The 72,089-nt window shown below is 43.0% G+C and overlaps 3 protein-coding genes across 4 annotated transcripts in view; all 3 read left to right on the plus strand.

The window, feature by feature from the left end:
• Positions 1–16,782: 16,782 nt before the first annotated feature.
• ssbp1 (single-stranded DNA binding protein 1) lies at positions 16,783–43,592 on the plus strand. Of its 2 annotated transcripts, XM_034163177.1 has the most exons (8): positions 16,783–16,862; positions 17,290–17,347; positions 17,521–17,661; positions 19,122–19,209; positions 19,486–19,574; positions 22,522–22,601; positions 34,501–34,510; positions 43,582–43,592. In XM_034163177.1, the coding sequence occupies exons 1-6, from the start codon at positions 16,839–16,841 to the stop codon at positions 22,563–22,565; spliced, it is 444 nt and encodes a 147-aa protein (XP_034019068.1). In that variant the 5' UTR covers positions 16,783–16,838; the 3' UTR covers positions 22,566–22,601; positions 34,501–34,510; positions 43,582–43,592. The 2 variants fall into 2 exon arrangements, with proteins under 2 accessions (XP_034019068.1, XP_034019067.1); XM_034163176.1 differs by lacking the exons at positions 34,501–34,510; positions 43,582–43,592 and having other exon boundaries at positions 22,522–23,018.
• Positions 26,149–59,213, plus strand: creb3l2 (cAMP responsive element binding protein 3-like 2). Its single transcript, XM_034163164.1, has 12 exons — positions 26,149–26,544; positions 49,742–49,985; positions 53,249–53,454; positions 53,675–53,753; positions 54,057–54,259; positions 54,801–54,947; positions 55,590–55,648; positions 56,091–56,159; positions 56,238–56,337; positions 56,453–56,591; positions 56,697–56,934; positions 57,438–59,213. Exons 2-12 carry the CDS (start codon positions 49,832–49,834, stop codon positions 57,511–57,513), a joined length of 1,470 nt encoding a protein of 489 aa, XP_034019055.1. The 5' UTR covers positions 26,149–26,544; positions 49,742–49,831; the 3' UTR covers positions 57,514–59,213.
• Positions 59,214–67,414: 8,201 nt separating this feature from the next.
• dgki (diacylglycerol kinase, iota) overlaps positions 67,415–72,089 on the plus strand; it is a 119,716-nt gene continuing 115,041 nt past the window's right edge. The window contains exon 1 of the mRNA XM_034163178.1: positions 67,415–67,672. Coding sequence (XP_034019069.1) covers positions 67,449–67,672 — 224 coding nt within the window. The 5' untranslated portion in view covers positions 67,415–67,448. The remainder of the gene's footprint in view (positions 67,673–72,089) is intronic.

Raw genomic sequence — 72,089 nt, forward strand, 5'->3', positions numbered from 1 at the left:
GCTTCAAATCATCAAGGTAAGTGTTTTCCTTCCAGTAAAAATGGACACAGGCTTTACTGTTTGGGCAAGGAAAGGATTAATAACTTTACACCAAATGTTTGACGGGGAAACTCTGAGGTCCTTTGAACAACTGCAAGACAAATATGGCTTGTGTCCCAAGGACTTTTATCGATACTTACAAATACGGGACTGTTTGAGGTCAAGTGGAGAGTGGGAGTCTCTAAGACGCCCTCCTACCGTGATTGAAACCTATTTTATAAAGAATATCAAGGCAAGGAACAAAACAAAAATTGTTTCAAATATGTACAAATTCTTACAATTTGTTGGGAAAGGTGTCGTAGCACGGACCCACAACAGGGGGCGCAAATGAACGGACAATGAGTAAGCCAAAAGGTAACAATTTAATGTTGTGATAATACACAACTAAAGTCACAGAATTTGCAGAGTCAATAAACACCAGGTGACGTGTGGGCAGGCTCGAAGATAGAAGACCCCTGACGAGAGAGAAGCCGCGTCCCACACGGCCTCCACCACCAACGGTCTGAAGAACACCGGAGCCGCCAAATCCCGAGTCCCCAGGTGGCCTCTGTCTTCGGCTGTCGACCCTGGTACTGCTGGTAGAAAGCAGAGATATGATGTGTGAGTGTGAGTCCGCACACTCAGTAATTCACAGTCCAAATACAGTTAGGAGGGAACACCTCCACCTCCAAATCACACACACTCGTGCAGCTCCTGGTCAACCACTTATCTGAGATGGGGTGTGGGGCGAAGCCGTCGCTGTCACACCAAACGCCAATCCTCTAGATAAGGCAACACTCCAGGAAAACGGCTGCAATAGAAGTTCAAGTTATTACACACACAGTGTTAGTCAGCAGAGAAATTACTTTGGTACTGGTAGTCGATTTCTCGGTGAGGAGGTGGAGTTGCAGTCCAGCCTTTATGGTGATGATGATGATGAACGAGTGACAGCTGGTGCAGAGGAAGAATGACAGCTGTCACTTCTTCTGGGTCTGGTGCCCTCTCGTGCTTGGAGCCCGCACTCCAAGCAGGGTGCCCTCTGGTGGTGGTGGGCCAGCAGTACCTCCTCTTCAGCGGCCCACATAACAGGACCCCCCCCTCAACGGGCGCCTCCTGGTGCCCGACCAGGCTTGTCCGGATGTCTTTTGTAAAAATCGGCCAGGAGGGCCGGGTCCAGGATGAAGCTCCTTTTCACCCAGGAGCGTTCTTCAGGTCCATACCCCTCCCAGTCCACCAGATATTGGAACCCCCGGCCCTTACGACGGACGTCCAGGAGCCTGCGGACTGTCCAGGCAGGCTCCCCGTCAATGAGCCGGGCAGGAGGCGGCGTAGGTCCCGGAGCACAGAGGGGCGAGGTGTGGTGTGGTTTAAGACGGGACACATGAAACACAGGGTGAATCCGCAGTGAAGCTGGGAGTTGGAGCTTCACTGCGGCCGGGTTGATGATCTTGAGGATACGAAAAGGTCCGATGAATCTGTCCTTCAGTTTTGGGGAGTCCACACAGAGAGGGATGTCCTTAGTCGAGAGCCACACCTCCTGCCCGGGCTGGTATGTGGGGGCTGGGGAACGCCGGCGGTCCGCATGGGTTTTAGCCCTCGTCCGGGCCTTTAACAGGGCAGAGCGGGCGGTCCGCCACACCCGGCGGCACCTCCTGAGGTGGGCCTGGACCGAGGGCACACCGACCTCTCTTTCCACCAGCGGGAACAATGGGGGCTGGTACCCCAAACATGCCTCAAAAGGGGAGAGGCCGGTAGCAGACGAGACTTGGCTGTTATGGGCATACTCGATCCAGGCCAGATGGTGACTCCAGGCCACCGGGTGCGCGGAGGAGACACAGCGAAGGGCCTGTTCCAACTCCTGGTTAGCCCGCTCTGCCTGGCCGTTGGTCTGGGGGTGGTACCCGGACGAGAGACTCACGGTGGCCCCCAGCTCCTTACAGAAACTCTTCCACACCTGCGAAGAGAACTGGGGACCACGATCTGAAACGATGTCCGATGGTATCCCATGCAGCCGCATGACGTGGTGGACCAGGAGGTCTGCCGTCTCCTGGGCCGTCGGGAGCTTCGGGAGGGCCACGAAGTGGGCCGCCTTGGAGAACCGGTCCACTATCGTGAGGATCACGGTGTTGCCCTGGGACGGCGGGAGGCCCGTGATGAAGTCCAGGCCGATGTGAGACCAGGGGCGATGAGGCACTGGCAGGGGTTGGAGGAGTCTTGTCATCCTCCGATGGTCTGCATTGCCCCTGGCGCAGATGGTACAGGCCTGGACGTAGTCCCGGACGTCGGTTTCCAGGGACGCCCACCAGAAGTGCTGCTGGACTACTGCCACGGTCCTACGCACTCCGGGATGACAGGAGAGCTTGGACCCGTGGCAGAAGTCCAATACGGCAGCTCTTGCCTCTGGTGGGACGTACAGTCTGTTCTTGGGGCCAGTCCCCGGGTCCGGGCTCCTTGTCAGGGCCTCCCGGACGGTCTTCTCCACGTCCCAGGTGAGGGTGGCCACGACAGTGGACTCGGGGATGATGGTCTCGGTGGGGTTCGACAGCCCCGCTTTGGCTTCTTCTTCGTGCACCCGGGACAATGCATCTGATTTTTGATTCTTGGTCCCGGGGCGATACGTGATCTGGAAGTCAAAGCGCCCGAAGAACAGAGACCAGCGGGCTTGCCTGGGGTTCAGCCGCTTGGCGGTCCGGATGTACTCCAGGTTCCGATGGTCCGTGAAAACCGTGAAGGGCAACGATGCCCCCTCCAGCAGGTGTCTCCACTCTTCAAGAGCCTCCTTCACCGCAAGAAGTTCCCGATTGCCGACGTCATAGGTCCGTTCAGCTGGGGTCAACCTGCGGCAATAAAAGGCACAAGGATGGAGAATTTTATCAGCCTCCACGCTCTGGGACAGCACGGCTCCTATCCCTGAGTCAGAGGCGTCCACTTCTACTATGTACTGGCGATCAGGATCAGGCTGCACCAGAACTGGTGCAGTCGAGAACCAGCGTTTCAACTCCTGGAACGCGGCTTCGCACCGATCCGACCAGGCGAAGGGGACCTTGGTGGAGGTCAGGGCAGTCAGGGGGCTAACTACCTGACTGTAACCTTTAATGAACCTCCTGTAGAAATTTGCAAAGCCTAGGAACTGCTGTAGTTTCCTCCGGCTTGTTGGTTGGGGCCAATCTCTCACCGCCGCAACCTTAGCCGGATCAGGGGCGACGGAGTTGGAGGAGATGATGAACCCCAGGAAGGACAAAGAAGTGCGGTGGAACTCGCACTTCTCGCCCTTCACAAACAGCCGGTTCTCCAACAACCGCTGTAGGACCTGACGTACATGCTGGACATGGGTCTCAGGGTCCGGGGAAAAGATAAGTATATCGTCCAGATATACGAAGATGAACCGATGCAGGAAGTCCCGCAAGATGTCATTTACCAAAGCTTGGAACGTCGCGGGGGCGTTAGTGAGGCCGAACGGCATGACCAGGTACTCAAAATGACCTAACGGGGTGTTGAATGCCGTCTTCCATTCGTCTCCCTTCCGGATCCGAACCAGGTGGTACGCGTTTCTAAGATCCAATTTAGAGAAAATTTGGGCTCCATGCAGGGGCGTGAACACTGAATCCAACAGAGGCAACGGGTATCGGTTGCGAACCGTGATCTCGTTCAGCCCTCTGTAATCAATGCATGGACGGAGTCCGCCGTCTTTCTTGCCCACAAAAAAGAAACCAGCACCCATCGGGGAGGTGGAGTTTTGGATCAGCCCGGCAGCTAAGGAGTCCCGGATGTAGGTCTCCATTGATTCGTGTTCCGGACGTGAGAGGTTGTACAGTCTACTGGACAGGTACTCAGCGCCCGGGACCAAATCGATGGCACAATCATACGGTCGGTGCGGGGGAAGAGTGAGCGCCAGATCTTTGCTGAAAACGTCAGCAAGATCATGGTACTCCTTTGGCACCGCCGATAGATTGGGGGGGACTTTGACCTCCTCATTAGCCGTAGTGCCGGGAGGAACCAAGGATCCTAAGCACTCCCGGTGGCAGGTTTCGCTCCACTGCGTCACAACCCCAGACGGCCAATCAATCCGGGGATTGTGCTTCACCATCCATGGAAAGCCCAAAATCACTCGGGAGGTAGATGGTGTGACATGGAACACTATCTCCTCCCTGTGATTCCCAGACACAACCAAAGTCACTGGTTGTGTCTGATGTGTGATTAATGGAAGCAGGGTGCCATCTAGTGCTCGCACCTGCAAAGGTGCCGGCAGAGCCACCAGAGGGAGCCCTACTTCCTTACCCATCTGCTGTCCAGCAGATTCCCTTCAGACCCCGTGTCTATCAGTGCTGGGGCGTGAAGGGTTAAATCCCCACAAAGGATTGTTACTGGGATTCGTGCAGATTTGCGGGGTTTTCCCGCGTGCGTGTTATGACCCACCCTTAGCCCAGTTTCTAAGGACGGGCGTTGTAGTTTGACCGTCTTAGGGCAATCCTTCTGCAGGTGCTCGCAAGAGCCGCAGACAAAACACTCCCCGCGGGCCAGCCTCCTTTGTCTGATATTTGATTTTAATTTGGCCCTGCTCGTGTCCATAGCCTCCTCAGCAGGGGGAGCTGTAGCCACACGGAGCTCTCTGGCAGTGAAGCGTGGGGACGACGTCACCTTGTCGGAACCGGAAGGGGGAGGGACAGCTCGTGCCTGGTCACGCCTCCCGGCCTGCTCCCGACGATGCTCGTTTAAACGGTTGTCTAAGCGTATAACTAAAGCGACAAGCCTGTCAAAATCCCGCGGTTCCTCCTTGGCCAGTAGGTGCTCCTTAAGGACCGGGGACAGTCCACTTACAAAGGCGGCGCGGAGCGCGACGTTATTCCAGCCGGACCTCGCTGCCGCGATGCGGAAGTCGACTGCATACTCGGCTGCGCTACGGCGCCCCTGTCTCATCGACAGCAGCACGTTCGAAGCGGTCTCGCCTCTGTTGGGATGATCAAACACTTGTTTGAACTCCCGTACAAACCCAGTATAAGATGCTAGGAGCCGTGAATTCTGCTCCCAAAGCGCCGTAGCCCATGCGCGTGCCTCTCCTCGAAGCAGATTAATAACATAAGCCACCCGGCTAGCGTCTGATGCGTACATGACGGGGCGCTGTGAAAAGACGAGCGAACACTGCATGAGGAAGTCCGCGCACGTCTCGACACAGCCCCCGTACGGTTCCGGAGGGCTTATGTATGCTTCAGGGGACGGTGGGGGGGTTCGTTGAACGACCAGTGGAACGTCTGATACAGGCCCAGGACCAGCCAGAGGAGTGGCTGCAGCAGCGCCCTGATCGCGCGCTTCCACCCTGGCGGTGAGAGCCTCCACCCTCCGATTAAGGAGGACACTCTGCTCGGTCACTAAATCTAACCGAGCCTTGAAGGCGGTTCAGATCTGCTGCAGCTCACTCAACCCGCCTCCCGCTGACGCCTGCGCTCCTGGCTCTTCCATTGGCCGTTCAAGCTTGAGTTGACGCCCCTCGGAATCCATGACGATGGCCGAGAAATCCTGTTGGGAAAGGTGTCGTAGCACGGACCCACAACAGGGGGCACAAATGAACGGACAATGAGTAAGCCAAAAGGTAACAATTTAATGTTGTGATAATACACAACTAAAGTCACAGAATTTGCAGAGTCAATAAACACCAGGTGATGTGTGGGCAGGCTCGAAGATAGAAGACCCCTGACGAGAGAGAAGCCGCGTCCCACACGGCCTCCACCACCAACGGTCTGAAGAACACCGGAGCCGCCAAGTCCCGAGTCCCCAGGTGGCCTCTGTCTTCGGCTGTCGACCCTGGTACTGCTGGTAGAAAGCAGAGATATGATGTGTGAGTGTGAGTCCGCACACTCAGTAATTCACAGTCCAAATACAGTTAGGAGGGAGCACCTCCACCTCCAAATCACACACACTCGTGCAGCTCCTGGTCAACCACTTATCTGAGATGGGGTGTGGGGCGAAGCCGTCGCTGTCACACCAAACGCCAATCCTCTAGATAAGGCAACACTCCAGGAAAACGGCTGCAATAGAAGTTCAAGTTATTACACACACAGTGTTAGTCAGCAGAGAAATTACTTTGGTACTGGTAGTCGATTTCTCGGCGAGGAGGTAGAGTTGCAGTCCAGCCTTTATGGTGATGATGATGATGAACGAGTGACAGCTGGTGCAGAGGAAGAATGACAGCTGTCACTTCTTCTGGGTCTGGCGCCCTCTCGTGCTTGGAGCCCGCACTCCAAGCAGGGTGCCCTCTGGTGGTGGTGGGCCAGCAGTACCTCCTCTTCAGCGGCCCACATAACACAATTTCATTTATCAGATAACTCTTTAGATATAAAGGGCAAATGGGAATTAGAAGCAAATATTATCATTGATGATGAAACATGGTTGAAAGCATGTGACGATAACCACAAAACCACAAATGGTCCCGTATGGAAACAATTTGGATGGAAAGTTATGATTAGATTTTTAGGACTCCCACTATCACATTTAGTTTTGATAACAATAATTCAAATTTATGTTGGAGAAACTGTGGACGGATTGGTGATCATACACATATATTTTGGGACTGCCTAGTATTGGGACCATTTTGGCAGGGGGTTTTGAGCGAGGTTGAAACTATTTTGTACAGACTGTCTCTTGAAATAATTAATTAAGTAATAGGAATATCCCCAAACGTGGAGACATATAAGCATGCCAAATTGATACAAATACTACTATTAGTGGCAAAAAAAAAAAAAAAAAAAAAGATAACAAAATCTTGGCTTAAAGTCCAACCCCCTACGAATGTAAAGAGGGTCTAAAATCAGTGTTTCACATGGAAAAAAAAATTACAGCTTAACATCAATTGAAATTTGATTAATTTAAAAAGCTGTGGGACCCACTAAGCAAATATTATGGCTAGACGCAATGATGCCATAATGCTATGGTATAACATCCATCCATTTTCTTCCGCTTTATCCGGAGTCGGGTCGCGGGGGCAGCAGCTCAAGTATGCGCCTTCATCCATGTCCTTTTGTTTTTGTTCTCTTTTTTGGGAAATTTTAACTGAAACTTTGAAAGTTGTATGTTATGACAATTACCCGAAACCGCTGAGATGCCATTTGTGCACATATGTTCCTGTTTGTGAGAAAGCATACTGAACTAGAAGCACTCGGAGAGCGCAACCCTCTGCCAAGGCCATAGGGTCACTGACGTCACATGGAATACCCTTTGGCAAAGAGATTTATTCCACGTCGCTTCACCCATCTACCGTCATGTTTCAGATTCAGTGGTTAAACCCTTAGATCTTCAGCAAATGTATTTATAAAGAGAAACTGCATGAACTACACAAGTTTTCTTTTTAATTTTCTAATAAGTTTATTCATTGAGGAGAAAGAAATGCTAAATTGCTATTGTCTTGTAACTTAATTTTTGTTCAGCCTTTGTGACCTGTCTTCATGAAGTTAGATGCAAAAATGTTGAAATTGGCCCGATCCTGCTGTTGTGGGCTGGGGTGTTTGGCTGGCTTTGTTTTTGTTTTCTGTTTCTCCCACCAGGTGGTATGCGTTCAGGACTGAGTGACTGACGTGGGGCTGAGTTTGAGGACCTCACCCTGATCACCTGAGGCTTGTTATCACATGCAGTTCATCAGGACTCACAGCTGTGGTGCATCTGTCTTGATCAGGGCATGTTGCATTTAAACCTGGAATACACAGTGTGTATTTGCCAGAGACTCGACTTTGTGAGCAGACGTGTGAGATCGACGTCAGGAGAACAATCTCACCACTACAGACGCAGAGACCGCTCCAGGTTTGACGCCACGGTCTGTGAAAGAGGATTGGGTGAGGTCTCATGCTCTTCAGCACACTTCCTGAGGTATTTTGTTTTGACTTTATGAAGTAAAGTCAGTAAATTTGGTGTCCCTCACACCTTGTTATATTGAGCTGTTATGCTAATAATCTAAATCAGCTTCTACTGCAGTGGAGTTTTGAACTGAGTTGTTCTGTGCCTGCGGGGAGAGAAGCTGATTTTATGTTTAGGCCAAGAAGTGTTTTGCTGATTGTGTGCACCTTTGAGTTGTCTCTCTGTGTGGAGAGTGTTGGACTCACCTTACGGTATATTCTTTCACAGACTCGGTTTGTCGCGGGGTCCTTGGGTCCAGAATTGCTGTGGCTCTGGTCCTTATGCGCTGCTGGGAGCGCGCCGTTTTTCCACCTTGCCAGACCATTGACTTTTGGGTTATTATCACTTAATAGACTGTTAATTAAAACTTGTTTTTTCTTTGAACCGTGCTCTGCTTCTTTATGCTGGGTCGGGTCTTCGCCCGCGTCTGACACAACACCTGCAATGATAAAGAATCCTTAAAAAAATTACTGGATCCAGATCATTACCAAAATGTAATGACTTCTAAGTTAGGCCAAGATACACCCCTGGTAAAAATTTCATTGAAATCCGTTGAGGATTTTTTTGCGTAATCCTGCTAACAATCCAACCAACAAAAACGGACCCGACCGAAAACATAACCTCCTTGGCGGAGGTAACTATATATCAGAAGGGGTAAAAAATGTATACATTTTGTAAACTGATACATTTTTTAAATAAAAATTGTTAAAAAAAAAATGGCATGGTTTTGACCGAAAGAAATTGGGTTATAACTACAAATCGGGCTGAAATTGCAAATATCTGGCAGCAAGGTAGCTTAGTAGTTAGCACTGTTGCCTCACAGCGAGAAGGTCATGGGTTCAATTCCCGCCTGTGGCCTTCTGTGTGGAGTTTGCATGTTCTCCCCGTATTTGCGTGGGTTTCCTCCGGGTGCTCTGGTTTCCTCCCACATTCAGACATGCGGGTTAGGTGGATTGGAATCTTTAAATTGTCCTTAGGTGTGTGAATGTTTGTCTGTTTGTGGCCCTACAATAGACTGATGTCCTGTCCTGGGTGTACCCCGCCTCGCGCTCTGACTGCTGGGATTGGCTCCAGCCCCATGTGACCCTTAATTGGACTAAGTGGTTGAAGATGAGTGTGTGTGTGTGCGAGTGTCTGAATACCTGTCCAGGCACTTATTCAGACACTTATTTAATTACATCCAGTAGATCCACAGAGATGCATGGATCCATTGGATGTCATTCATAACAAAACTACAACAATAACAAAAAAAATGTTGAATAAGTGTCTGGACAGATATTCGCAATTTCAGCCCGATTTGTAGTTGTATTAATTTTTTTTCAGTCAAAACCTATATTAATTATCTCCTTGGACCAAATTAATACCATTTTGCAGCCGATCTGCTGTGTCAACCTGATCCCATCAGATCTCAGAAGCTAACCAGTGTGGGACCTGGTTAGTACTTGGATGGGAGACCTCTTTGGAACACCAGCGGCTGTGTGTGTTTCTCCAGGTTACGCTGAAGTTGCATCAGGAAGGGCATCTGGCGTAAAACTTGCGCCAACTTACCAATGTGGATCTGGCTGTATCCGCTGTGGTGACCCCGAACGCAAAATGGGATCAGCCAAAAAGGACAACACAACGACCAAATTAATGCCATTTTGACAAAAAGTAAAGGAATTTTTTTTTTTTTGTCTGAATGAGTGTCTGGGCTGGACAGATATTAAGATATTTGCAATTTCCTCTTATGCATCTCTGTGGATCCACTGAATGTCATTTATATCTATATTTATAAAAATTGTCGAGTAAGTGTCTGAATAGGTAACTGGTATCAAGTTTGTTACATAAAGTTAAAAAAAAAAAAACCCACTAACAAACAATTATAAATTCAAATCATATTTGATTTTTTCCTATAAGAAGCCAAAATTATAATCTGGAATATATCCTGAAGAAACACAAAACCTGTTGGAACACATCTGGAACACAAACAAACACATAAATTTATTGTGTCATTTATTCTTTCATTTTGCAACCAATAAGCAAATATGCAAGTGAAAAAAAATAACTTAAAAAATAAGTCGGTAACAACAGCAGCAGAAAGAAAATACAACAAAATTGAAATGATAAACAAAAGTAATCCCAGTAGGACCTTTTGGGGATCAGATGGATCTATCTACAGTTGTGCTCAAAAGTTTACATACCCTGGCAGATTTTTTTTAATTTTTTTTTACCATTTTTCAGATAATATGAATAACACAAACTTTTTTCCACTCATGGTTACTGGTTGGACGAAGCCATTTATTGTCAAACAACTGCATTTACTCTTTCGTTTTTTTAAATCATGACAACTACCCATATGACCCTGATCAAAAGTTTACATACCCTGATGATTTTGGCCTGACAACATGCACACAAGCTGACACAAACAGGTTTGAATGGCTACAAAAGGTAACCACCCTCACCTGTGATCTGTTTGCTTGTAATCAGTGTGTGTGTGTGTGTATAAAAGGTCAGTGAGTTTCTGGGCTCCTGACAGACCCTTGCATCTTTCATTCAGTGCTGCACTGATGTTTTTGGTTTCTGAGTCATAGAGAAAGCAAAAGAATCATCAAAGAAAAGGTAACTGAACTGTATAAAACAGGAAAAGGATATAAAAGATATTCAAGGGACTGAGAATGCCAATCAGCAGTGTTCAAGCCATTGATTTCTATTGAATCCACTAGATAGCGGATGCAACCTTTGAGCTGTCACCAGCAGCCGCCATCTTCCTTTTAGTGTTATTCCATGTGGTCAGGCATTAGATTAAACAGAAAACTGTGATTGTGCTGACTTACTTGGTTTAAAGTGATCTGAAAATGCTGTTTTTGTGCTAGCAACACGTTGACATAGGATTGTCAGCTGGTTATAAAAAAAAAAAAATAAAAAAAACATAATAAATTGTGGAGTGAGCTTCATAAGTCTGTTTATATGTAAAATCAGTGATGTGGGGAAATGACTAAATTGCAGAATAAGGTTTAAATGATTTTTTTTTTAGTATCTATTACTTAATTATCTACCAACCAACCGTCCTTGTCTGTCCTTCCTTTTAATATTACATATAATTGTACATAATTACGAGACATTTTTAAAGTAATATTTCAGTGTTGAATGTAGGGCATCGTAATATGATCAATTATAACACGCAACTATGTAGTATAATAACAATAGTAATCATAAAATGCTGAGTGCGTCCACACTATAATGCTGAATTACTTTCCAAAAAATATGTAATATTTGATTTATTCAGACAAAGGACATATTAAAATGTAATCGAACATTGATTTCGTTGTGATTTTCATGAATGACTGCTAATAACGGAATAAATCGATGAACAAACATCAGCGATAATTAATCTTTGGATCAAATATTTAAAGTTCTTTCAAATTTGGACGGACAGGCTAAAGTCGGAAATGTTGTTTTCTTCTTCGGGTGGGACGGTCGGAGCTCAATGCCTGACGGACAGGAAGTAGCATGAGGTTACAAGCGGAAGCTTCGTACGGTGAGTTTACTTCTGGCGGCGTCTTTTTCTGTCTTTAAATTGTTTTGTTTTTTCTCTCTTTTTTGTCTCCACATTAAACTAACTCAGGGTTCATGGTCTCTTGTTGTAATCCAACATCTTTAAAGTGGAATATGCGGCGAAAGCATGTTTCTTTTTTTTATTATTATTCTATGTTGAATCTGGAGCCCCGTTTTTTTCTGTGTGGGTTAAAACCTCCATAATCTTAAATATAAATCTAAATTTCCACAAAGACTCAGACGGCGATAGAAACTAGAGAAATGACGTTATCTTTTAATTTTGCAAACGGTGTTCTGCATGAAAAGTGCTCTTAGAAAATTAATGCAACAGTTCAGCTGTTTTATCTTCTTATAACACTTTATTAAGACTTACTAAGTGGTAATAAATTGACTTTTTTATCCTTATTGACCATAAACTTCTACGACGGGCTGCTAAATGTCATTGTCTTCATACAGCCACTAGTGTGCAGTAAATGTCCACAACATTGTTTATTGTTTATTTGGATCCCCATCAGCTGTAGCGACTCTTCCTGGGGTCCACACAGATTTACAAACACAATAAATCAGAAATACATTCATGTGTGTGTGTGTGTGTGTATATATATATATATATATATATATATATATATATATATATATATATATATATATATATATATATATATATATATATGATATTACTTTCAAGGTGTCATACACCAAAGAGGTGCCCAGCCCTCTGGGCTTATAAGACACACCATAGAAAATAAGGAACAATAAACAGAGGGATGCCACAACACATCCACCAATCTAGAACTGACATAGCTTCATAATCAAACATAAAGTGTGCCACCTGCGGAGCAGAAAGGCATCCAACATAAATTGAGCCATATGGAAAACCTTTTTGTTAAATAGATATGCAAGTCTACATTCATCTGTCATATAAAATAAATCGGAACATTCAGTGGTCATTCTAAGAAAAAACGTATGCCTTGAATTATGGTAAAAGGACAGTAGAACAAAAAAAATGCATTTCGTTTTCCACCTCTCCCAGGTCACAGAGGTGACACTTCCTATTCTCTTCAGGGATCGGATGGAAACGTCCCGTTTCAACTGCCAGAGGTAGAATACCACATCTCAACTGGGCACAAATAGAAAATGTATATGTATAATATATATGTATATGTGTATATATATCCATTTTCTTCCGCTTTATTCGGAGTTGGGTCACAGGGGCAGCAGCCTCAAGCAAAACCGCCATACCTCCCGATCCACACACACCTCCCCCAGCTCCTCCGGGGGAACCCCAAGGCGTTCCCAAGCCAGCCGAGAGATGTAGTCCCTCCAGCGTGTTCTGGGTCTTCCCCGGGGCCTCCTCCCAATGGGACGTGCCCGGAACACCTCTCCAGCGAGGCGTCCAGGGGGCATCTGGAAAAGATGCCCGATCCACCTCAACTGACTCCTTTCAACGTGGAGGAGCAGCGGCTCGACTCCGAGCTCCTCCCAAGTGACCGAGGTCCTCACCCTATCTCTAAGGGAGCGCCCAGCCACCCTGCGGAGGAAACTCATCTCGGCCGCTTGTACTCGCGATCTCGTTCTTTCGGTCATGAGCCAAATCTCATGACCATAGGTGAGGATCGGAACGTAGATTGATCGGTAAATCGAGAGCTTTGCCCCCCTACTCAGCTCTCTCTTCACCACAACGTTCCGATACAGCGACCGCATCACTGCAGGTGCTGCACCGATCCGTCTATCGATCTTACGCTCCATCCGTCCCTCACTCGTGAACAAGACCCCAAGATACTTAAACTCCTCCACTTGAGGCAAGGACACTCCACCGAACTGTAGAGGGCAAAGCACCTTTTTCCGGTCGAGAACCATGGCCTCGGATTTGGAGGTGCTGATTTTCATCCCGGACGCTTCACACTCGGCTGCAAACCGCCCCAGTGCACGCTGAAGGTCCTGATTTGACGAAGCCAACAGAACCACATCGTCCGCAAACAGCAGAGACGAGATTCTGTGGTTCCCAAACCAGACCCTCTACACCCTGGCTGCGCCTAGAAATTCTATCCATAAAAATAATGAACAGAACCGGTGACAAAGGGCAGCCCTGGCGGAAGCCAACGTGCACTGGAAAACAGGTTTGACTTGACCTATGTATGTGTGTGTGTGTGTGTGTGTATACTATATATATATATATATATATATATATATATATATATATATATATATATATATAATATGACATTCATTCACAGTGAGTTTAATGTGATCCGGTAATAAATTCCATTCATTCATACCCCTAAATATGACAGTGTTCTTGATGGCATTGGTTTTAGCTACAGGTAGCGTAAAGTTTCCCACCTCAGCTTGTGTGGTTCTGCAAGTATGATTTTCTCAACATGTTCAGTGTTTCAAGTTCAAGTTTATTTGCCATTTGCAGTATTAAAACCACATTGGAAAAAGTGTGCAAGGAGCTCAAAAGTGCACTAGCAAAACATACACAAACAATAAAAAACACATAAAAGAACATAAAAACACCATAAAAACTACAAAGCCACAAAATAATTTAAGATACATTTAAAACTTGTCAGTGTTGATCATTGCCACAGCTTGTGGGAAGAAACATTTTCTATAACATGATGTCCCACATTTAATAGATCGATAGCGCCAACCCGAGGGAAGAAGCTCAAACAGGTCCCTGGCGGGATGCAGGAGGTCTTTAATAATGGCCAAAGACCGGGACTGAAGCCCTTTTGTTTTTTGTTAATGTCCTCTAGGACGTTCAGTTCCACAGCAGTAGTCCTACTGGCTGCACGAACCACTCTATTCAAAGCCTTTCTTTCTTTAGCAGTGGCATTTCCAAACCACGCAGTTATAGAATTTGTAAGAAGACTTTCAATGCAGCTGTGATAAAATTTAAGAGAATATCCTTGTCAAAGTGAATTCTTTCAGCTTACACAGAAAAAAAGCCGTTGTCGAGACTTTTTAACAATTTCATTGGTGTTATAATTCCAGCTCAAGTCATCAGATAAAAACACTCCCAGAAATTTACAGTTTTCAACTGTTTTCACCTCTGCGCCATTTAATATGATGGGACCATAAGATCTATTTTTACTGAAGTCAACAACCAACTCACAAGTTTTTGCAGCATTTAACTTCAAATTGTTTTCCTCACTCCAGGAAACCACCTTTTGCACTTCAGATCTACAAAGAGTCGTCATGAGAAGAGATCAACCAATAATAGTCATCTGCATACTTAATTATCAAATTATTAGGAAAGGACGCAACACAGTCGTAAGTGTACAAAGTGTACAACAATGGGCTTAAAATACAACCTTGTGGCGAGCCAGTATTTACAATAAGTTCATCAGAGACACAGCCATTGATCTTGACTCTTTGTGGTCTTCCAGTTAAACTAAAAATCCATTTGCAAACGGCATCACTCAACCCAAAATCTCAGTTTGTGGATGAGCCTTGCATGAACAAGAGAATTAAAGCAGAGTCAGTAGAGCAAGTCATTTCAAGTCAAGATTAAGAGCATGTCAGTAAAAAGCATTCTAGCCTGGGATTTTTCCTTGTCCAGGTGTTTGTACACTGAGTTCAAGGCAAATGAAATAGCATCCTCCATGCTTCTGTCTATATGCAAACTGGAGTGGATCAACAAACACAGGGATCTGGGCTTTAATGTGATCCAGCACAAGATGTTCGAAGGTTTTCATCAATACTGATGTAAGCGCGACTGGCCTATAGTCATTTAAACAAGTGATGGGTGACTTCTTAGGGACTGGAATGACAAGTGACCTTTTAAAAATGAATGGTTTTATGACCATAAATTGATACTATGACCACTTTTAAAATAGTTCAGTTATGAGGTGATCACAGTGGTGACTGACAGATACAAGGAAAACGTGACGTTTGCCCCCGTGGACGTGAGCAGCGTGAGGGTTAACGCTGTCACTGGCTCCAGAGCACCTCAGAGTTGAACCCTCAGGCCTGCTCTTCTCATCTCCACTTAATCATGTTGTCTTGATTGTGAGATGAGTGCGTTACTGTGACAGTATTTCTTAAGTTTAAAGTTGACTTGTGCTTCAGGGTGACTTCTGTTGGGATTTGATGATGAATGAATTGAAATTGAATTTTAGTGTAGTAATTAATAATTGAGATGTTACCTAATGGGAGGTAAATCATAATTTTGAGATGGTCATATTTACAGCCCCGTTAAATGAAATACAGTTTTCTCAAAGAACAGTTTAGTCACTAATATCTCACAGGAGTTGAGGATGAACTGCGTTGACACCAGTCTGTCTGCTGTAGTGTCATCCAATTAAATTGTATTGATACCAAAGATAAAGTTAATTAGCCGTTGATTGATTTAAATCAGTTTCACCCTTTGAGATTGATGTGGGTCATTTTGAAAACACATATTGTCACACAACCTGTCTGTATAGTCGGTGCTCTGCAGTAAGAATGACGGGTTTATTTTTATTTGTTTTTTTATTTAATTTTTTCCAGTGTTCTCCTACTGCAGTATTGTGAGTCATGCGAGCCAGCGTCAGACTCTTATATCTACTCCGCAGATTTTGACTCCTACTGATGTACAAAATAAGTCAGACGTTACTCTCCACCTCCAAATATATTTTGCACTGCAGTTGTTTCTTCATGAAACACTCTCACTGTTCCCACATTCTGTTAGTGCTGTTGCATATCTTCTCAATAGCTCGTTTTTTCACACCAAACACCTGTGCTGCTAAAGTCAAAGTGTCATTAAAACACAAAAAAGTGTCAAACTTTGTGGTTGTTAACATGATCTGCATGATGTTTTATAACACAGAAACTGATCAAGTCACTGCACAGCACCTGAATCGGGATTACTAATTGGCGCCATGTGGTCATGTGTGGGCTTGCTTTACCAAGGCTGGAACTCTGAAGAAAAATCAGTTGTGACTGGTGGGATTCTGGCAACAAATCTGCACGTTAAATTTAATTGATGTTGTTTGCACCCACATGGTGGTTTTGGAAGTTAATGATGCTGAAACTGACTGACCCTACTCTTCAATCCAACTTAGCTTTATAAAGTGCTGTACAACAGATAAATAAAACAATAAGTACAAATGCAAGAAGAGGGACATTGCATAAGAACACACCACTCTCATCCTGAGTTAAAAGCCAAGGATTTAAAAATGCATTCTTGGTTTTAAAAACAGGCAATGTGAGGCCAACTTAAGATGGAAACCATCAACTGTCAGCCGCAGCAGGACTAAATAACGAGCACACATAATGCACCTTGCTGTGTGGGTGTGGCCAGGAGGTTTGTTGTTGTCGAGTAGCTCTGGTTCTAAAATGCTGCATTGTTTTTGTGTGTTTCAGACCTCAGGAGCTCTGTCTTTTCTTTCCATCTCTCGGAGTTGTGTGTCTCAGTGAAGATGTTGAGAAGAGCTTCAGCACAGGTGAAGCTCTGCCTCTTCTTTGTGCTGTTTATCGCAGAACACTTAAACTCATGTTGGGTGAGTTTGAGATTTCCACACCCTGTGACGCTGGGATAGGCTCCAGCCCCCCGCGACCTAACTTAATTGGAGTAAGCGGTTGAAGATGTGTGAGTTTGAGATTTCAGCTTTTGTCAGACTCAACCACACATTGTTTTTGACTCAGATGTATTTTATTTCACTGTATGAAGAGAAGCTCAGCAATTTCAGAAAAGCAGAAAAAAATCCAACCTTCATATCACTGAAGCTGAATAAAATGTACTTTTGTTTTTGCTCAATATTTGTTGTTTGTGTTAAAATGTTTTTAATGTTGGAGACGTGCACTTTACTGATTATTCAGCTTTACTTGTTAATAGATTCACAAAGGATGTTGTTGTTTGTTCCTCCACAGATCTTCAGACAAATGGTCCGACACATGAGTACGCAGAGCACCTTCAGCTTGGAGAGATGTATGTGAAGTCTGAAAGCCCAAAATTCTGTGTTTTTCCTTCAGGATTTATTAGATTTATTAGACGGAAGGATCAGAATTCAGTCTTTTTGTTTTTGTTTGTTTTTTTTTTTCCTCAAAGCTTAGCATGGATTTTAGTTGGGCATATTTTGTTTTTGTGTGTTTTTGTTCTAGCGATTAACCGTGTGCAGCTGTTGGGTCGAGTAGGTCAGGAACCCGTCATGAGACAGGCAGATGGTCGTAACCCTGTCACAATCTTCTCAATAGCTACAAATGAGATGTGGAGAACTGGAGAGACTGAGGGGAACACTGCAGGTATCCAAAACCAAAAACCCCACAATATGTTTTAATTTAATTCCTGTTAAGACAATTCCCTATGGGACTGCTAAGCTCTGATGTAACGCATCACGTGATAAATCTGTTTCCATGTCCAAACAAAACACTTATGGTTATGTAAATTGAAGAGATTAATTTCATAATGGTCTGTACAGCCGCTATGTCAGGAATCCAAACAAAAAGGCCAGGGTAGGGGCCGACCTGATCAGTTGTAACCACTTCTGTTTCTGTTTGTCATCAGCTGGGAATCTATAAAACAACAGCTCCGGTGATGTTTCTGACCTACTGACTCGGTCGCACATTTGGGAATTCTGCCTGTGAGGTCTTAGCTTCAAAAGAAGCTCAGCTGATGCAGACAACCACAAATAGCTGACAAAGCGCTTTTATTTATTTATTTATTTGTTTGACCCGGAAGTTGAAAATCACATGATGCGTTACGTCACACTTACCAACCGAATATGTATGATATTCCCGCTCAATGGACAAAAGCAAAAATTTCAATGCTTTTGTGTAGTTTTCCATGTAGTCACCTTCCTTTAAATAATGGCCTAAGTCACAGGGACAACATGCAAACTCCACACAGAAAGGCCAAAGGTGAGAACTGAACCCATGAACTTCTTCCTGTGAGGCAACAGTGCTAACCACTAAGCCACTGTGTTGCCCGTCATATTTTAAAGGTTTCTTGCAGTGCGCACGCTGATTATATTTTGATCATGGATCAAATACATTTGGCAGAAAAGTCTGTAAATATGACCAACTTTACAACACAATTGGATAAAGATGCTCAAATGACCTGCAATTCATGGAGGGAAATTCTACATACTGTTGATTTGGAGGTTGGTGATTGTATAAAGAAGTGGAGCTCCTTGAGGGATAAATTAATCCGGTTAAAAAGCCACTGGTAAATTGCATAAAGATGAGACAGAACTTTAAAAGGGTCACGCACACGCCAGCATCATTGCATGGCTGCAGAGTTACAAGGTACCACTCTGCAGCGGACTTAGAAAAAATGGATTTTGTCCGCTTTATACATAAAAAGGATTTCAATTATAATGGGCAAAATTCGCTGGTCCACCTGAATCCTTTATATGCAAGTTTTACTGTACACACACAGATATGGGGGAGGGGGGTGTCCATGTGTTAGCACGCCATCTAGAAGATAATGTTTCAGTATCAGAATGTTAATTGATTTAATACACTAGATTTTTATTTATTGAGAAATGAGGTTAAACCATTGAATAAAGTTGTGCCCTCTGACCTTACATCTGGCTCTTGGGCTGCTAATTCAGAGCTCACTTAAAAATATGTATTTCTGTGATTGTATAACTTTGCATTGTGAAAATATATTGTCACTTTAACTACTTTTTTGAAAATGTCTTTTACAATAAATGAAGCTTTTGGCTGTGAAGGTTTTTAGTGCTGCTGTGTTTTATTTCCAGGAGACATCAGTCAGAAGACGACGTGGCATCGTGTGTCAGTGTTTAAACCCGGTTTGAGAGACGTGGCCTATCAGTACATCCACAAAGGGTACGACACGTCCCAGCTCAGGGATCAAACCAAAAAAAACAAAACAAACCCACACCTGTGAGGACCTTCAACTGATCGCACTGAATGTTATATGATCAAATAACCGATGCTTCAGTTTCACTTCGGTCTGTAAAGTTACAGTTTGTCTTTAAATGTTCACACTGGTCATCAGAAGGATGAGAACTCTGTCGTGGGTTTTACACAGTGTGAAATGAATTCTGCAGTTCAGATCAGAAGTCAGTGTGGATTCTGAGGCTGATCTCATGTCTGCTGCAGGTCCAGGATTCTGGTGGAAGGGAAACTGGATTATGGCGAGTATGTGGACAAGAACCAAGTCAGACGCCAGGCGACAACCATCATAGCAGGTCAAGGAAAAAACACAAAATTTAACTTAAGTTTTTTGAGTCATCCTGCTAACTGCCAGTCAAACTCTGGTGGTCATGTGATGCACTTTTTGGAGCTAGTGAAACCTGATCCAACATGGTGACAGGTGCAGCAGATACGAGAATATTTAGAGTGGAATCCTCCAAGTGGTGATGCAAGCATCAAATTCAGCACAAATCCTCCTTAGACATTCCTCTTTTGAAAAACAATTGGCCATGTGAATGGCCACTTGAATTTTCAACAGGCAGCCAGATAGGGCTCAACTAAAGAATTACACAGGGGTCAAAATTAAAAGATGCTCCAATCATATAGAAAACTACACCACATTATTTGCCTGATCATAAAGATTCCAAAAGGGTATCGTTTGGACAATCTGTGACTGAATGTTATGGAGTTATGAGGTAAAAGCAGCAAGAATGGTGACGAAGGTCAGTTTTAGTTTGTACAGGGGTCAAAAGTTAAAGTTGCTCTACTTTTGCTAGTTAACAGGGTTTTAAAACGGAATAGTTTGGACCATGTATCATGCTGAGTTATCATGTTACGAGGTAACATATGTCACATATGTCTGAGTCCAATGGATGTCGACCTTGTTTGACCTTTACTTTGTAGACAAAACATTCAACAGTCAAAACTATTCCATTTATTAATCCTATTAGCTCAACCAATAATTTGCATCAATTTTTACCAAAATTGGAGCTTTGACCCTGTGTAAACTGAAACTGATCTTTGTCAACATTCTTGCTGCTTTTACGTCGTAACTCCATAACATTCAGTCAGATTGTCCAAACTATACCCTTTTGGAAACTTTATGATCAGGCAAATAATGTGGTGTATGTTTCAATATGATTGGAACATCTTTTAATAGTGACCCCCACCTGGCCTCTTATTGAAAATTTAAGTGCCCCTTTTTTTTTTTCCCCCTCTACAAAAGATTTAATGTCTAAGGTGTAATTGTGCCAAATTTGGTGCTAGTATCACAATGTGAAGGATTGGTTATCTGCTGCACTATTGGTACCAAATGTCACCTCAGTAAATCTGGTGCAGGTGTGATGTGGGTTGAGGTTGATCTGAAACTGTGACCACCCACAGGTCCAAGTCTGAAAATGCTGTGTGCATGATATCTTGATATTTAAATGTATCGTGGTGAATTTTGTATGGAAGGTTTGAACGGTGTTCAGTATTGGACAGTTCTAACTGTGGACACCAGGGGGTGCAAAGATTTTCAAGGATTATACTGTTTGATTAATAACCCTTGCAGAAATTTGCAGTTACGGCATATCCAGAAGTATTCACAGCACTTCACTTTTTTCCCCACATTTTATGTTACAGCCTTATTCCATAATGGGATTAATTCATTTTTTCCCCTCAAAATTCTGCACATAATACCCCATAATGACAACATGAAAACATTTTAGATTTTGCAGATTATTAAAAAAAATAAGAAATCACATGTATACAAGTATTCACAGTCTTTGCCATGAAGGTCAAAATTGAGCTCAGGTGCCTCCTGTTTCCACTGATCATCCTTGATGTTTCTACAGCTTAATTGGAGTCCACCTGGTGTAAATTCAGTTGACTGGACATGATTTGGAAAGACACACACCTGTCTACATATAAGGTCCCACAGTTGACAGTCAGAGCACAAACCAAGCATGAAGTCAAAGGAATTGTCTGTAGACCTCAGAGACAGGATTGTCTTGAGGCACAAATCTGGGGAAGGGTACAGAAACATTTTTGCTGCTTTGAAGGTCCCAATGAGCACAGTGGCCTCCATCATCTGATGATACAAAGATTGAACTCTTTGGTGTCATGTTTGGAGGAAACCAGGCACCATCCCGACAGTGAAGCATGGTGGTGGCAGCATCATGCTGTGGGGATGTTTTTCAGCAGCAGGAACTGGGAGACTAGTCAGGATTGAGGGAAAGATGAATGCAGAAATGTACAGAGACATCCTGGATGAAAACCTGCTCCAGAGCACTCTGGACCTCAGACTGGGGCGACGGTTCATCTTTCAACAGGACAATGACCCTAAACACACAGCCAAGATATCAAAGGAGTGTCTTCAGGACAACTCTGTGAATGTCCTTGAGTGGTCCAGCCAGAGCCCAGACCTGAATCTGATTGAACATCTCTGGAGAGATCTGAAAATGTCTGTGCACCGACGCTCCCCATCCAACCTGATGGAGCTTGAGAGGTGCTGCAAAGAGGAATGGACCAAACTGCCCAAAGATAGGTGCACCAAGTTTGTGGCATCATATTCAAGAAGACTTGGGGCTGGAATTGCTGCCAAAGGTGCATCAACAAAGTATTGAACAAAGGCTGTGAATACTTATGGACATGATTTCTTAGTTTTTAATTTTTAATAAATTACAAAAAATCATGTTATTACAGGGTATTGTGTGTAGAATTGAGGTAAAAAAATAATTGAATTCAATTTGTAATAAGGCTGTAACATAACAAAATGTGGAGAAAGTGAAGCACTGAGTATTTCATACCGTATGCCTGTGCCGATTAAATCACTGAGAATCAACCATTTGTGTTGCAGCTGCTTTCCAAACATTCTGATAATTTCTGTACCTTTTTGAGGCGAGATGAATAATCAGTGGAGTGGATTGGAAAACTCTCCCACTGATTAATTCTCAGTCAGACATCATTCTGGGGTCTGAGCTTCTTGACAATGGGGAATTTTCACTATAAAAGCTGCTGCAGCTTTGTGAACATGTGCTGCACATCAGAACTCCCGCTGTCAATCACCTCAGAATTATTTTATTTTTCCTGCTCCATTGACGGTCAAAGGTCATGCGGCGCTGAGCCCAGACCAGTGTCAGAGCATCAGGACTTTTACAGTTTTCTAGCTCGACTCTGTTTTGAGACTCCATCTTTTCTGCGTGACCTGTACAGAGCTGGTTTGTCCTTCTGTTTCCTCAGACAACATTATCTTCCTGAGTGACAACATCAAAGAAAGAACCTGAAGGACCTTTTCCTCCACGTCCAACTCCACTTTATTTTATTTTTTTATACCATCATATTCCACCATTTCCACTGAAGTCACCAAAGACACGAACTGACTGGATCCACTGCAAGCCAACGCTGCTCATGTGTGACTGTAGCGCCACCTCCTGGTGGAGACTGTAGAAAAAGACAACCTGTAGAATAAAAGCTTTGTGTTTTGTTTTGTTTTTTTGTACAGAAAAGTTACATAGCTGTTTGTCGATGTTCAGGTCTGAGAATAAAGTGGAAAATATTGATCCTTTCTGAAACATCATAGTTCTGAGAATTTGAACATATTAAGATAAACACTGTCACTTGGCAGACTCTAGTTTTTTAAAGTCAGGGTTTTTTTTAATACAGTGGCTTGCAAAAGTATTCAGCCCCTTGGTATTTCATGGATTTTAATTTATGGCATTTCAAATACAAAAAGTAAATCAGGCTTAATATAAACATTTCTAAAATTATCTTCCTTAAACTCAAAGCAAATCTCTACAACTTGATATCAATTAATTAAAATATAAAAGCCAAGATGATGGGTTGCATAAATAATCAGCCCCTTTGGTATAATACCTGTAAATAATCAGTTTAATTGCCAGTTTTCTTCAGACAAGTCAGGGGATGGATACATGAACATTTCCAAGTCAATATCAATATGTCTTGAACTTTATTTACATCAGTTATGAAGAAACACAGTGTGGCACTCTGTGGTAAATCTGTGTGGAGTAGTCAGTAGACACCCAGACAATACAGAAGAAGTTACAGGCTTCTGTGGCTGTGATTGGAGAAATTGTCCATGCCCTGACTTGTCTGAAGAAAAATGGCAATTAGACTGATTATTTACAGGTATTATACCAAAGGGGTTGATTACTTATGCAACCCATCATCTTTTTGTATTTGAAATGCCATAAACAAATTAAAATGTGTGAAATACTAAGGGGCCAAATACATTTTCAAGCCACTGTATGTTTCACCTGCTTCAAACGTATTTTCTAGACAGTTAAATTTATTAGACTTTGGTTTTGGCTGCTTAGAGCTGAAGATTAAAGAAATGTTTCCAAAGTGTGTAGCTGAAGTTTTGTGTTTTAATAATTGAGGGGACAAAAATAACATTTTTACTGATTCCAACTTGACAAAAGTGGAGGTTTTCTGCTTTTTCTGTCACTGTAAGCAGATTATTTTTATTTATTTATTTTTTTTTTTGAGCTGCTTCTTGAAGGAAAAGGTTTGAAGTTGTTCTGTAACATTTGTTGCTGATTTCTAAAACCCTCAGTTTAAATGTTAATCAGATTTGTTGATTTGTAGCTGCAAAAATTAAGTCTAAATTGAACTGGAGTTAATTAAAATGTTGCTATTTAGCCACCTTTTGTTCATTCCAATTTCTCATGAAGCACGTTTTTTATTCTCTTGTTTTTTACATTTTGTAATATGTACTTTAATGGACAGATTTGTGTTGGTTTTCAAATTTTGTTGCAGTGAGTGTGTATAAAAGTGTTACACATTTCTTAAAATCTTATGAAATAATTGGCAATATTTTTGACAGTTTGTATTTTTACCACATTTTTCTGTTCTGTAAAGAAATATGCAGTATTAACATTTATTGTTCAAATATATCAGTAAATACGTCTGTGGTGCGAAAATGAAAAAAAAACAAAACCTATTGGTCCGAAGTTGAGATTTTAGCAACTTTTGAAAGGACTTGATATATATTTGAGGTTTAAGAGTTGGTTGGCTATTAGTGCCTATGGGGGCGGGGTTTAGTAAGAGTTATTCTTGGCTTTATTTAATTGGTCAGATTGAGCAGCGAGTCCTTTCTTGATTGGCTGTGTGACCTGCCAGTTTAAAGTTCAGGAGGGCGGAGCCTTGTGGTCAGAGTTTTCTGATTGGCTATTCACGGGATGTGGCGGATTTTGTGAAATTTGTCAAAATGACAGATTAGGAAATGTATTAGTTTGAACTTCAAATATTTTTTTATTTTTTATATTCGTCTATAGGTATTTATTTGGGGGGGGGGGGGGGGGTTAAAATATGTATTTCCCGTGAGGATATTGTCTATATCAAGATTTGAAAGACAATAAAATGCGATTTCCAAAATCAAACGACAACAACAAAAAACCTTGAATTGCCCAAAAGAAGAATTTTCTCAACACAAAGAGAAAAACCACATCTAAAATTAGGCAACAATGACGGGAAACAACGGCAACTTCATTACATCTGTCATCAAAAACATTCTCTGTCCCAGCGCTGAAAGTATTTTCAGAAACTGGGGGTTTTCTGGGTTTGGAGCTCATTATGCTATAGATACTGGACTGTGAGGTCAACCTGGCGCCTTTGAGCGCTGACAGACACCACATTTTCCTGACGCGGCTCGTATGATTGGAGGACGTATTCTGAAGCCTTGACAAGTGCACCTTCTTTAATGATGTTTTATATTGTTGTCCTCTTCAGGTCACTTGCAAAAGACTTTTAATCTCTGAGGCTTTCACCAGGTTAAATAAAGGATATATACTTACACGTTGAAGTCACCACTGGAGGAAATTGGACTTGAATTTCCTTTCAGCTCCATGAAACATTATATTGATCCCAAACACTTTCTAACTCGCAGCAGTGACATGAAAAAAACATCCTTGGCCTTTGATCTTTGTCTTCAGAAAGGTCTAGATTTGACCTTTTTGGTCATAACTCACTCACTGAGCTCGAGTGTCCAAAAAAAAACAAAAAACAAAATGGGATTTTAAAAAAAAGTTTTTTATCTTGAAAAATTTTCCCAGCAAAGGTCAAAGGTGAAGATTTCTGATAAAAGTTTCATTGAGGGTTTTAGTTGTCGCTGATTCTAATGAAGTTTCAGTCCCCAAAAACAGCTCCAGGACACTGAAACTGGATTCAGGTCGGTTTACTTCTAACTTTGCCAAAGTGCAGGTTTGTGTTTGTTCATGGTAATTTTGCAATTTAATAACAAAAATGCTTTGCTACACACTGTGGACCGTATACACAAACAGTGTGGTTAGAGGTTAGCACCACTGCTTCACAGTGAGAAGGTCCTGGGTTAGAATCTAACCCGGTCCTTTCTGTGTGGAGTTTGAGTGTTCTCTCCGTGTTCGTGTAGATTCTGTCCAGGTGCTCCGGTGTCGGCTCGGCCCTGCAACAGACCGATAGCCCCCCGTGACCCCCTAACTGGAATCAGTGGGTTTAGATCGTGATGGTTGGATAGAATTCTGTGTCGCTTTTCTGTTTCCTCTCACTTCCAAAATATTATCATATAAAAAGCCAAAACTGGAAACAAATTAAAGTGGCTTAAATTGGAACGTTTTTAATTTCAGTCTTTTATTTTGAAGGATAACACAAGGAGGCACATTGTCTTAATGTGGGTAATTGACACAGTTAATCAACAGCTGGTACTGATCAATCCATAACCGTCTCATATGATATTGATCATATTTTGAGTTTGTTAAGAGTCGTCATGTTAATGATTGAATTCCCTGAAGTTCAAGTTGTAATTTTTCTCTCTCTGTCGCTGTCTCTGTCTCTGACTCCTCCCATAAATTCCTGTGAGTCTGGAGGAGGAGGGAAAAAGGCAAACAGGCTGCTCAGAAAAGCTTTGTGGACCTTGAACCGAATAAATAATAACAACGATCTGGATCCGGCTGCTGCGCTTTTACGCATTACGCACGCGGATTCATCTGGATTTGTTCTCGCTCTTTATCTCCACTCGCGCAGGTCCGCAGGAACTTTTCCTCTCCCCGTGTTTAAATCCCCCAGACTGATCAGTAAGAACTGATCGGACGCTTCTGAAGTTCGGTTTGTGATCCAAAACTCTGTTCTGGAGGATAAAACAACAAATCCGGATTGTGTGTAGAGAAGAAATGGAAATTCTGGACGGCGGGGGAACCGTTCCTGCACTGGGACCGGAACCTGAGCGAACTGTCTGAGGCCACAGAAATCGACTGTGTCCTCAACACCAATGTGAGTTATCGATCAGCAATTGGAAAGGGGGGGGGGCATGTATGTGATCGATCAGGAGATTTGCGCATGGAAGTGATCAGCTTTGTTTGACTTTGATGAGGCTTTAAAAAGTTCGAGGGGGAGGGGGAGGGTACAGGACCTCGCTCTCCATTCACAAGTTGAGCCTTGGGATCCAGGATGCAGCAGGTTTATGAGTTTGTTTCTCAGCAGCTCCCGTTTTTCTTAAATCATATTCAACTTCTAGAAGTTACCATAAGTCTTCATCTGTTGTTATTTTCTGTTACTGATGTAATAATTTGATGACAGAGAAACACTAATGTTCACATTGGACATAGTTCTGTGGTGGAAACTGTTGATCCCACTTCCACAAATGAAATGTTTTCACGTTTGATCAACATATGATCCACATTTTAAATGACTCATAAATTACTTTATTCTCCGTTTTCCAGTTTTACTAAAAACTAAATGTATAAGAGAATCACATTCAGCAGAGTCTAAACGGGTCTCACTTGGGTAAGTTTGAGTGGTTCAGAGGTCAAAGGGCTGAACTCTGGTTACTGGAAGTGTTGTTTCAGAATTCAGACTTGTTTTGCATTTCATTGAAAATCAACATTAATCCAAAGTCAAACTCTAACAGTGTGTGTGTGTGGGGGGGGGGCAGGGCCGTATTTAGGAATGTGAAAGGGGGGGTTCAAATCCTTGAGTTGGGAGTCCAGTGGGCCGCAGGGCCCCTGGTGGGATCGAGGGGCAACGCCCTTGTGGGGAGCTCAGGGGGCAAAGCCCCCCAAAGCAGAAGCTTTTTGAGGATTTCGAGGGGTAAAAAGCTACATAAATTTCATTTGAAACCCAAAATGTATCATTTTAGGAAATACATTTTTATATACAAATAGTCCTTGCTTGGGACTGGATCAGTTGCCATAAGAACCACCCAGGAAGAACCAAGATAACATTAATGCAAACTTTATACCTGCCTGTCAGTTGCGAATGATGCAGCCAACAGGTGTGAAAAAACTCACGCATGCGCACGAAGGTTCAAGCTTGGCTGATGCAAGCGCACATGATTCAAATCCAGATAGTTTTTGCAAAAAATAAAAAGGTTGGATAGTTTTCTAACAGACCTCGTATTTAGCGGTATTAATATTCACGTTTACATTATGAATATGTACGTGTATGTACGTTATGTATTAAAATAGCGGTATTTAATTTGGCGACCTTGTTTAACTCGCAAAATTCGCATAATAAATCCCACGCGAATATTTGCACCTTTACAGTATTTGCAACAGGAAGCAGAAGCTCCTTTATTTCTCAGCTTATACATACAAACATGTTTTTACAAACCAGACAAGTGTAATTGTGTGTCTACATGGGTATTTACAAGCCTATTAATGTGTTTGATATCAGAGGAGGATAGGGACCAGGGAGCAAAAATTCTCAACCCCCATGGGAAAAGTTTATCTAGCAGTTTCCCCTTTCATCACTTAAGGGATTATTCTGGCAGAGGAAATTGAAACTTGAGGGTGTGTGATAATAGCTGTGTAACAGTTAGTGCTTGTTGCTTATTATCAATGAAAAGAAAATACACAACGTTGATATCCAGATCAGAAAAAAATCAGCAGAAAAAAAATCAGAATTCTCGGGGGGGGGGGGGGGGGGGGGGGGGCTAGGACATCAGGGTGAGAACTTTGTTCCTATACGAGAAAGTGTGCAACACCCTTCCAGAAATGAAAGGGTTTCTTTTTCTTCACTTATGCAGAACCTATGCATTCGACTGAGTGCAGAAAAGGGATTTTCTTCATCACACCTGTATTTTTGTTTCCTAATAGTCAAGTGAAGCATTTGCATTCTTTTGTTGTAAATATGATCAAAATTGGCCTTGTTTGGATGTAATTTATGGTTTTGACCCATCTGGGGTTAAAATAACTGCAAAGGGACCCAGCAGCACACTTATCAATGAGGCTTTTCAGACCCTCAAACAGAAAACTTAGTCAGCATCTGAGACTTCTTATAACACATGACTTTGAGCTCCATTTTTCAAGTTGTTTGTTTAAAAAGCAACTTTTTAGCTTTGTTTTTAAAACATATGGTTGCTTGATAGGAAAATCCTGCAAAGAACTCTGTGTGTGTGTGTGTGTGTGTGTGTGTGTGTGTGTGTGTGTGTGTGTGTGTGTGTGTGTGTGTGTGTGTGTGTGTGTGTGTGTGTGTGTGTGTGTGTGTGTGTGTGTGTGTGTGTGTTCACACATTTCATGGAGCAACTTGTTGAACAGATTGAGTTGGATTTTTTTTTTTTTTTTTTTTTTTTCGTTTCTGAACCTTTGTAGCTGCGTTTTGAGGCGGCGGCTCACCTTCAGTTTTTTGACTGCTAAACTTTCTTCTTTTAGCTGAAGTCTTGTACAGGCGCTGAGGTCGAGGCCCGTCTTTGAAAGGCCTTCTGCCCTCACTTATGAAATGCGTACTGCAGACACATGGCTTTCTGGGTAATTCTTGGCCTGAAGCAGTGATCCAGACTGTCTGTAGGAAGCGTCGGGTTCACACAGGAAAATCCATCTGGATCACAGCCTTCAGACAGACTGTGAATGTGCACGTGCACATTGTGTCATGAACAGGTAAAGACTTGTGCCCTTAAAACGACTCCCGAGGCTACGATTCCTGCGGGATGGTGGCGGTTTACTGCGAGCTGTGGCTGCTTCGTTATTCTGTTTTCAGCGGGAACTTGTTGACTCCGGAATCCGGCTGCAGCTGCTGCTGTTTTTACAGGCCAAACAAATTAGGGCAGATTTTTATTTTAAATTGATTCCATCAAAATAAAACAGTTTTGGAAATGAAGCCGAGAAATGAGCTGATTTCAAGCTGCATGTAACTTCAAAAGCACGTTTGGACAGAGAGAGAAGGAAGAAGTGTCAGCTGCAGCTCCATGAATACGGAGCCTTCCTGCAGGGTCGTGTGGATTTGTGATTATCGGAGTCAGTACAACAGTATGATCATAAAATAACACTTTATTTCTTTGGTTTACTGTATTTCTGTGTGGAAAACTTCTCTCCGACTCTATGGAACTGATTTTGATACCTGGATGGCAACCATCCAGCCAGACCCTCACTCACTCATCTTCAACCGTTTACTCCAGTTACAGGTGGAGGGGGGCTGGAGCCTATCCCAGCAGTCACCGGGCATGAGGCGGGTTCACCCTGGACAGGATGCCAGTCTGTCGCAGGGTCACATACAGACAAACACATTCACTTTAAAGTTTCCAGTCCTTCTAAGCTGCATGTCTTTGGATGTGAGAGGAGCTGAAGCACCCTGAGGGAACCACACAAACTCGGGGAAGACACACAAACTCCACACAGAAAGTTCCAAGAGTGGAATCAAATCCATGACTTTCTGTGAGGCAACAGTGTTAACCGCTAAGCCACCATGCTGCCTGTCCAGCTAGACAACCCATCCAAAACAACCTTGAGAAAGGAACCATCTATCTGCTGAAGCGTAGGCGTGTCCGATGTCACGATTGGCAAAGGATTGGCTGGTCGATGATCACCGTCCAGAATTAGCGTTCTATGTGCTGCGACCAGGTCCTTCTCCAGCCGCCGGGGTGCTCGGCACTGAGGGACCTGTATGCAGGATCATGTCCAGAGAAATACACCACTTGTCCTAAATATCAGCTGATGTTTCCTCACAATGCAACTGACACTTCTGAGTGTCCTCAAGGAACCACATGTTTGACACAAAGTTACTCTGGTGGTACCCAAAGATCCTCCAAAGAGACCTGGTACCAAAGACATCCAGTCATCTCCCTACAGGACAGTGAGGTATGAGTCTGTGTCTGCGGAGGAACAGACTGGTGTCTTTGTTTGTGTCCTCCCCCCTCAGCTCTCACTCCCTCCCTCGCAGGACTCGTTGACCTGGAATTCCTCAGTGTTCCGTCACGTTCCTGACAGCAGCGCCGGCTTCTGTCCTCCTTTGCGGATCCTCCGGTCTCTCTGCTTTACAACGTCTTCAGATCAGGTTCCTCAGGTTCCAGGATAATAAGATGACATCACAGTGAGGGTGGAGACCTGCTGACGGCATCAGGTACTATCGACCAATCAGTTTACAGTCAGAACAGTAAAACCTCTATTATTGATTTAAGTCTTTGAAGCTTCTTCAATGAAACATGAATCACATGAAATCTTTTGACCGTGTCTCCTGCACTCGATGGAGTTTTGGACTCAGGCGATCCGAGTAGAACTAAACTCTTCTTAATGTTCAACAATCTGACCGCGGTCACCCACTGGGTGCCACCATGAGGACAGAGATCATACTGACTTTTAGAACCAGTTTCTGTCATTTCTTTATCAACTATCAAAGCTTTTAAACTTTTCTGAGCATTTCAGGCTCATAAGTGCCAACAGATCTCTGAACTTTGATCTTCATCAGTGCTCTTTGATGCTGATCACTGGTATTTTATATGGTCCTGATGGTTGACCTACACTGACTTTTGATCATGAGGACTGATCTTTGATCCTGATTGCTGAACTTGATTTTGATCACTAATCTTTGATGTTATTCCTGCCTTTTGATCTGTATTGCTGATATTTGATCCTGATTGCTGAACTTTGGTATGAGCACAGATATTTGATGTGACCACTAGTCTTTGATCCTGATGACTGATCTGTGATCCTAATCCTGACTTTTGATTATGAGTGCTTATCTTTAATCCTGATTGCTGAACTTTGGTATGATCATTGATTTTTGATGTGATTACTAGTCTTTGATCCTGACTTTTGATAATGAGTGCTTATCTTTGATCCTGATAACTGAACTTTGATTCTGATTGATTACCTGTAATCCTGATCGTGAGTGTTGATCCTGATGTCTAATCTTTAATGTTCCTTCCTTTTTATCCTTATTAGTGATTTTGATCCTGATGATTGATTTGTGATCCTGATCCTGACTTTTGATTGTGAGTGCTTGTCTTTTTCCCTGTTAGCTGAGCTTTGATCCTGGTGGCTGACGTGTGATCATGATCATGAATGTTGACCTTTTGAGCTTGATGACTAATCTTTGATGATGTCAATGTCTTTTTAGCCTGATTGCTTATCTTTGATCCTGATTGCCCTCCTTTGATCCACACCTTGGTCCTAATTATCAGCAGAATTTAATGGCTTGTTTGGCCTTTGCCCTGTACGTCCACTAATTTGACTTTTAAAGTGTGTAATTAGCTTTTGGATTAACCGGCTCAGTGCAGGTAACAGTCAGGAGACCTGTCTAGTGCTGAAGAGCTTCTATTTCATCAAAGTGGACATCAGTCACTGTGACACTGACACGTAAGACATCCCAACTATGTGTGAAAGTTAAAGGAGGGGCCTTAAATTTGAAACCATTCCATGTGTGTAGATCACGTGCGCACTCACATGGTGCACGGCACACACTGTGCAAAGAGAGGGTGGATTCCTGCAGATCAAAGTTGCCTCTGTCTAAGAACATACACCAGTACTATTGTGCAATGCCTTTGACCCCGCCTACTTTTTTTAAAAGGAGTTATTTTAGTCGCTGTGAGCAAACACGCAGGCTCGAGGATGTCTGACTTGTTGAATGTCCACAGGCCCGTGCCTGTTCTCCACTGGGACAGGGCATCCCGATCGCTGAATGTTCCGTGTGTTTGCTGAAACACGAGCAGCAAACAGTCCATCTGGACTCTAAACCAACCTTAACCTGCATCCATTTCTGACCTTCATCTTCTTCTCTCTGGACCTGAAAGACGCCTGTTCAAAAGAGATGCTTGTTTCATTTTATAAATGTGTGAAGTAACAGAAACCAGATGCTGAAGCTGCTCTCACGTCTCTGCTGTGTGTGGAAATATTCAGAAAGAGCAGATTTCCTGTCAGGAGGTTTTGTTTTTATCTTTGTTTGTTTGTCCGACTGTCAGCCGGATTACGCAGAAACAACCACAGCAATTTTCAGATTTGTAGCCAATTGATTTTAATGCTACAGTGTGTATGATTTAGTGCCATCTAGTGGTGGAGTTGCAGGTTGCATTTTGCTTGTTTTCCTGTAGGAATTTTCCTTGTTTTCCAGGCTGTATTCCATGTGACGTGCCTGAATCCTGCAGCCCCGGCTGATGTCCAGCTGTAAATATATGTACATGAAAAAAATCAGATTTATTTTGAGGACTTCAGAGTTCTACATCGCAAACCAAAATATTTAAAAATCTTCTTCAGATGTTTTGTAATGCGACGTAGAAAGACGTGAACATTTGAGGGAAAACTGACTGAGCTGGAACATTTGTGACTCTTGTGGCGTGACGCAGCGTGCAGACGGTGCACGTGTTGCTGAAGGACACATTTAAAACGCACTTTAAAATCTGACGCAACTCGAGTCCTGACTGTGAAAGTCTGCAGGACCGTCATTATCTTCAACCTACACAAACTAAATTTACCTCCCTGTCTTTTCTTTCTGTCGCCTGACTTTAGTTTTAAAAGGATTTAAACAGGTTTCTGTGTGATTAGCAGATTTCCAACAACTCTCCAACATTTGGAGATCTGATATTTAGATTCCATTCTTCTCTTTTCTTTTCTTTTAAAACTGTGTGCTCTTTACTTTGTGTAGGATATTTTAAATTTCAGTGTCCTGTCACATATTTTCATGTGTAATTTAAGTTTTTCTGCAGAGGCTTCAGGGTTGCAGGTGTTAAATATCGTGTTTAATGACGTTATAATCCTCTTATTAAACAGCAGTCACTGACAGATGTGACTCTGATGTTTCCTCACGGATCCGGAGCTGAGTTTCTGTCTTGTTGTGGCTCCGCAGATGGACGGGGACGTAACTGTTCCACAGGATCAAAGTTTATGTGGTTCTGAAAGTCATGGTTCCTGTGGGTTCAAAACTGTTTGATTTTAAATCAACCATTAATTTTACTTTTGGGGGGGGGGGGGGGTGCCCAAGTTGAAGTATTTATTTAAATTCATAAAGTAAATGAAAGTGAACTCACACTGGAAGTAAAACATCTTTTGTGACCTTATGTGTTTTTGGTTGTCAGTTAACCACAAATAAACGTGTTTGTGCACGGACAGACGTGCACTGACTATTAACACAGAATTTGTAATTTGTGGGCATTCCTGAATGGTCCAGCAGGTGGCAGTGTTTGGCAGATGGCAGCACGTGTTCTTCACACAGTCCGGAACAATGTGTCGGAGCAGCGTGTCAAGTTTGCGATATGCTGTTGTTCTTAAACACTGCATGTTTCACAGAACACCCCCCCCCCCCCCCCAACAGTGTCAGATATCTAAAAAAAAAAAAACCCAAACTGATAATAAATGTTTTTTTTTAAATCTGTGTCACGTTCAAGAAGGTTCAGAATGACATAATAAAGCAGTATCACCCGTCGTATCGAACACAGAAAATCTTGCAAACTATTTTTCTGTAGTGCCACCTGCTGTTTTGGAGGATATTACAGTGGGAGACACACAGCTGTTTTCAACGTGGTGGCTGCAGGAAACTATAAATAAAGCCCGACCGGGTCAGTGAGGCGGTTCGGGCGGTGGAGGGTCGGCGAGGCGGTTCGGGCGGTGGAGGGTCGGCGAGGCGGTTCGGGCGGTGGAGGGTCGGCGAGGCGGTTCGGGCGGTGGAGGGTCCATGTATCCAGGTGTCTCTTTGGACACCAGAGCGTGACTGGAATATTTGTGTTTTTGGAGCTGGAATTTGGAACCAGTCAGAGACTTTGGCAGACAGACACATTGGGGGGACACAGAAACCAAGACTTCTCTCCATGTGTCATCCTGTGGCTCCGCCCCCTTGACCCCATTATGTCCTCCCCCTGCAGCCTTATTTGTATGCTCTGAATTACTGATACACGTGCACACACGTGCACTCTAATAGTCAGATGACATTGCAGGTGTCGCTCAGATAACAGCTGATTCTGAGGTTCGAACTTTGACTCCAGATGTTTTAAGTCAGCATTTCTCTGACTCCTCCCCCTCTGACCACATTCTGTTTTGTTGTGGTTCGGCATAAAGTTGGACTTTAGGAGATTTTTTTTTTTTTTCCTGCTGCATTCATCAGAACTGAAAAAAAACTATTAAAGCTGCATCTTGTCTCCAAACACAATCCAGACATGTAGCCTTGATGCTGCCCCAATGTCCCGTTTAAAGATAAGACCTCTCCAGGCTGTGGTACGTGTCCTGACCTGACATTTGCTGCACCAGTGCCAGAACTCAGAGGTCAGGGCAGCCTGAAGGTCGGTGCTGTGCCAACAGGCCCAAAGCGCTTCTAGGACGACATCACGTCTTCATAACTACAGAGCTTGTCTCCAGTGCAAAGTGGTTCCTGTGTTTGGTGTCACCTTTTTTACCTTGCAGCTTCCAAGAGGAGAGTGAAGTGATGATGCAGCTGACACATGTAGCCTCAGTCAGTCGACAGATACGAGTCAGTCTCCTCTTTGTTTACATGATAACTTTAAAACAACACATGCTCTCATCTTATCCACTGATAAAAAGGACGTGAGCACAAACCCTTTAACATTTGGTTCAGCTTGATAAACCAGATCACGTTTGTTTTGCTTGTCGTATCCCACACGCCTGCCACATGCTCACTGTCTGCAGAACTGATGATGAATTAGGAGCAGGTGTGGCTGTCAGACTGACTGTTTCTGCACAGAAATGTAAGAAAGAAGTGAGCTTCTTTGTCAGTCATTTTTATTTCAGTATCTCGGAGTCCCATCTAAAAGGCTTATTCATAGTTTCTACCACATCATTTTTATTTGCACCATACTGCACTTTGAAGGACTTTGGTCACTTTTAATGTTGCTCATCAGTAATTCCACTTTTTCATTTTACGTTTCTTTAGTTGTCCTTTGAGTTCAGTGCCTACGTAGCATGCTAACATGCTAACAGGCTAAATGATGTGACTGCAACAATTCAAGATAAGTAAACACTATGCAGAAAAAAATATAGCCGTAATATTTAAAAACTTTTGGCATCATTTTATAATGGTTTAGTGACGCCATTCATGGCAAGTAATGACACGTGATCAGCTGCTTTAGATATCCAGGAAAATGTGTTTTGTTTATTTTGTGTTCAAAAAGTAAATCATTTGAAGACTTTCACCCAAAAAGAATAAACCTCACATGTTTGGTGAAAACAATGTACATTAGTATTAGTATTGTTGTTACATAGTCAGACACACATGAGCGATTCTGTAGAATAAAAACATCTCAAATAAAGTAGACATCTTAACTGTTATCAATGTTATTTTTCTTTTGATGACATTTATTAGCTTATGCTAGCTGTCATCACGCAGTTGCTACAGTAGCGTTCCCCGACGGCTAGTTTGCCTCCTGTTAGCTTCAGTCCAGCACTTACCTAAAGATCGTTGGCGGTGCAGTCGTCTCATGTGTCATACGTGTTAAAAATGACTCACTGACAGTAACGTGTGTGTGTGTGTGTGTGAGAGAGAGAGGTGGAGCTCTGTTGGTCCAGAACAAAGTGCGTCTGTGTGTGTGCATGTGTCTGCACTTTGTGTCTGTGTGTACTGTGTGTCTGTGTGTGCACTTTGTGTACTGTGTGTCTGTGTGTGCACTTTGTGTACTGTGTGTCTGTGTGTACTGTGTGTCTGTGTGTACTGTGTGTCTGTGTGTGTACTTTGTGTACTGTGTGTCCGTGTGTGTACTGTGTGTCTGTGTGTGCACTTTGTGTACTGTGTGTCTGTGTGTACTGTGTGTCTGTGTGTGCACTTTGTGTAATGTGTGTGCATTTGTGTACTGTGTGTCTGTGTGTGCACTGTGTGTACTGTGTGTGTACTGTGTGTGCACTGTGTGTGCACTTTGTGTACTGTGTGTCTGTGTGTGCACTTTGTGTACTGTGTCTGTGTGTGTACTGTGTGTCTGTGTGTACTGTGTCTGTGTGCACTTTGTGTACTGTGTGTCTGTGTGTGTACTGTGTGTCTGTGTGTACTGTGTGTACTTTGTGTACTGTGTGTCTGTGTGTGCACTTTGTGTACTGTGTGTGCACTTTGTGTACTGTTTGTGTGTATACTGTGTGTCTGTGTGTGCACTTTGTGTACTGTGTGTCTGTGTGTGTACTGTGTGTCTGTGTGTGCACTTTGTGTACTGTGTGTCTGTGTGTGTACTGTGTGTCTGTGTGTGCACTTTGTGTACTGTGTGTCCGTGTGTGTACTGTGTGTCTGTGTGTGCACTTTGTGTACTGTGTGTCTGTGTGTGCACTTTGTGTACTGTGTGTCTGTGTGTACTGTGTGTCTGTGTGTGCACTTTGTGTAATGTGTGTGCATTTGTGTACTGTGTGTCTGTGTGTGCACTGTGTGTCTGTGTGTGCACTGTGTGTACTGTGTGTGTACTGTGTGTGCACTGTGTGTGCACTTTGTGTACTGTGTGTCTGTGTGTGCACTTTGTGTACTGTGTCTGTGTGTACTGTGTCTGTGTGCACTTTGTGTACTGTGTGTCTGTGTGTGTACTGTGTGTCTGTGTGTACTGTGTGTACTTTGTGTGCACTTTGTGTACTGTGTGTGCACTTTGTGTACTGTTTGTGTGTGTACTGTGTGTCTGTGTGTGCACTTTGTGTACTGTGTGTCTGTGTGTGTACTGTGTGTCTGTGTGCACTTTGTGTAATGTGTGTGCATTTGTGTACTGTGTGTCTGTGTGTGCACTGTGTGTCTGTGTGTGCACTGTGTGTACTGTGTGTGCACTGTGTGTGCACTTTGTGTACTGTGTGTCTGTGTGTGCACTTTGTGTACTGTGTCTGTGTGTGTACTGTGTGTCTGTGTGTACTGTGTCTGTGTGCACTTTGTGTACTGTGTGTCTGTGTGTGTACTGTGTGTCTGTGTGTGCACTTTGTGTACTGTGTGTCCGTGTGTGTACTGTGTGTCTGTGTGTGCACTTTGTGTACTGTGTGTCTGTGTGTGCACTTTGTGTACTGTGTGTCTGTGTGTACTGTGTGTCTGTGTGTGCACTTTGTGTAATGTGTGTGCATTTGTGTACTGTGTGTCTGTGTGTGCACTGTGTGTCTGTGTGTGCACTGTGTGTACTGTGTGTGTACTGTGTGTGCACTGTGTGTGCACTTTGTGTACTGTGTGTCTGTGTGTGCACTTTGTGTACTGTGTCTGTGTGTACTGTGTCTGTGTGCACTTTGTGTACTGTGTGTCTGTGTGTGTACTGTGTGTCTGTGTGTACTGTGTGTACTTTGTGTGCACTTTGTGTACTGTGTGTGCACTTTGTGTACTGTTTGTGTGTGTACTGTGTGTCTGTGTGTGCACTTTGTGTACTGTGTGTCTGTGTGTGTACTGTGTGTCTGTGTGCACTTTGTGTAATGTGTGTGCATTTGTGTACTGTGTGTCTGTGTGTGCACTGTGTGTCTGTGTGTGCACTGTGTGTACTGTGTGTGCACTGTGTGTGCACTTTGTGTACTGTGTGTCTGTGTGTGCACTTTGTGTACTGTGTCTGTGTGTGTACTGTGTGTCTGTGTGTACTGTGTCTGTGTGCACTTTGTGTACTGTGTGTCTGTGTGTGTACTGTGTGTCTGTGTGTACTGTGTGTACTTTGTGTACTGTGTGTCTGTGTGTGCACTTTGTGTACTGTGTGTGCACTTTGTGTACTGTTTGTGTGTGTACTGTGTGTCTGTGTGTGCACTTTGTGTACTGTGTGTCTGTGTGTGTACTGTGTGTCTGTGTGTGCACTTTGTGTACTGTGTGTGTACTGTGTGTACTGTGTGTCTGTGTGTACTGTGTGTCTGTGTGTGCACTTTGTGTAATGTGTGTGCATTTGTGTACTGTGTGTCTGTGTGTGCACTGTGTGTCTGTGTGTGCACTGTGTGTACTGTGTGTGTACTGTGTGTGCACTGTGTGTGCACTTTGTGTACTGTGTGTCTGTGTGTGCACTTTGTGTACTGTGTCTGTGTGTGTACTGTGTGTCTGTGTGTACTGTGTCTGTGTGCACTTTGTGTACTGTGTGTCTGTGTGTGTACTGTGTGTCTGTGTGTACTGTGTGTACTTTGTGTGCACTTTGTGTACTGTGTGTGCACTTTGTGTACTGTTTGTGTGTGTACTGTGTGTCTGTGTGTGCACTTTGTGTACTGTGTGTCTGTGTGTGCACTTTGTGTACTGTGTGTCTGTGTGTGTACTGTGTGTCTGTGTGTGCACTTTGTGTAATGTGTGTGCATTTGTGTACTGTGTGTCTGTGTGTGCACTGTGTGTCTGTGTGTGTACTGTGTGTGTACTGTGTGTGCACTGTGTGTGCACTTTGTGTACTGTGTGTCTGTGTGTGCACTTTGTGTACTGTGTCTGTGTGTGTACTGTGTGTCTGTGTGTACTGTGTCTGTGTGCACTTTGTGTACTGTGTCTGTGTGCACTTTGTGTACTGTGTGTCTGTGTGTGTACTGTGTGTCTGTGTGTACTGTGTGTACTTTGTGTACTGTGTGTCTGTGTGTGCACTTTGTGTACTGTGTGTGCACTTTGTGTACTGTTTGTGTGTGTACTGTGTGTCTGTGTGTGCACTTTGTGTACTGTGTGTCTGTGTGTGTACTGTGTGTCTGTGTGTGCACTTTGTGTACTGTGTGTGTACTGTGTCTGTGTGCACTTTGTGTACTGTGTGTGCACTTTGTGTGTACTGTGTGTCTGTGTGCACTTTGTGTACTGTGTGCACTTTGTGTACTGTGTGTGTCTGTGTGTGTGTACTGTCTGTGTGTGCACTTTGTGTGTACTGTGTGTCTGTGTGTACTGTGTGTCTGTGTGCACTTTGTGTACTGTGTGCACTTTGTGTACTGTGTGTGTCTGTGTGTGTGTACTGTCTGTGTGTGCACTTTGTGTACTGTGTGTCTGTGTGCACTTTGTGTACTGTGTGCACTTTGTGTACTGTGTGTGTCTGTGTGTGTGTACTGTGTGTCTGTGTGTGTACTGTGTGTCTGTGTGCACTTTGTGTACTGTGTGTGTCTGTGTGTGTGTACTGTCTGTGTGTGCACTTTGTGTACTGTGTGTCTGTGTGCACTTTGTGTACTGTGTGCACTTTGTGTACTGTGTGTGTCTGTGTGTGTGTACTGTCTGTGTGTGCACTTTGTGTACTGTGTGTCTGTGTGTACTTTGTGTCACACTCTGGCTTCTGTTGTTTTCGTCCACATTTTTTCCAGTGTGGTTCCACATCTGTTTTTCCTTTTCGGAGGAGGAAGGTGTTGCGTCATCGTCCTTTTCTGCACTCTGTAGCTGCTGAGGGCTGAAAACGCACACATTCAACCTCACACACTTAAAAGAATGTTTTGTTTTGGGTTTTTTTTTCACCTCTTTTCTCTGTCAGATGGTTAATTTAGCTGCTAACTGTGGTGCTTTATGCGAGGTCTGTTAGAAAAGTATCCGACCTTTTTATTTTTTCAAAAACCTGATGGATTTGAATCACGTGTGCTTGCATGAGCAAACCTTGAACCTTCGGGCGCATGTGTGAGTTTTTCACGCCTGTCGGTTGCATCATTTCCAAAGTGAACGCTGTGGTGATGTGGGACCGTCGTGTGACTGTCCGAGAAATTGCTGAAGAGGTGGACATCAGCACTTTTTCGGCACATTCCACTGTGACAGAAGATTTGGCCATGAAAAGAGTGGCGGCGAAATTCATCGGCATGAAGCTGATGGCACAGCAAAAGCGCCTCTGTGTTGAAGTCTCACAGGACATGTGACATGCCCAGCTCTTCCACAATTTCTCTGATAATCACACGACGGTCCCACATCACCACAGCGTTCACTTTGAAAATGATCTGGTCATTTCAGCGTGTTGATGGCCGACCGGAGCGCGGCTCACTCTCCACCGTTGTGCGGATGTCTTTAAACCGGTTGTACCGCTCCTTAATCTCTGTGATGCCCAGAGGATCGTCACCGAAAGCCGTCTGAATAATCCGAATGGTTTCCACCTGGCTGTCGCCCAGTTTGTGGCAAAATTTGATGCAGTCACGCTGCTCCAGTCGTTCCGCCATTTCCTTGCAAAGAAAAAACGACGAGAGACTCCACCCATCCTCACACAAAGGCTGCTTACAAGCAAATGACGCAACCGACAGGCGTGAAAAAAATCACGTATGCGCACGAAGGTTCAAGGTTTGCTCATGCAAGCACACGTGATTCAAATCCATCAGGTTTTTGAAAAAAATAAAAAGGTCGGATACTTTTCTAACAGACCTCGTATTGTCGTGCTGTTAGCTTTAAAGAACATCATGCAAACGCACAGGTGTTCATACAGCTGACAGAATACGCTCACTACGTCATATTTACTGACATTTTACTTCATTAGTGTTGGGGAGTATCTTTAAACTATATTGTCATTGAGCCACGCATTTAGATCAGATCTACTGGTGGATTACACCCGCCCCCACTCTGTGAGACCTCCCCCACTGGTGTTAGACCCGCCCCCACTCTGTGCGACCTCCCCCACTGGTGTTAGACCCGCCCCCACTCTCTGAGACCTCCCCCACTGGTGTTAGACCCACCCACACTCTGTGAGACCTCCCCCACAGGTGTTAGACCCGCCCCCACTCTGTGAGACCTCCCCCACAGGTGTTAGACCCGCCCCCACTCTGTGAGACCTCCCCATACAGACTGATGATGTACATACCTTTTGCTTTGTGACCATCAGAGGGTGCTGTGGAACAAATCTTGGAAGCATTCGGATTCATTTTGTTTTTGAATCCTGTGTTACATCGTTACACAGTATCGTGGTCTAAAGTGATTTTCTCCATTGCAGCCTGACTTGTACAATGATTTGGTTCCCATAATGTTGTTGGAGCTTTCAGCCAATCAGCACCTGCTGTTCATACGCAGCAGCTCTGCTGGGGAGGAATGTCACTGGACCCTCTTTTTAGAAGGCGGAGTTAGACAGGAGGGGCGGGGTGATCAAGGCTACTGCTGAACATCTGACTTCTTCATGTGTAATGTGACATCCATTTGCCTTTGTATGTGCTGCCCCCAGTGGCCTGGAAGATAACTGTATCGAATCAGCAGTCTGCGAACTTCTCAGAACTCGAACACAAGCTAAACCCTTGTCCACAATAAGCGAAGTGTGCATCGCATCTGCGCATGCGTGAGTCAAACGGGGTCAAAAATCCCAGCTACCAAACTCACACCGCTACCATTGAATTTCATATACAGTAGCATTAGCGGACTGTAAAAGTTAAGGCTTTTACAGGGATTGTTTCAAAGGCTTTAAGCCTTAAGCGACACATACAATAATGACAGGGGCGCATTGTGCTGTTTTCAAATGCTCGAACGGAATTTATAGGCTTGAAAGTTGGCTGAAAACACACGATTGCAAACCTCCGCCGAGTCCACTCAAAGACAGAAAGAAGAAGAAATGTGGTCGTAAACCTCCGTTCATTCTACACAATTTCCCCACAGAAAAGAAAGATCCAGACGGACGTAAAAGTCGGACTAAAATTGTAAGTTTCTTGCACACATTTATTTTGTCAATATCCTGAAACTGTGCCGAATTCTAATGTGGCTGATGACGCCATTTTCGTGCATCGGCTTATGACTGTAATGTTGCGTCATGAATGACGTGGCCGGTGGAGTCGCGATTTCTCATCCCTGCTTAGCAAATATTCTGCAATATCCACAGTTTCAGACTCTGGACTTCGTCTAACCATCCGTCAGTTGCCTTCAAGGGGTCCGAAATTTGTTTGTCTCCAGCTATCAACAAGGACAAGTCATTTTTAACAGCAGCGCGCTCTTCCTCCTTTGTCGGCACTAACGGTACTTTCTGTACAGATGCAGCACACACAAGCACAATCAGCTCTTCTTTCCATTTCTGTCCATTGCCGTACGTAGTCCTGGTTGTAACAGGCAATCCGCGGAGCTCACAAAAACGCTTTAAATCGTCAACTTTTCAGCGGTTGAAATGGTCCAAATCATAGCCCTCCTCGCTGCTTTCCGCTGTCATAGCATGTGGATTGGTAGTCGAAAAATTTAGCCTGCCCATAATGCACCGCGCGGCCTGAGATGCGCACTTCGCTTATTAAGCAAGCAGAATAAAGACTGCGTGTGACAAATACAGTGCTGTGGCCACATGGGGGCGCTGTTTTGTGCTTTAAAGGTTGTGAAACAGTGTCACTTTAAGAATATTTGCTTGCAGTGTTTGTCAAAGGTTGTAGCTGATGACAAATATGATGATGGATGATTTTATTTACTGCACTAACAAAAGGTGTATTCAAACCCCCCCCCCACACACACACACACACATCATCAGATTCATCACATTCAGTCCCAACAGAGGCTTCATGAATTCACCTTCTGCAGAAGTTTTTTCTCCCTTAAATAGGAGTTTGTCTTGTTTTTTTTTTTTGTTTTGTTTTTTACAGGAGACAGTTTTCAGTAAAACTTAAGTCCAAATATAGTTTTGGGGTCGATATCGTTTAGTTCTTGTACAAAAACGCACGTTTCATCAGAAATGCCAAGACGTGACTTTGCGTTTCTGCTCTGCTTCGTAATGTTCTGAGAGCGCTGAGTTCCTCTGCCGTCCTCCGGCTCCCAGTGTTCCCATGTAGGGTTCCCAAGGTTCTGCTTCCCAGCTGGAAAGTGTCAAGTTACAGGTGTCCCTCAATCAGACCTCTGTGCTCATCCACGGGACACAAAGAGCCTTCTGTTGTTTGTGTGTGAGGACATCCACCCGGCCGGCTGTCATCCAGCAGCACACAGACACACAGTGGGACACGGACAGAGTCCTGGGCGGGGGGACGGTACCAAAGGCAGACACGGACAGAGTCCTGGGCGGGGGGATGGTACCAAAGTCAGACACGGACAGAGTCCTGGGCGGGGGGATGGTACCAAAGTCAGACACGGACAGAGTCCTGGGCGGGGGGATGGTACCAAAGTCAGACACGGACAGAGTCCTGGGCGGGGGGATGGTACCAAAGTCAGACACGGACAGAGTCCTGGGCGGGGGGATGGTACCAAAGTCAGACACGGACAGAGTCCTGGGCGGGGGGATGGTACCAAAGTCAGACACGGACAGAGTCCTGGGCAGTGTGTCTTTGGTGTCATTGGCCCCTCCCTGAGCCTGGTTCTGCTGGAGGTTTCTTCCTGTTTAAAAGGGAGTTTTTCCTTCCCACTGTAGCCAAGTGCTTGCTCACAGGGGGTCGTTTTGACCGTTGGGGTTTTTCCGTAATTATTGTATGGCCTTGCCTTACAATATAAAGCGCCTTGGGGCAACTGTTTGTTGTGATTTGGCGCTATATAAAAAAACTGATTGACTGATTGATTGATTGAGTGTTTACAGTCAGACTTTGTTCCTGTTGTAACCAGTAATGATACAAACTGGGTCGACGGCTCCATTTTTACCCGAGACCATCAAATATGGTCATTGGTATTGCAAAGACTGTCTGTGCGTCTGTCTGTGCTCAGCATAAGTCCAGTCCTGTTACTGCTAGTCTTCAAATTCACAGACCACATTTTTGGGACACAGACGTTCAAAGATGACTAATGTAGACCTTTTTTAAAATTTTAAATGGTCATATTCTGTTTTCTTTATTTATTTATTTATTTTTTGAGGGGCAGGTATGACAGCCAATCAGAGTAGAGCAGCACCGTTAAAACATAAGTATGTTTATGACTGAATGATTGATTGACTGATTGATAGAGGGGATTAATTGAACATGTATAAATTGTACATAAGACAACAGGATCTTAATCATTAATTACTAAAGAAACTCAACGCGATTTGGATTCGAACCCGAGGTCGTTGGCTCAGAAATCCGACATCCGTCAAAGCTTGAAGTCGTCGTCCACGCCGAGCCAAACCCAGACTGCACTGATTGTGTTTACATGGACAGCAATAATCTGATTATTGACTTTGTTCTGATTAAGCTCATATTTAGATTGTGGTGTTTTCACGAATATTTGCTTTTGTCGTGTTACAGCGTGTCGTGTGATGATGACCCCCTGATTAAGATAGTTTACACGTCTCAGTAATCAGAATCAAACACTGTGCACACGTCTCCATCAGATTATTTCTTACTCTGATTGTGACTTTATTCTGGTTAAGGTCATGAGAAAATGGTGTTTACATGGGAAGGGTCTTAATCAGATTAAACTCTGGATATTAACGCAGGTATTGATACGGCACCATTATATTGTGTGTGTGTGTGTGTGTGTGTGTGTGTGTGTGTGTGTGTGTGTGTGTGTGTGTGTGTGTGTGTGTGTGTGTGTGTGTGTGTGTGTGTGTGTGTGTGTGTGAGAGAGAGAGACCGTTTTGAGGATAACAGATTGGTGTTTGAGATTATTGGATTTATATCTGGTTTTGATTGGTTTGTGGGAACTTCAAACCAGTTAATTTCAGGTATGGTCAGTATAAACCAGTTTAAACCAGCTTCACATGGGTTTAGAGCTGGTTCTTAGTTGCTGTTAAGGCGTTTGATGTGCCGCCTGTCATTAAATCCATATTTGGAACCACAAACCCACCGTGGCTCTCGCTGTGTGGTTTAGTTTTTAAGGGTGGGTTCTGCACTGTAATTAACCCGAACCCTCAGACCGACGCCCATCTTCTCTCTCACTCACCTCTACTCCTTTTTTGGTCTTTCTCCAGAAAAAAAAAAAACTTCTGAAAATTAAAATAACTTCACAGTACTTTCTGGGTAAAGAAATCCTTGAACGTACAGTGAATCCGAAAAGTATTCACAGCACTTCACTTTTTCCACATTTTGTTGTGTTACAGCCTTATTCCAAAATGGATGAAATTCATTTGCTCCCTCAAAATTATACACACAACACCCCATAATGACAATGTGAAAAATGTTGGATTTCTTTCTTTCTTTCTTTTTTTTTTTTTTTTACAAAATAAATAAATAAATAAACTAAGAAATCACATGTCCATAAGTATTCACAGTCTTTGCCATGAAGCTCAAAACTGACCTCATGTGCCTCCTGTTTCCACTGATCATCCTTGAGGTGTTTTTACAGCTTAATTGGAGTCCACCTGGGGTCAATTCAGTTGATTGGACATGATTTGGAAAGACACACACCTGTCTACATATAAGGTCCTACAGTTGACAGTCAGAGCACAAACCAAGCATGAAGTCAAAGGAATTGTCTGTAGACCTCAGAGACAGGATTGTCTGGAGACACAAATCTGGGGAAGGGAACAGAAACATTTCTGCTGCTTTGAAGGTCCCAATGAGCACAGTGGCCTCCATCTCCATAAGTGGAAGAAGTTTGGCTGTCTCACTGTAAAGTTTCCAAAAATGTACAGTTTGTACTATGTCCAGTCAAAAGGCATGAAGTTATGGGATAAAAACAGCAAAAAGAATGACAAAGGCCAAGTCCAGCTTTTATAGGTGTCCAAAGGTAAAGGTTCTCCAGTTTTAGTTAAAAAAAAAAAAAAAAAAGTCATGCAAATTATTGGTTGAGCTCAAATGGTTTTTAAAAAAGAAATAGTTTTGAATGCTTTGTTTGCAGAGTAAAGGTCAAACAAGGTCATTGTGCCTTGGACGGTTCACAGCTGGAAGTTCAGTTTGTGCCACATAAAGTTAAACACAATCGGAACAGATGGTGCGACTGATTTAAGTTTTAAATTAGCTCAGCCAATAATCTGCACAGAATTGGAGCAGCTGTAATGTTTGACCTGTTTTGTTGTTGTTTTCACCACATAATTCAAGAGCTTAAACTATATGTGTGTGAAATCCTTATGATCAGGTCAGTACTGTGGAGTCCACTTTGATATGACTGGAGCTTTTTAAAAATTTGACCCCTACTGGTTATTATTCCCCTTTTCATAAGTCTGTAATAAACCTTTGTTTACATTCAGGGGATACTAAAATGACTCCGACAGTGACTTGATGGTACCAGATTTTCAGCTGGCTCACTTTGTTCACATGTTATGAGCACATCTGGGCGGCAGCTCGGCTTCGACTGACTCCATTCTGCTTTGGCTAACCTTCAGTCATAAGCCGTCTGAAGCAACACACACTTTGAGGAGAGATAGTGGACGCAGATAGAGAGAAGAGCAGGATGAGGTTTACTGACACTCACTGACTGCTGGGTGACGCTTTCTGCCTCCTTTGTCTTTTGTGAAGCATGTGATGATCTGATTAGTTCTCTGTGAGATGACGTCGAGGAAAAGTGGCAACAAAAAGGTTTTACAGCCAGTAATTAAACACGGATGGCAAACTGGATTTCTATAATTATCTCTCTGCTGCAGCATTCGTGTCTCTGACGGGATGACGGGCTTAACGTTAAACACAATATGTCTCACACACCCACCCACACACACACGAAACACACACACACACCCACCCACACACACACGAAACACACACACATGAAACACACACACACCCCACACACCACACACACCACCCACACACACACGAAACACACCACCCACACACACATGAAACACACACCCACCCACACACACACGAAACACACACACATGAAACACACACACACCCACCCACACACACACGAAACACACACACACGAAACACACCCACACACCCACCCACACACACACGAAACACACACACACCCACACACACATGAAACACACACACACGAAACACACACACACCCACACACACACAAAACACACACACATGAAACACACACGAAACACACACACACCCACACACACATGAAAACACACACACACGAAACACACACACACCCACACACACATGAAACACACACACGAAACACACACACCCACCCACACACACATGAAACACACACACGAAACACACACCCACCCACACACACACGAAACACACACACATGAAACACACACACACCCACCCACACACACACGAAACACACACACACGAAACACACCCACACACCCACCCACACACACACGAAACACACCCACACACCCACCCACACATGAAACACACACACACGAAACACACACACACCCACACACACATGAAACACACACACACGAAACACACACACACCCACACACACACAAAACACACACACATGAAACACACACACACGAAACACCACACACCCACACACACATGAAACACACACACACGAAACACACACACACCCACACACACATGAAACACACACACACGAAACACACACACACCCACACACACACAAAACACACACACATGAAACACACACACACGAAACACACACACACCCACACACACATGAAACACACACACACGAAACACACACACACCCACACACACATGAAACACACACACACGAAACACACACACACACACAAAACACACACACATGAAACACACACACACGAAACACACACACACCCACACACACACGAAACACACACACATGAAACACACCCACACACCCACCCACACACACACGAAACACACACACACGAAACACACACACACGAAACACACACACACCCACACACACATGAAACACACACACACGAAACACACACACACCCACACACACATGAAACACACACACACGAAACACACACACACCCACACACACATGAAACACACACACACGAAACACACACACACCCACACACACACATGAAACACACACACACGAAACACACACACACCCACACACACACAAAACACACACACATGAAACACACACACACGAAACACACACACACCCACACACCCACCCACACACACACGAAACACACACACATGAAACACACACACACGAAACACACACACACCCACACACCCACCCACACACACACGAAACACACACACATGAAACACACACACACGAAACACACACACACCCACACACCCACCCACACACACACGAAACACACACACACACGAAACACACACACACCCACAAAACACACACACATGAAACACACACACACCCACCCACACACCCACAAAACACACACACACACGAAACACACACACACCCACAAAACACACACACATGAAACACACACACACGAAACACACACACACCCACACACACACACGAAACACACACACGAAACACACACACACGAAACACACACACACCCACACACGAAACACACACACACGAAACACACACCCACACACGAAACACACACACACGAAACACACACCCACACACGAAACACACACACACTCACACCCACACACGAAACACACACCCACACACGAAACACACACACACGAAACACACACCCACACACGAAACACACACACACGAAACACACACCCACACACGAAACACACACACCCACACACACACACCCACGCACACGAAACACACACACACCCACACACCCACCCACACACACACGAAACACACACGAAACACACACACACACGAAACACACACACACACACGAAACACACACACACCCACATACACGAAACACACACACACACCCACACACCGAAACACACACACACACGAAACACACCCACACACCCACACCCACACACGAAACACACACCCACACACGAAACACACACACACACGAAACACACACACACACACGAAACACACACGAAACACACACGAAACACACACACACTCACACCCACACACGAAACACACACGAAACACACACGAAACACACCCACACACGAAACACACACACACGAAACACACACGAAACACACACCCACACACGAAACACACACACACGAAACACCCACACACGAAACACACACCCACACACGAAACACACACACACGAAACACACCCACACACGAAACACACACACACGAAACACACACCCACACACGAAACACACACACACGAAACACACACCCACACACGAAACACACACCCACACACGAAACACACACACACACACCCACACACGAAACACACACACACCCACACACGAAACACACACACACACACACGAAACACACACACACTCACACCCACACACACACACACACGAAACACACACGCACACCCACACACACACACGAAACACACACACACACAAATGGCTTATTTTTATGTACCAAATGCAGAAAACTGAAAACCAATTAAGTGGACGTGACATGAACTCTTTACTTTCTTCAAGAGCTGTTCTTTTTTTTGGGGGGGGGGGTCATGTTTAAAAAAATTGTTTTCTACCAAAAAGAACACAGATGTTGAGTCTAAGGGTCAGTAAGAATAATAATAGTAATAATAATTTAAATTAAAAGCATTCATGGTATAAATGTTTTAAAATCCAGCATGTAGAAAATTGTGGAGTTGTTCTTTTTTATTTCAAATGTGAAAACTCACACTTTTACTGAATATGTAGATATATTTTCTCTCATCTGTGCAGCACTTCTCTGAGCTCCTGGACGATCTATCCCAAGATGCTTTGCTGGGCCAGCTGCTCAGTGACCCGTTCCTGTGCGGGGTGAGAAACGGGATGGAAGCCATGGATAGCGAGGATGGGAGCGACATTTCCCCGTCTTCCCCTCTCCCCCCTCACATTACAGCTGAACACAGCTACTCTTTATGTGGTGACAGTCGACCCCAGTCTCCCCTATCACACCTCACCGGTGAGCCAGGCAGTGAAGCAGGTACGATACCCGCACACAGATGGTCAGTCAAAAGCTTCAACACCAGCTTCTAATAACACACACAAATGTGGGTCAAAGTTGGGGAACCGCTGAAAAAAGTCCTGCCTTGGGGCAGGAGGATGACTATATTAAAGCATGTCTGTACTTTTCATTGACTTTGAGATTAAAGAGCATATTTAACCTGCAATTAATGATTTCTAAAATAAAGATTTTTGTTTTCGTTCTTGGATCAGATGTCTTAAAGTATGGAACTAACCCGAGGTTTGAATTTAAGTATAATTCATGAAAGATTTCAATGTGTAAGTCATGACTTTTTAATGGGTGTAATAATTAAACACTTCAACTATAAATCAATAAGAACAATGACACACTTTAGAAAAACATAAAATCAGCATAAGATTACCCACTGAACATATTATTATATCTAAATTAGGTGCATATAAATAACATCAAAATTGCTTTTGAGCCAGCTATATGCTAATTAGCCAAGCTACCTGTCTTGAAAACTCAGTGTACTGACGGGGCTAAGCTAAGCTAAGCTAAGCTAAGCTAAGCTAGACTGATCTTTCCATGACAATAATGAAGTCACACACTTAACAAATATATATATATATATATATAATATATATATTTCATAAAATCACTAATGCCATCGTAGTCTAACATTAGCCAAAGAACACTTTTTGTTCTGTACATAAATGAACTGCATCTAAACAATGTCGTGTTTGCTGGGCTCTGCCCGGCTGTCAGAAAATGTGTCTTTTGGGGGCTTCCGTCCTTTGTATTGGGGGCTTTGTATTGACTCGGCTGATGTCGCTGTTGTTGGTGGTTTGTGTGTAGACGTCTGCTTGCTTTCGTTGCTTGCAGTCTGGACATAAGTACATGATCATTTGCTGTTCATTCGAGCTGGTGTTTGTTTTATTTTTGAATTATATTTTAAATGAAACTGAAGTCGTTTTCTAGTGACACCTATCAGATTTTCTGACCAGTGACCCGTCTGAAAATAAGGTGGGCACCGTTCCACCAGCAGGTTGTGACGCTGAGCTCGGTGGTGGTCGAGTGGAGCAGAGACCATGGCGAGTTTTCTCAGGTTAAATTGGGGGAATGTGTTAGTGTGGTGCGATATGTCATAAAAAGGGCTCCCGTAGGATTTTTGTGCCAAAATTGATTTTTTTGCTGATTTGACTTGGGTAGGGGTCCAGTTGACTGAAAATAGCAGGGTACAATTTTTCTGACCCCCATAACCCCCTTTTGGAGGGACTTGTTTGCCGAGGATGCAAAAAACCCTCTAAATTACTATCTTCCCCTGTTCTTAGTCACTTCTATTAAACTTTAGAGTCTTTTATGGGTTTTCATTGTTGTTAACTTCATATAAAACTTTTTTTTATAAATTGCAGACTCAGCACAGACTGATATTTAAGTCTTTATATTATTAATGGAATAAGGATTTGTTACAATTTACCAGTTTTATCAACTACATGTTACTCATAAATTTTTCAGTGACCACAGTCAGTTTTGGACAGACAGGAATCTTTGGAGATGCTGTGGTTTTTAAGGGAATAATAATTTCAGTGTTAACATTTGGTTTCATGACCAGTTAAGTAATATTTATTTTTATATACTGTAACAATAACACGTTATATAAGTAAATAAGGTAAATGTTTTCTGATTAACAATTAGTTTACCCAAGATAACATAGAATAAGATAGAATAAGTTAGAATAAGACACCACACATTATCAAAATAACATCTATAGGTAACTGTATTAAAATATATTTATATTTGTGTGTGTTGTAGATTATGCATAACGGTGAAGTGAGTATCCTTGAAGCTGTGTCTGCAAAATGAGTGCTTGTATCATCTGCAATGAGGGTGAAACATCATCCAAAAGACTTGTTTGTAATCCACAGATGGTTGAAGAACTCCTGGACTGTTGTAAAGAAAGACTAAGCCTTGGGGATACCAGCATTCAAAACCTCACAGAGAGCTTATCAAGTTTGGAACAGTCAAAAAGAAAAGACTTGTTATATCACAGTGAATGCTGTAAACCCCTTGTGAATAAATGTGTAATTAAAAGACTCAGGGAGGGTGCTAAAAAGCGTGATAGATCTAACTCCCCCATAGGTTTCTTTCCTGCTCTAGGTCGCCCCTCATGTTCAAATGCTCCAAACCGTCCAAAAAGGTCAAAAAGTCTATCTAAAGCAGAGGTGTGTCTGTTCTCTTCATGTTCTTTCTGTGCATCTGAGGCCAAAGAGTCTTTGCATCAGGTTTTTACTGATAGAATGGGTGAAACATTGCTTCCGATAAAGTTGAACACATGTGATGATCATGTCCGAACTTGTGTTTCTGATCTGTTTGATGCTGGTGATGCAGCTGCTCAAGAAAAGTTCTATCACAGAAACTGCTTACGGTCAGCACAGAGAACCTGTCTTTCTGAGGGCCACAGCAATGTGCCTCTGATCCAATCTCTTTGTGATGAAGAGTTACTCATGTTCATTCAAAATACAGTTGTGGATGATTGTGACACAATAAATATGGCTGAGGTGAATGAGGCCTACATCTCGCTCTTGAAAAGATATCAGATAGAGGTCAAGGGTGATGAAAACTACAGAAAACACCTGAAAAGGTTAATCACTGAGCATCTGCCAAATTTCCAGTTTGTCAAATCACTGCGTAAGAATGAGCCTGACAAACCTGTTACCCTGAAGGGTGTTAGCAAAGCTATTGATGTCCACCTAGATTCACTTGACACAGTTGCAAAACTGAGAGTGACAAGGGAGATAACCAAAAATTAAATCAATATTTTTCATGTTATCCAGGGTGTATCATTATTATGTTGAGTACCCTCATAACCCCATAGATTAATTTTGGGGCCCTTAGGAGACCCAGCCCCCCAAAATACAGAAAAGCAACAAAGCTTGATTTATTGCATGCAGGGTGTATTATTTATGTATTTAGCACCCTTACAAATTAAAAAAAGGACTGTAAGATTGTGAAAATTGGTCTAGAATTGAGGAAGATACGCTTTATACTGTTTGAGGGCCACCCGGGCAGAATGACCCCCATAGAGGGGGGTTACAGGGGTCAGAAAAATTGTACCCCATTATTTTCAGTTAACTGGACCACTAACCAAGTCAAATCAACAAAAAAATCAATTTTGGCACAAAAATCCTACGGAATTACATATCGCACCACACTATGTGGTTTAGTTGTTGTTGGCGTGATGACGGAGGTGCTAACGTAGCGCGCGTTGTGTGCTGCAGCAGAGTCGGACATCGGGGATTCAGCCGAGTGGGCCATGGAGCAGGAGGAGGCCATCGAGAGCCTCCTGTGCGACACGCCCTCTCTCCTCCCCACCATCTCCCTGTCTCTGGCCTCCAGCGAGAGTCCAGATGCACCAAAGAGCCCCGCCATGACCCCGAGTGCCGCCGCCGCTCCAGCTCAGACACCAGCCCCCAAGGTCATCAAGGTGCGTGTAAAACCACTCCTTGAACAAACAAGGAACTAAATGTCTCAGGACCCCAGGACTCAGTTTAGGGCTCTTTACAACCCTTGAAAACTGGGCGGTGTTGAGTTTAAAATGCTTTAAAATCGTATCAAAACAAGCAACACTTCTTTTTGTTTCTTTATATGACACATTAACAGTTTTTAACTTTCTGTTCTTTTTGTTTTCTTTCCATTTTCTCCAGATTAAGGAGGAGCACATTATTCCTCAGATTAAACTGGAGCCTCATGAAGTGGACCAGTTCCTCAATCTGTCCCCCAAAGGTCAAAGTTCACACAAAAACTTCCATTTTCAGCCACTTTTCTCTTTTAGTGCTGACATGTCAGTTATCTGATGAGATGGCGACCCCTGCTGGGCATTAGGTTAAACCATTTAAATACTTTACCTTCACTTCCTTCACAAAATATTGAACTTCATTATCTTTTTTTTTCCACTTTTAGCAAACATATATATATTTTTATTTGCTGTCCAAACTCAAAAAGCGTCTTTGTAAAGCTTGATGAGGATGAGAGTCCGACTGTGTCTGTGACTGTAGTTCTGTGTTTGTTCTGTAGTTTGTGTTTCAGGTCTGGAGTCGCTCCGGATGCCTCCCACTCCTCCCAGCTCCCACGGCAGCGACTCGGAGGGCAGCCAGAGTCCAGTCCACGCCCTGCCGGGTCTGTCCTGTCCCACCTCGCCCACCAGCCCGCTGCCGTCACAGGCCGGCCTGAAGGTGTCGCCACGAGCCGCGTCCTCGCTGTCCAACTCGCCTCTGCTCACTGCGCCGCACGTGAGTCCAGAGCCAGAGTTTAATGCTCTGTCAGATTTCTGACCAGCAGATTCAGATCAGTCAGTCCAGAATTATTTCAGGCACAAAGCATTAAGGTGATGCTCCGCCCCCTTCTTTTTTTCAAGATTACAGGATACGTTAGTTTGTATTAATTTATTTACTTCATCATATATCTTATAAATCATTTTATATCAGTCATAATATTTTGACAAATGTCATGCTATAAGAAATTAATACAGTCAAACATTAAGAACTCAAAGAATAAATGAGTTGCAATGTCACAAATTTGTATGTAATTTATGACAGAAAAAGTTAAATTTTAGAAATAAATTGGAAATCATACTTATATGAGTAAAAATTATATTTTATGGACAGAAAAAAGTTATATTTAAGTTACAAAAAATTATGCGTGTGGAAAACAAATTATACTCCTAAGAGTACACATTTGTAGTTTTGTGACCAAAAAAAAGCAAGATTTGGGCAATAAATTAGATTAAAATTATGTTTGTCAGCTGCTATAATGTGGTGTTTTTGTGTGCAGAAGTTGCAGGGTTCAGGACCTCTGATCCTGACCGAGGAAGAGCGCCGCACGCTGGTGGCTGAAGGTTACCCAGTTCCGACCAAACTGCCGCTCACCAAAGCCGAGGAGAAGGCGCTGAAGAAGATCCGCAGGAAGATCAAAAATAAGGTTGTAGTTCCCTAACCCTAACCCATGAAGTCAATTTAATGAAATTTAGTTTTAAAAACCTTTATGGCGAACAACTTACAGGAACAATAGTGTCACTCAGTCAACAAACCTTTCAGTTATATCCATGAAAAAACCTACAGAAGGGAATATTTGGCAAACTGAGGCATACCAATCAATCAATCTTCTGTTTATTTAATCTACTTATATCAACTGGTTCCACAAAACAGCTGTTTCAACGGGGAAACATAAGATGCAATTAATTGTAACAGCTTGTTGTAGTTTGTTTTTCCTGTTTAAGTGACCAACTTTGTAGAACTAGTTGTAACTGAAGTAAATGTAAGTTGTTTTTTTTTCTTCTTCTTCTTTGGAGTGTGGGATGTTTTAAAGCTGTTTTTGCAACTTGTTTTGCTGTAAAATTGTTTAGAAACTTAAAAATATGAAATGGTTCTGAATATCATCATGAAAAATTTCCTCAACAGAAGCTTCACCTCAAACCGTTTGTCTCCTCAAGCTTCAACAGTTGACACAAGTTTAAAATTACAACCAAAAATAATTCACACAACAGCAATTTGTGCATCTCCTATTTATTTCTTAATGAATGTATTAATTTTTAGTATTGTTTTATTTTTTTGAATCTGTTAGATCTCAGCTCAGGAGAGTCGCAGGAAGAAGAAGGAGTACATGGACGCGCTGGAGAAGAAGTAAGTCCTTGTCTTCTTCATCCGTTGATTGTTTTTGGAGAGATTTGCATATAAAATATCATGCATGCCTAATTATTTTATTATTAAATGTATGAGTTAATATTCAGTTCCAACACTGTAAAGCTGTTCAGATATGTTCAGTGGACAATAGCGGGGCACTCGTCATAAGAGTGCAGACTTCTGCTGTGTCTCAAATATCTTTTAGTGTTTCAGCCCCAGATTTTGACCATATTTATTAGAGATCAGTTTCAGCCTGGTCAGGTGGTTTGGTGATATCTGGCACACTTGTGTGTTTCATGTGAAGTTCATCAAAACATAAATGTAATGCAAAAAGAACACGTTAACACAGGCTGGATTAAACGCTCACCCGCATTTTCTACTGAACTTCCTACGATAAACGAGGACAGGTGTGCTGATCTGCAGTACATGCGTCTGTCCACAGGGTGGAGACGTGCTCCAATGAAAACAGCGAGCTACGCAGGAAAGTGGAGACTCTGGAATGCACAAACAAGTAAGTCCAGTGAAGACACGCGCACATGCACTGGCAGAGTGAGCCGGAGCGTGAGACATTCTGTGTTTGTTCCGTCAGGTCTCTGCTGCAGCAGCTGCAGTCGCTGCAGGCGGCGCTCGCCGGCAAAGTCCACCGATCGTACAGGATGGCCGGAACCCAGACATCATCGTGCCTGATGGTGTGTGTGTGCATCCTATTATTGATTAACACATTGATTCTGAAGTATCTGCCTGCATCATTAACAGCTCAGCATTGATCATTTATCCTGTCTTGCTTCCTCTGTGTGCCTGTAGGTGGCAGTGTTGTGCTTTGCTCTGTTTGTGGGCAGTTTCTGCCCAGGCACTCTGATGCCTTGCTCCAAGGTCCTGGAACAGCAAATGAGTGGACCTGCATCCGGTCAGCTGGAAGTCAAAGAGTCTTACACGGCTACAGGTGGGTCCTGCTACTCTAGGAATCATCAAAAACTCCTCTTGAAGCATCTTTGCAGATGTGATGATGCATCACTGATGTCATTTCAACTCTTTTCAACTCCTTCAGTCAAATCGAGGAATCTGTTGACGACACTTGAAGACGAGCAGCCGCATCCCCTCGGTTTGGGTGGACAGTATCCAGACCAATGGGAGGACACGTCAGTCGTTGTCATGGCAGCGTGGCATCGCACGGAGCAGCATAAACTCAGAGGGGTGGAGCCTAACAGAGTGGAAACACACCCACCTTTCAGGAGTAAAAGCAACGATACGCAGACATCCAAAAACCTGCTCCTGGACCTGCACAGGTAAAAAAAAAACACACACACACACTGTTTCTTGCAGCCGTGAGTCAAATCAAATCAATTTTATTTATATAGCACCAAATCACAACAACAGTTGCTCCAAGGCGCTTTATATTCTAAGGTAAGGCCATATAATAATTACAGAAAAACCCCAACGGTCAAAACGACCCCCTATGAGCAAGCACTTGACACATTCAGCACATGCTGCATGAATTGCCTCCAGAAATGCACCTCTGATGATGAAATGCAGAAAGAAAACAATCATGAGTTTCTTGGACCTTAAACTGCTGACCCGGGGTCTGTATCCGGCCCACGGGCCTCCAGATTGAGACCTCAGCTTTGCAGTGTTGCAGACTTTCAAAATTTTCATTAAATTCCGTGACACGCTGTGAAGGAGAAATGACACTTTCTGGGCTTTTGTTTTGTTTCTTTGACCTTTGGTGACCTGGTTGAGTAACTGAGTTTTGGGTCGTTTATCATGTCCTGTGTTTTGTCGTCTCCGTCAGGTCACTGGAGCAGAGGATAAATGTCCGCCGTGCTAAAGTGATCGAGCTGGAGCAAACTGTCAATGAGACCTCCTGAGGTCGACACCCCCTTCCACCCCACATTGACCTTTGCCCTCTTCCCCGTGATAGACCTGGTCTCGGTGTCCTGGAACAAACCTCTCAGATTAAAATCTTTTTAAAATCAGATACACTGTGTTGGAAACCATCCTGAGGAGGCACTGGCTGCCTTCATGTCTGACATAAACGTGCACTGAATACTTCTCCACACGTCCTGTCTGTTGTCCCGTGAACCCAGAATGAGACAACATGCAGAATCAAAATGTAAAAATAATCTGAATAAACGATGAAGCGTTGCATGTACATACTCGTATTCCAGTGGAAAGTCTATTCAAATCAAAGGTGAGGCTTGTTGCAGGACGCTGACGAGCGCAGAGGACGTTCGTATTTATGCAGCCTTTTTATTTGTTGGCGTTGTTCAGAATTTATTGCTCTTTGTAGTTCTATTAATATTAAATATTTTTTATTTCATTCCGGCAATACTTGTATCCCTTTTTGATACGTGGTTGTGTTCATATTGTGTTTTTATGTTATTATATTATTTTTATGCTGTTTTGTGCTCAGAATTCCTTTGAACTTTAAAACTGATTATTTGCAGATATTAAAAATGTTCAAAGATTTCTGTAAAAGTCAGTGTTAGTGAACATGATGTAAAGTTCCAGATTTTAATGCAGAAGTGTAAGTGTCATTTCACACAGCGCAGCAAAACCAAATCATACCAGACTGGGGGGTGCTACTGGACACATGACTCTGTTAGAATATCCTCATCAGCCTTTTTCACTTTGTTATATTCAAGTTAGTGTTGATTATTGGACACCTTGTGTCCTGAAGACTAATGCTGTTTTTGACCAGTGAAGTGTCTGAATCGGTGGTCTCAAACTGCTGACCTGTGGGCCAGATTAGGCCTGTAACATGACTTCATAACACCCACCTGTGTGTTTAGAATTTATTGGACTGTAAAATATGCATATTTATTAATCTCTGACATCTTTCATTATTTTTACAGTAATCAAAAGATTGAATGTCAGAGCACAAATCAAAATTGTTGACTTTAGTGTTTGTGTGAAGCTGCGGAAGAGATAATCAGTAAAGCCCATCTTACAGCACATGTAAGCAGTTAAATCCAGTGTGTAAAACCAGTTTAATGTGACTAAATGTTCCTTTAAAATTTAAAGCTACAGTGTGTAGGATTTTACTGTCATCTAGTGGTGAAGTTGCAGATTACATTATAATTTCACCAGTTAATATTTTATGTGCCTTCACATTTTCACTTCTTTGTTGATGAGGATTCTTGCTCCCTCACTTCCTCTTATGATGAGCAACATATATGATGCTACATTTCTTAAAAATGAGGCTTCTCAAACTTTATAGCCTGTGTTAACAAACCAGTGCACAGCAGTGCTACCACTGATTCCTCTGATTATTACTAATCTTTTTTTCTTTTTTTTTTATTATTATTCAGTCTTTCAGCTGTGCTGTAAAATGGGAAAATGGAGTAATCATGTCTATAGAGTTGTCCCTTTTAGGCTACTGTACAAACATGGTGGCCTCCATGAGGGAGGACTCCCATGTAGCTGTGAAGGTTCATTCTCATTTTATGAAAACACATTGACCCGTGGTTGCAGGTAATTACACACTAATATACAGATGCTATATTCCATTTATGCTAATACACGTCCATAAATCATACACACAGCAGCTTTAATGTGCAGAACACTTTGTAAAAAAAATTTCTTTACTTAAGATAAATCCAATTTAAGACCCTTTACATTTGGTTTGGAGTCATTTAAAATGACCAAATCTGGTTTAAACTAGTTTCAAAATTATGTCATCTGAAATAACCAAATCATCATATTTGAGTTGTTTCAGAAAATCCATATTTAGAATTTTGCTGAGCTTGCACTTTAAGCTTTTTTCAAAGAAGTGTTTAAAGTTACTTTTTCTATTGAAATACTGTTTGACTTTGTTGTTTCAACGCGAATTAAGTAGAATTTTAAGCACGTGACTTTTAATTCTGCTGAGTGTTGACGCGGCGCCCCCTGTAGGCTGTAACTTTACTTTGAGACCTCTGATTCTGATGGTGTTGTAAACCTTTGTCCTCATAAATAGTTCCAACAACTTTGACTTTTTCTCCTCAAAGAAGAAGGAAAAAAATAATCCTGTAAATGCTGTGTGGACCAAATGCAAGAATTCTTTTTTTTCCAATCACTTTTTTGGGGGGCGTGTGGGGGGGGGGGGGGGGGGGATTGCACATTTTACACTTTATTTTCAATCTTTCAGCTTCTGCTAAAAAACATTTTTTCCTTCAGATATGGGAAAAATAGAATTTTTTGTAAATATGAGTTTTTATTAAATGCTGAAGTGGAACTTTGTGCCGTGTGTTAGTCAGTAATCCATCTTCATGTATTTAATAAGGGATGAGTGTGTTTGTGACTGAACTCTTTAACACCGAGGACACGCTGCTCTCTGTGTACTCACACTGCAATAAGAATTAAAATTCTCCAGCATTTCTGCTTATGCAAAAAAAAGGATTTCTTGTGAGTTATTCGTGTTGCCAGATTGGATCAGCAGGTTTCTGTAAACTCAGGCCTTAGAATTCACTTCTTATTCCCCCCCCACACACACACACATTTGTGTGGGTTTAGATGTTTGGAGTTGGTGTGTGTTAAGTGTTGCATGATAAGAACACGTGTGCTGACTCTACCCGTCCATGGGATTTTGAACTTTGTCAAAATATGTGTTTTTGACTCAGGACAACAGAACGCAAAATAAACTCTGTTGCTTTTGTTCTTAGAAAAGCATAAAAACAGTTTAGTGCCAGTTTTCTTGTTGAAGAGCATGTCATTTCACACTGGAAGCTGAAGGGGGCAGTATAATAATTTGTTCATTTTTGACTTGCATCAGATGCACATATTATTAATATCTGTGACACAAAAAGCACACTTGACCTTTGACCTTGACATAAAAAATCAATCAATCAATCAATTTTTTTATATAGCGCCAAATCACAACAAACAGTTGCCCCAAGGCGCTTTATATTGTAAGGCAAGGCCATACAATAATTATGTAAAACCCCAACGGTCAAAACGACCCCCTGTGAGCAAGCACTTGGCTACAGTGGGAAGGAAAAACTCCCTTTTAACAGGAAGAAACCTCCAGCAGAACCAGGCTCAGGGAGGGGCAGTCTTCTGCTGGGACTGGTTGGGGCTGAGGGAGAGAACCAGGAAAAAGACATGCTGTGGAAGAGAGCAGAGATCAATCACTAATGATTAAATGCAGAGTGGTGCATACAGAGCAAAAAGAGAACAATGCATCATGGGAACCCCCCAGCAGTCTACGTCTATAGCAGCATAACTAAGGGATGGTTCAGGGTCACCTGATCCAGCCCTAACTATAAGCTTTAGCAAAAAGGAACGTTTTAAGCCTAATCTTAAAAGTAGAGAGGGTGTCTGTCTCCCTGATCTGAATTGGGAGCTGGTTCCACAGGAGAGGAGCCTGAAAGCTGAAGGCTCTGCCTCCCATTCTACTCTTACAAACCCTAGGAACTACAAGTAAGCCTGCAGTCTGAGAGCGAAGCGCTCTATTGGGGTGATATGGTACTACGAGGTCCCTAAGATAAGATGGGACCTGATTATTCAAAACCTTATAAGTAAGAAGAAGAATTTTAAATTCTATTCTAGAATTAACAGGAAGCCAATGAAGAGAGGCCAATATGGGTGAGATATGCTCTCTCCTTCTAGTCCCCGTCAGTACTCTAGCTGCAGCATTTTGAATTAACTGAAGGCTTTTTAGGGAACTTTTAGGACAACCTGATAATAATGAATTACAATAGTCCAGCCTAGAGGAAATAAATGCATGAATTAGTTTTTCAGCATCACTCTGAGACAAGACCTTTCTGATTTTAGAGATATTGCGTAAATGCAAAAAAGCAGTCCTACATATTTGTTTAATATGTGCATTGAATGACATATCCTGATCAAAAATGACTCCAAGATTTCTCACAGTATTACTAGAGGTCAGGGTAATGCCATCCAGAGTAAGGATCTGGTTAGACACCATGTTTCTAAGATTTGTGGGGCCAAGTACAATAACTTCAGTTTTATCTGAGTTTAAAAGCAGGAAATTAGAGGTCATCCATGTCTTTATGTCTGTAAGACAATCCTGCAGTTTAGCTAATTGGTGTGTGTCCTCTGGCTTTATGGATAGATAAAGCTGGGTATCATCTGCGTAACAATGAAAATTTAAGCAATACCGTCTAATAATACTGCCTAAGGGAAGCATGTATAAAGTGAATAAAATTGGTCCTAGCACAAAACCTTGTGGAACTCCATAATTAACCTTAGTCTGTGAAGAAGATTCCCCATTTACATGAACAAATTGTAATCTATTAGACAAATATGATTCAAACCACCGCAGCGCAGTGCCTTTAATACCTATGGCATGCTCTAATCTCTGTAATAAAATTTTATGGTCAACAGTATCAAAAGCAGCACTGAGGTCTAACAGAACAAGCACAGAGATGAGTCCACTGTCCGAGGCCATAAGAAGATCATTTGTAACCTTCACTAATGCTGTTTCTGTACTATGATGAATTCTAAAACCTGGCTGAAACTCTTCAAATAGACCATTCCTCTGCAGATGATCAGTTAGCTGTTTTACAACTACCCTTTCAAGAATTTTTGAGAGAAAAGGAAGGTTGGAGATTGGCCTATAATTAGCTAAGATAGCTGGGTCAAGTGATGGCTTTTTAAGTAATGGTTTAATTACTGCCACCTTAAAAGCCTGTGGTACATAGCCAACTAACAAAGATAGATTGATCATATTTAAGATCGAAGCATTAAATAATGGTAGGGCTTCCTTGAGCAGCCTGGTAGGAATGGGGTCTAATAAACATGTTGATGGTTTGGATGAAGTAACTAATGAAAATAACTCAGACAGAACAATCGGAGAGAAAGAGTCTAACCAAATACCGGCATCACTGAAAGCAGCCAAAGATAACGATACGTCTTTGGGATGGTTATGAGTAATTTTTTCTCTAATAGTTAAAATTTTGTTAGCAAAGAAAGTCATGAAGTCATTACTAGTTAAAGTTAATGGAATACTCAGCTCAATAGAGCTCTGACTCTTTGTCAGCCTGGCTACAGTGCTGAAAAGAAACCTGGGGTTGTTCTTATTTTCTTCAATTAGTGATGAGTAGAAAGATGTCCTAGCTTTACGGAGGGCTTTTTTTTATAGAGCAACAGACTCTTTTTCCAGGCTAAGTGAAGATCTTCTAAATTAGTGAGACGCCATTTCCTCTCCAACTTACGGGTTATCTGCTTTAAGCTACAAGTTTGTGAGTTATACCACGGAGTCAGGCACTTCTGATTTAAAGCTCTCTTTTTTAGAGGAGCTACAGCATCCAAAGTTGTCTTCAATGAGGATGTAAAACTATTGACGAGATACTCTATCTCACTTACAGAGTTTAGGTAGCTACTCTGCACTGTGTTGGTATATGGCATTAGAGAACATAAAGAAGGAATCATATCCTTAAACCTAGTTACAGCGCTTTCTGAAAGACTTCTAGTGTAATGAAACTTATTCCCCACTGCTGGGTAGTCCATCAGAGTAAATGTAAATGTTATTAAGAAATGATCAGACAGAAGGGAGTTTTCAGGGAATACTGTTAAGTCTTCAATTTCCATACCATAAGTCAGAACAAGATCTAAGATATGATTAAAGTGGTGGGTGGACTCATTTACTTTTTGAGCAAAGCCAATAGAGTCTAATAATAGATTAAATGCAGTGTTGAGGCTGTCATTCTCAGCATCTGTGTGGATATTAAAATCGCCCACTATAATTATCTTATCTGAGCTAAGCACTAAGTCAGACAAAAGGTTTGAAAATTCACAGAGAAACTCACAGTAACGACCAGGTGGACGATAGATAATAACAAATAAAACTGGTTTTTGGGACTTCCAATTTGGATGGACAAGACTAAGAGTCAAGCTTTCAAATGAATTAAAGCTCTGTCTGGGTTTTTGATTAATTAATAAGCTGGAGTGGAAGATTGCTGCTAATCCTCCGCCTCGGCCCGTGCTATGAGCATTCTGACAGTTAGTGTGACTCGGGGGTGTTGACTCATTTAAACTAACATATTCATCCTGCTGTAACCAGGTTTCTCTAAGGCAGAATAAATCAATATGTTGATCAATTATTATATCATTTACCAACAGGGACTTAGAAGAGAGAGACCTAATGTTTAATAGACCACATTTAACTGTTTTAGTCTGTGGTGCAGAAAAGGAAAATCTTTCATTTTTCCACCACGTGTCAGATCCCAATCAATCTGGAGCCAAAATGTACAGCAGTATGTTATCCACACTTTTTTCTTTTTTCTAAGGCCAAATTGAACCAAAGCTGCTGATTCCCCCCCCAACCCCCCCCCCCCCCCCCAACCCCCCCACCACTCACCCCATGACTGCTGGGATAGTTTTGCAGATTCGGCATAATAACAGTTGAAGGAGGCGGTTATTTGCCACTCACTGCCCTCTGATGAGAGCTCTTCTAGTTTTCTCTGCACTTGAAATTTTAATCTTTCATCCTGTGATGTTATCTATTTAGTTTCTACCCTCTAGAATCTATTTTTTTTCATGTACAGGTCATCTGTGTGTTCAGTGCTGAAATGTATTTATGGGACCACTGGCCCTGACCTCTGACCCCCTCAAAAGGAGATGGTAAAATAAAAATAAATGAGATGACACTGAGACAGACAGACAGAAGCAGCTCATAAAGCTTTTATCTCTGATGGTTTATAATAATCCAATCAGATCCCAGCTCTTTTGATGTGTTTGATCTCTCTGTGATGCTTCATTGTGTCTTTGAGAACATCACTTCTCTGACTCTCCTGGTGGTTTTCTGGCAGACATACTGTACCTCATTGGGTTTTAGGTGGGGTTTGTTGCTGCTGTGTTTGAAGTTATGGGCTGTGTATCGTCGCTGACTGACAGCAGATCAGAATAATGAGGCCCGCCTGTTTATCTGAAGATCTTCATACAGAAGATGTCCCTTAACTGAATTTAAACTTCAGCTAGAAAAGCCTTTGAAGCCAAACAAGCAATTTAATTAAATTCATGCCCTTGTTTTGCACTCATTGTAACTCAGTCTGATCATAAACATTATATTTTAAATAAGATGAAATATGAAAAGGAATTTTAAAAATGTATTTAAAAACAGCTAAATGGGAATATTAAGGGAAATACCAAAATGAAAAATATAAATAAATGGAAACATAAGGAAAAATATAAATACATCTAAAATAAACATAATTTTTAATTGTATTTCACATTTATGTATTTGTTTATTTTCTGTGTATATTTAAATATTTAGGAAAACTGGGAAATGGATAGAAATATTCTATATGTAATGAACTAATAAAATATAGAAATGAAATAAAAGCAAACATTTAATGCAGAAACCTGGGAACCAATCAGGCTTCTTTATATTAAAACATCTAAAATATGCTGTTTAAACTCACAATGAAAACAAATCACTCTAACATGATTTAAAAGAAATAAAAATGCCAGTTCCAAAATAATGGAATTGATGCCTTTATTATAACACAGCAAATCCATCACTTTGACAGCCGGGGTTTTTGTTGTTGTTTTTTTTTTTGTTTTTTTTGGAGCTCTGAAGATGATGTCTTGGACTTTATTGACAGCAGTCATTAAGAAGTACAAACCATTATTTGGTAAATGTGTCTCACCGAGACGTCTGTGGCTGTGGTCTGACAGACACCAGCTTTACAGCTTCACGATCAGGATTTTCTTAAAAAGGTGTGAAATTTGAGCTCCAGTCACGTGAAGTTACAGGGGAGACGCTGAGCACAGACGATCTGTTTTCTTGTAACAGTGCAGCATCAGACTGTTTGTAGTTGTCCTCGTGTCTGCACGGTGCTTTCTGTGTGCTCCAGGAACTGACTGGGAAGGTACCACCACTGGTCCTTCTGAAGGGGAGGTGATGGTCCAGACCAGGGGTGGGCAATCATGTGCCATGAACAGTGCAGTAGAAAGGGGAACCTGCACCAGAGACCAGAGGATCCCTGGTTGTAACCCCAGTCTGACCAGAAAATCACTAAGGACCCTTGGGCAAAGTTCTTAATCTCCAAATGGCTCCTGGTGTATAGTGAGCACCCTGTGTGGCAGCACCCTGACATTGGTGTGTATAGGTGAACGTGAGGCATCATTGTAAAGTGCTCTGAGCTTCTGATTCAGATGGAAAAGCGTGATATAAATGCAGTCCATTTATTTTTACATTTTTTATTTTATTTTTTTTAGCAGACTGGCACAACTGAATAAAGGTGTGTCAGTGTGCTGTTTGTAGTGAATGTCTGTTTGCAGCCAGCAAGTCAGCGGTTTCAGACCTTTGATCTGCACCATGTGTTCCATTGTTTCTGATGCTGATGTCACATGTCAGATCTCACTCTCTTTAATTTGCATATTCTGTTTTTTAAATCCTTTTGCATTACATCCATGATCACCCACCCTGACCTCCTGAACAGTTTATGATGACGTTTTGAACCTTCGTGTATCCAGGACCTGTAGTGAGCGTGCAATCCCCAAGTCAGCGTGGAGCTCAGGTGCACTAAATATCTTCCACTGAAGCAGTTCACTGTGTCATCAAGGCCTTCAGGGGCGGCACCAGAATGTTTTCATAGCAGCAGCAGCAGCAGCACCGGCTGCTGTGTGACAGGTTGCTGCATGTCAGATGGTTTGGACTCATGTCAGGGATGATGTGAGGATGCAGATGGCTCACTGTAATGACGTGAAAGGAGAATCGGACAGATGTGGCCTGATGTGTGAGAGGCAGACAAACACCACGAGAAGGAAGACATCGGAATGCAGTTAGCGTGCACAGAATGTGGACTGTGATGGAGTTTGAAACGGATAATGACGGCTAACCATCTGCCCTACTTTGTAACTGATGATGCTGCAGAAAGGATGAGAGGGAATATCCCACAATGCCCCACTGTTTGTCCTCTGGGCCAGATGGATGGATGGACAGACGGGTACACCAGGGGTGGACGAGCAGATAGATGGATGGTGGATGGAGGACGGATGGTGCAGCACTCACAGCTGCTTCTCCTCCTTTAGGGAGGAAAAAAAAAATTGTCAAGTTACAGAATATTAAATGCCAGACTTCGTGTTGTTGCTTTCAAAATAAAATGACATTTTTAATAAAGGCATAATGTGATTATATTTGAATGCACATTTCTTGGAGATCCGCGGATGTTTTGGCTGTTGTTATCGCTGTCCTGCTCCGGCAACATAAAACACATGTTTAACGGAGAGAATAAGAGCTGTAGTTCTGGCTTGAGTTCTCAAGTCCTGTGGAACAATGATTGGAAATTGATGTTTTTCAGATGATTGGAAATTCGTTTATTGTTACTGCATCATCAACTTTGCAATATATTTCCATGATGATGTCAACTTTTATGACAGAAAGATATAGCTTAGACAAATAATCACTTTATCGTTAATGAATCTGTTAATTAAAAAAAATTGTGTAGTCTTTAAAATGTAATTTTTTTTTTTTTTTTAGGGTGGGGTGTGTCTGAGCAACAGATCAAAGTCTGCAGACATTAAAATATACAGTCGTTTTGGCGAGCGGGGGCTTTGGGCTTGGCTTTTATTTTGAAGGATTATTCTTCTTACTTCTCGGATAACCATGGCAACCTGACGCAGCTCGTGTCCGGTTGGTCAGCGAGCGCTCGTGCGGCGCAGGTCGCGCTGTTGTCCCGACGGCTGCGGTATAAAAGAGCAGTCATCGGTCGGCACTTCCACCAGGCCAGCAGCCTCTCCGTGCGGGGCATCGTGTCCGCTCTTCGTCACACCACCACCGGGTCTGCTTTCCCCACCAGCCGGGCAGAGGGGGGGGGGGGTCCAGCGCCGGGCGACACGGCGAGGAACGACCAGCATGGACCCCCAGGCGAAGGACTGCAGCATCCCAGCGGCGGGGAGCTTCAGCGGGCGCTTGGCCTCTCTGGGAGCCGAAGGGGGTGACTCGGAGTCCGTCGGCGGGTCAGAGGAAGCCGCTGCGGGCTGCTGCAGCGACACGTTCAGCAGCCTGCCGGACATGGAGCCAGAGGCGCTGGAGGAGAAATTAAGAGGACTGGCGTTCAGAAAGCAGACCTCGTACCGGTGAGCGGACAAAATATCAGACGGTTCATCGCGCGCGGTTTACCGTCGCTAGCTAGCTGGTTAGCTTTGTTTATTTATGACCTCCGTGAACTAGAAGGTGTGATGATGTTTCATCTGCGTTTGTCTTTTATAAGTACTGAACGCGTTTCAATGAAATTTGGTGAGCAGACGGAGAATGTTTAGAGAAATAAGTGATTCAACTTTGGAGGGGATCCGGATTATATTCTGGAACTGGGATCCAGAAGAAGGTTTGACAGGTTAGCGATGTTTAACTCAAGACGTTGTGAGAGCACGTTGATCAAGTGTGGTGAGGGGATCGATCATCTCATAGAAAATGAATGATTTTATCTGGAATATATTTTGGATTTGGGATCCAGAGGTAGTTTTACATAGAGCCCAACCAATATGGATATAACCCTAACCCTGTACCGATATTAGGGAGTAAAAAATGATTTGATGTGCCACGTGTTAGAAAAGTAATTCTCTGAAGATGATGGTCTTTTGACTGCTCCTGAGGGGTCGCCAGCAGATCTGGTACAAGTCTTACACCGGATGTTCTTCCTGACTCAAGTCCTGGTTTACCTGGAGAAACACACAGCCCGAGGTCTTCCGAAGAGGTCACGGTCTGAGGACTAACCAGGACCCCCTGTGACGGGAGCAGACTGGTTACTGGTGTTTTCCAAGTTTGTTTGTTACCTTCCATTGTCACTCGGCTTCACTGCAGCAGGCCCGACGTGGACCTGCATGTTGATTTGGCACAAGTTTTGATAACTTAAATTTTGGTAGTTTAATAACAACCCACGCCCCACCCCACCCCTGAGTGCACCGTTTTCACATCATTTGAAGCAAATGAGACTTTGTAAATGTCTTGTAATTATGACGTCCTGTATCATAAATATAACAAAAATGATCTCACTTTGGCTTATGGTTAAGGGTCTGTTTTTTTGTTTTTTTTTCTGTGTCAGTAGTATGAATCTATATCATTTTATAAAAATGATTGAGGAAAATCTGAAAATTATGACTTTATATCATCTCATAACCATGACTCTGAAACCTCTAAACAAATGGTAATATCGGGCTTTTCCATCTGCATCAGACACATGAAGCTCTTCACAATAATGCCTCACATTCACCCTGATGTCAGGCTGCTGCCATACAAGGCGCTCACTGCACACCAGGAACAACTAGGGGATTAAGGACCTTGCCCAAGGGCCCACAGTGATTGTTTTTTTTTTTTTTTTTCCCAGTCAGGTTGGGATTTGAACCAAGGATCCTCTGGTCTCAAGCCCAACTACTAGACCATCACCTCCCCCTACTTTACATTTGTAAAGTACAATGTTTTTATCTTGTCATAATTGTTATCCTTATGATTATTATGACCTGGGGTCATATAATCTTACAAATATGTCTTGGTGTGATTTAGTAAAGTCTCAGATGTATGACTCTACAATTTATTACCATCATCATGCTAAAAGGTGATGATATTACGACCTAGTTTAATCTTGCAAGTAGGACTTCATGTATGACTTCGTATCATCTCAAAAGTGTTACCTTTGTGATTCTGATTTATATAATCTTGTATCTATGACTTGGTGTGACTTAATATATAGAGATGTCCCAGCCTGATGTCACAGATGGGGATTTGGCCCATTTAAGGCAGTTTCTTGACTGATCCGTAATGTTTTTATTTTACACAAGTTTCCATCTGGGGTTGATTTCATTGATGGAGTTGATCGCTTCATTCCACTGAATGGCTGCTCACTCACCAGCAGAAGATTTTAAAAGTACATTTATGCTCTGCTTTGCTTAAGGTGTGCAAAGTTTTAGGTCCAGTCCCAAGGCCTCAGTATATAGACCATGTTGCTGCTTGAAAGCGTGTCAACTGCTGCTGACCTTCCTTGTTAGCTTCGGGTTCTTCTGTGGTGTCAAACCATCATTATCATGTTGCTTTTCAGAATTCACTTAATTTCTTTTAGTTTGAATAGATTTCTGTTGGATCCAGTCTTTGGCCTACCTTTTCTTCCTTTTCTGTAGAGTTTATTGGGGGTTGGCACCCTGATTGGGCAGGACTGTTCTCCTCTGTCTTTCCAAACTGTTACCTAGTGGTCTGAAGTAAAACAGCATAAGCTGTTCAAAGGGTTAGACGCTCATTTTTAAAGGCTGAACGTTCATGCAGCAGATAGCACTCTTGCCTACCAGCAAGTAAATCTGTGGTTCACAGCCCACCTGTGCCCCCGTCTCCAGCAGGTGTGCCAGGAAGGATGTTTGTTAACCTGCCCAATCAGCATGTGGCCCCACACTGGATCTGCTGTGTGCTGACCCCGAGCAAATGGTAGAAGCTACATGGATTTAGTTTGATTAACTGTTAATTTGAAGTCTTGCTTGTTGGCTAAATTTAATAGCTTGGCTGAAAGGTTTGAGCTTTTTTGTGGTTCTGGTAATGTTTCTCCACAGAATTGGGTACATCAATGCAGTGTTTATCAAAAACCAGAATTATGTGTGTGTGTGCGCCCCTGGTGTTGGTAACTCTGTTGTTTTGGAGCATGTGAAGGGGTGATGTGGAGCACAGTATTGATTCTTATGGTGTGTGTGTGTGTGTGTGAATGCCAGCAGCAGTCTGACACCCTGCTGAGGGTCTGTCTGTCTGTTTGTCTGTCTGTGGTTACTTGGAATGAATAGTTGATGAATTATCAGTCAACATAAAATTGATCAGCAGCTATTCTAATTATTGGTTTAGTCAGTTAACGACTGAAAATATCAAATATTCATTTGTTTGAGGCGAACCAGCGCTACATGTGACAATTAGTTTCCTTGCTGAATAATTTGTCCTCTATTTTTCACAAGTAATGATTTACCATTTTCCAAATGTTCAGATTTTTAAGCAGTGTCTGACTTGTGACTTGTCATCACAGGTTTTATATGTCTATGAACTGAGGGCACCATTTGTGTGTGTGTGTGTGTTTTTTTTTTTTTCCACTCTAAATGTAATAGATGTTGTTCATGTCTCCAAGAGCTCAGCCGATGAGTTTGAGAGACATAAAGGAAGAGTTGATGGAGACGTCCAGTGACCAAAAGCAGCAATGTCTCTGGTACCAGTTCTGTTTTTGTACTGCTGGAATGACTTTGTATCAAACCAGTGGTTATTCAGGTGAAGACTATACTATACTATAATACTTTGATTGTGTGGAAATGTCAGCTGAGACACTATGGCCATGTGGTACACTTCCCTGAGTATGATCCAGCACAGAGTTGTCTCAGGGCTGAGGACCCCATCAACTGGAAAATGTCAAGTGAAGGTGTAAGTATCACCTGGATATGGCAGATTGTTGGCTAGGCTTGTGGCCTGCCTGGATGATTGTCAGTTAGTACCCAGGGTGGTTGTGTGGTATTGTAGGTGCGCCACATAACACCCATACATGCTCCCCAATGTCAGATCAACCAATAGGCTGAAATCCAAAGCTACCAGATGTTTTTCTCAAACAGGAAAACCCAGTGTATCTCAGATTTGGCCAGTTTATCTTTGTAGTGGGTGGGTGGGTGCACACACATGCATACTTTCACACCTCAACCACCTGAATTTCCCTGTTGGAGATGATACATTTTATCACATAGTTTACTTTTGAATTCAGTTTATACAATGTGCCATTAGTCAGGAAGGACATCCAGCAAAAAACTTGTGCCATTTACCAATGTGGATCTGGCTGTGTCCACTGTGGTGACCCTGAGCAAAAACTGGGAGGAGGCGAATGACCAATAACAGTGTGCCATTAGTGCACTTGGATTTCAAGACCCTTGAGTTAAGATAATTATAATACAATTTTAATCAGGCTTGACTGAGAATAACTTCCCATTTTTACCCGAGGCCAACATATGGCCATCGGGTATTGTGACGACCTGGCATCCTGTCCGTCTGTCTGTGCTCAGTATACGAGGTCTGTCCATAAAGTATAGGTCCTTTTTATTTTTTTCAAAAACTATATGGATTTCATTCATATGTTTTTACGTCAGACATGCTTGAACCCTCGTGCGCATGCGTGAGTTTTTCCACGCCTGTCGGTGACGTCATTCGCCTGTGAGCACTCCTTGTGGGAGGAGTCGTCCAGCCCCTCGTCGGAATTCCTTTGTCTGAGAAGTTGCTGAGAGACTGGCGCTTTGTTTGATCAAAATTTTTTCTAAACCTGTGAGACACATCGAAGTGGACACGGTTCGAAAAATTAAGCTGGTTTTCGGTAAAAATTTTAACGGCTGATGAGAGATTTTGAGGTGATACTGTCGCTTTAAGGACTTCCCACGGAGCGAGACGTCGCGCAGCGCTCTCAGGCGGCGTCATCAGCCTGTTTCAAGCTTAAAACCTCCACATTTCAGGCTCTATTGATCCAGGACGTCGTGAGAGAACAGAGAAGTTTCAGAAGAAGTC

Source organism: Thalassophryne amazonica, chromosome 22 (genome assembly GCF_902500255.1).
Source record: "Thalassophryne amazonica chromosome 22, fThaAma1.1, whole genome shotgun sequence".
In the NCBI taxonomy this organism is placed as follows: Eukaryota; Metazoa; Chordata; class Actinopteri; order Batrachoidiformes; family Batrachoididae; genus Thalassophryne; species Thalassophryne amazonica.

What these genes read in the sequence shown, in the direction of transcription:
- creb3l2 (XM_034163164.1), top strand. Translation starts at nt 49,832, where the DNA reads ATGGAAGCCATGGATAGCGAGGATGGGAGCGACATTTCCCCGTCTTCC. An exon ending in CAGCCCCCAAGGTCATCAAG is followed by an intron (nt 53,455 to 53,674) that starts GTGCGTGTAAAA and finishes CATTTTCTCCAG; the next exon opens with ATTAAGGAGGAGCACATTAT. An exon ending in GCAGGAAGATCAAAAATAAG is followed by an intron (nt 54,948 to 55,589) that starts GTTGTAGTTCCC and finishes TGAATCTGTTAG; the next exon opens with ATCTCAGCTCAGGAGAGTCG.
- ssbp1 (XM_034163177.1), top strand. Translation starts at nt 16,839, where the DNA reads ATGTTGAGAAGAGCTTCAGCACAG. An exon ending in TGAGAAGAGCTTCAGCACAG is followed by an intron (nt 16,863 to 17,289) that starts GTGAAGCTCTGC and finishes GTTCCTCCACAG; the next exon opens with ATCTTCAGACAAATGGTCCG. An exon ending in GACTGAGGGGAACACTGCAG is followed by an intron (nt 17,662 to 19,121) that starts GTATCCAAAACC and finishes TTTTATTTCCAG; the next exon opens with GAGACATCAGTCAGAAGACG.